The sequence below is a fragment of the Lampris incognitus genome, chromosome 1 (assembly GCF_029633865.1).
Source record: "Lampris incognitus isolate fLamInc1 chromosome 1, fLamInc1.hap2, whole genome shotgun sequence".
NCBI classification, from domain to species: Eukaryota; Metazoa; Chordata; class Actinopteri; order Lampriformes; family Lampridae; genus Lampris; species Lampris incognitus.
Window position 1 is genome coordinate 6,574,997 of NC_079211.1, and position 61,094 is coordinate 6,636,090.

Below are 61,094 nucleotides of genomic sequence, written 5' to 3' on the forward strand. Positions count from 1 at the left end.
GATAAAACTTGCTGAAACTGCCACTGTGTCCAAGGTTAGAGCCCCAAATGTTTTATGAATAGCCCCGGATCTCCAAAACATTTTTAAAAAAAAGAATAATAGAAAATAGAATGATATCGTTGATCAAAAATGCAAGTACGTTTTGGTTCCCTGTGTGTCATTAAAGCAGCAGATCTATTTCACACTACTTGGCACACAAGCATTTTGTGAGAAAGAAAGAGAGAGAGAGAGAGCTGTACCAGTTATGGGCAGAGCCGCCAACACCGGGTGAACACCAGGTCAGTTGTCTCAGCCCTTGTAGCGCACGAGAACGAACACCGTTAGTAGACCGCCGTAGCAGGAGGGACCCACTTGACCCTGGTCAGGATCGAGGTTCAGACTAGCAAAGACGTTTAAATGCACACCGCCTATGTTGGGGCTGTTTGAGGTCTCAACATGTTTTTTTTTCCCCCATGTAAACATGATGTATGTTATGTTCAGATCATTAAATAACGAGTTTGTTATCAATTTTCCACGGGCAACTTCAAGCATTAAAGTTGAGATTTGGGAATGATAGCACGTCCTATGACAGCATGGAGACTCCACATCATCCGCAAGCTCAGAGCACTTTCTGCTGCCCCCCACTTCCTGTTGCTACTTTACAAACGCATAATCCATGTCCGCGGTGGCGTAGCGGTCTAAGCATCGGCTTGGTGTCGATGCAGTTGCCCACTGGGGACTGGGGTTCGCGCCCCGGTCTCGTCAGATCCGACTATGGCCGGACTCGATGAAGCAGCAATCATTGGCAACGCTGTCTTCGGGAGGGGGGCGGAGTCGGCTTGTGTTCGTCATGTGAATGCGTCTCTGTGTGTGTCGGAAAAACAGTGGTTCGGCTTGGATTCGCCTTGTCACGAAAGTGGGGAGGCGCTTTCCTTCGAGACTGCCGGCCGGAGAGATGCAGTTGGCGAACGCATGCAATACGAGGGTGGGTGTTTGAATTAAAATAGGGATCAATTGGCCACTAAATTGGGAGAAAAAAGGGAAAAATCAGAAATAAAAAATTTTAAAAAAAAAACAAACGCATAATCCAACCCATCCTGCTGTACTGCTCCCCCATGCTGACCATTTCCAACAAAACCAAACTCACCACGATCACACATGCTGCCTCCAAGATCATCCGCTCCCCTACATCCAACCTCTCAAACATGAACGACAGAGCCATCACACGCCTTGCACTCGCAATAGTGAATGATGCTCAGGGGCAGAGCCAGAGGTTGTAAACATTCGAGGCTGAATTCGGGGTTCGGGCTGAGCAAAAGTTCCCATTTACAGCTGCTATATGCACTATTTTTCATGCCATTTGAAATAATAGAATGCCTAAAAATCTGTACATCATTTGGGAAAAACATGGTAGTTGCCCAGGAAAGAAAAGCATCCTGTAGCTCCTACATCCTGTTTTGTATCTAATTGTTCTCCAACTGTCTTCATCCTTCTGAAACCAAAGCACAACAAACATGGAGGATGACTAATTTTCACTGCTGCCACCAAAAAAGAGGCAAAAATGGTCTGATATTACTCTTTTTAAGTTACACAACATGGGTAGGGTAGAAATTTGGCTTAAACAGCATTACTAATCTTGACTTGTCTTTATGCATGCTCAATAATGCAGGAAAGAAAATCACAGAAAGGTGAGTCAGTTCATCTGGACACAATGTTTGCTGAGAGAAACATTTCATCACTCATCCAAGTGTCTCAACTGACTGCAGGTATCCCCAGGCTTATAAACAATACAGCTGCATAGCGACTGAAACCAATGATCACTTCCATATGCAAATAGGCATAAACATTAACTAGAGTTTCAATGGCATGGCCATGTATACTATTCACAGAGGATTTGGGCATGTTTGCAATCACAGCATTCTAAGATGGTGACAGATGTAATGACAGCTGCCAGAGAAAGACATCATTGCTAAGTGGCTGAATTGTGCTGTCTCGCCGAGGCAAATCCCACCAGTGGAACTGATCACAGCCATGGAATCAGCGATCCGTAAAAACAACATCACGGACCCGGAAGCGGAGCAACTGCAGACAAAGGTTTCAGCCTGCCTCAGCAATGCGACGGCGCCGCCATCCAACATCAGTAGAAATGAGAGGAAAGCTCTCAAGACTCTCAGTAAGGACAATAGCATCATCATCCTTCTGGCAGACAAAGGCAGACGCACTGTTGTATTAAACCAGACAATCATGAGAAAGTTATGACGTTACTTAGCGACATGTGTGAGCCCCTGAAATGAGATCCAGGTAGTGGTTACAAGAAAAAGGTGATAGATTGTCTGATGCTGTTAGAACAGGACAATGCGTCTGGGTATAGCGTAGCGGTCTATTCTGTTGCCTACCAACACGAGGATCGGCGGTTTGAATCCCTATATTACCTCCGGCTTAGTCGGGCATCCCTACAGACACAGTTGGCCGTGTCTGCAGGTGGGAAGCCGGATGTGGGTATGTGTCCGGATCGCTGCACTAGCACCTCCTCTAGTCGGCCGGGGCGCTGTTAAAGGGGGAGGAGGAACTGGAGGGAATAGTGTGATCCTCCCACGCACTACATCCCCCTGGCGAACCTCCTAACAAGGTTGTTCCTTGTCTCCAATTCTGTTTGTGATATTCATGGACAGGATCTCAAGGTGCAGTTAAACACTCCTTATAAATGCCTGGAGATGGTGAGACGGCACAAATGTCATCCAATTGGGCAATACAGCGTGTCAGCACAGATTGCCTATTCTTTTTAAGTTTATTCTCGTGTGCGGTGTAGGAGATAATTTCACCTCTGACATAGGCTTTCAAAGTTTCTCAGAGAGTAGACACAGATATATTTGAGGTTCTATTTGTAGCAGTAAAAATGTCAATTTGGTCCGAGGCAAATTTGATAAAGTTTTCATCGCTAAGTAACTGAGTGTTTAATCGCCAAGTTGGTCGCATGTTATCAACAGTTTGAAAGACGACTACCATAATAACAGGGGCATGGTCAGATACAACGATTGGGTTATATGAACATGGGGATATGGAGTGGAGAAGTCTATCATCTACAAGGAAATAATCTATTCGCATAAAAGTATGGGGAATCACCGAGAAAAAAAGAATATGCTTTTCCAGATGGGTTAAAAATTCTCCAAGGATCTGAGACTGCAAATTCAGACAAAGAATTGAACCACCTTAGCTGAGGTTGACAATGTGGTAGGCTAGTGGAGGATCGATCTAACTGTGGGTCTAGCCAACAGTTAAAGTTGCCACCTAAGATCAGCATATGGAAGGACATATCAGAGTGTAGAGAAAACTGATTTTTTTTTAAAAATCACCATAGTCCCAGTTGGGAGCATAAATGTTGATGAAAAGTACATTTGTATTGAACAGCTTACCGCTGACAATTACGTACCTAACACTGGGATTGGCAGTCACGTTGGAACAGGTAAAAGGTACTGATTTGTCAAATAAAATAGCCACCCCTCTTGCCCTACTCTGAAATGAGGAATGAAACACCTGGCCCACCCATCTACACCTAAGACTCGAGTGGTGCGATACCTTGAGGTGAGTTTATTGAAGAAAAATGATGTGAGCTCTCAATTGATGAAGATGGTGGAGTACCTTACTGCGTTTAACTGGGTTGTGGATGCCTCTGCAGTTCCAGGTATTGAAATTAAAGCCATTTCCTCCAGTTGGATGAGCTACACCAGGCTGAACCATGTCTTAAAAAGAGAGGACATGTAAAGTCCAAGGCGCAATATAAAATAAAGAACTTTGTCAACCATGGTAGTACAAATGTAAGATACAAAAACACGCAACAAAACACAAGAGACATATAAAAAAAGCTACATACAAACGAGGAGGAAAATGCCCCTTCCCTCCGAACCTCCCTTGCTGAAGCATCTCCCCAACTGAGATGCAAGCAAAATCCTGAATACAAAAAAGTTTAGAGTAAAGCATAATAACTCTTACTCTTTGCTACCTGAGACTTGTGACCACTGACCCAAAATAAACATTAGTAAAAAAATAATAATAATAATAGTTAAAGTCAATAGAATGGCTTAAGTGGCAAAACTGCAACTGTAATATATGAGCAGCCAAATATTGGCATTCAAGATGGCTTATATCAAAATAAAACAGTGATGATATTAGTAGAAAGCAATAATGTGAGTGAAGTACGTGCATTTCTGCATACCAGCGGCGTCGCCAGGTCATTTTGCCGGGGCTTAAGTGTAGCCCCGAATATAATTTTAGATTTAAGCCTATGTGAAGCCCGACAAAAAATGTAATGTGTGTGAATGTCCAATAGTCTTCGTAATGTAACAGCCTCTCAAAATAAATGCAGGTCTCTAAACTAACTCGGTGTGTGCGTGTGTGTGTGTGTGCGTGTGTGTGTGTGTGAGTGAAAGAAATTTTAATATTCCAATAAACTAATGTTAACATAAATACATTTAACTGTTTTTCTCTAGTCTGGTACTGTAGCATGTCAATCAATGTTTAATGACAGCAGTTGTGAAGTATTCTGCTTCTACTCAATACTAATACTAACTACTTAAAAACTCCTTATATTTTCAACATCACAATTCACAATTAATCTGGACAGTAAACAACAGTTTTTGAGGTACACATTTCAATTCTTCAATGATTAAGACACATACTTTGAATGTAAATAAGGTGCCAGAATGAATGAAAAAAAAAAAGCATCAAAATAGCGCTTGTTTCTCAAAAAAAAAAAATTCTGAGGGCAGATCCCCCTCCGGACCCCCTACAGAAGTCCGGGCTAAGCCCCAAATGTCCTCAATTCCTGGAAACACCCCTGGGATCTGGACTTGGAGAGAAGTGGTGCTGAATATGAGTTTGCCCCTGAAGCTGAGCTCTTCCCTGAAACTGACCCTGAGCCTGCAGCTTCGGCAAAGGCACAGAAAAACCATGATGAGATACCAAACATTGCCCTTGCCTAGTGTAAGGTGTGGCATAGGCCTGAGGCCAACTGCAGAGGTGGCGACTGCAACTCTGATTGGTGCAGGAATCACCACAGAAGACCACACAAAGTAGGGTGGTTGATAAAAGCAAGGTCAAGAGAGCACAGGAGAAGTTGATGAGCGAGCTTGAGGAAGAGTTTGAGGAGAAGTGCGGGGGGGAGGGGGGTGTAGAACCTGATAATGTAATACATTCCCAATAATGTAATAACCCCGATAATGTAATAAAAATCTGCTCTTGAGTCCATTGAAAATGCAATAAAACCTGATAATGTAATAACTACCTGGTAATGTAATAAAGTGCATGTCCCAATAATGTAATAAACTTTTTACCAATAATGTAATAATGTGTTACATTAACGGGACGTTATTAGGGTTAGGGCTAGGGTTTAGGGTTAGCTATGATATATAGTTTATTGCATTATCGGGAAATGCACTTTATTACATTATCAGGAAGTTATTACATTATCAGGTTCTACAGGGGGGGGGTCTCCTGCATCCTCTTTGATGGGCGGACTGACCGGATGTGATGATGGAAACCGAGGAAAGCGACCAATCTTTTCCTACCCCACTCTTACCCACATCCGGCTTCCCACCCGCAGACACGGCCAATTGTGTTACCCCCCCACCCCCGCCGAGCCGGAGGTAACGCGGGCATTGAAAGCGGCCCCGTGTTGCTAGGCAACGGAACAGACCGCCACGCCACCCGGACGCTGCGCTGGTGGCTCTTAGTTTTGTGCTATGTAGGGCGCGTTACGTCACATGGTTCGCTAATGTTTTCAGTGGCGTTATTAAGCTTCTCGTAGTTGTCAGTTAGCATGTGCTATATTTTCCAATGTTAAATCGCTGTTTCCCCAAAACTAAAATTAGCTACAGTGTAACCGGTTATTTTCTTGCCCGGTGCGGGATTCGATACGAGGTGTACTGCGCCACAAGGCGACGTCACTAACCGCTCGGCTAGAGGGTCAGACCCGTTAGCTAGGGGGCTAGCTAGGGGGCTAACGGGTCTTATTAGTAGTTTACACTTTAGTTTTCTAATCCCACCGGTTTTAGCATACACGCTAAACGGCCAATCACGCCGGTGTAACCGTACGGGCGAAAGGGTTTACGCAAGCTAACCGTTAGCTGTAGCTGTTTACGCTAGCTGCTTTTGAGTTAACTAGTCAGCAGCTTCTCCTAGCCAGTCTTCCTTGTAACAACCGCCCAAATACAATAGCTTTGCTCACTGCTCACCTTCAATCCTTCGTGGTAGTCTCGCAACGTTTAACTTTGGTTCGTAGCCTACTTTCTTTTGCGCTTCACCCGGCATGTGGCGGTGCGCCGCTCTAAGGGGTCCGACTACGACGTTGAGCCACATTTGTTCCGCCTTTCGAGGCAGGGTCCATCCATCCATTATCCGAACGGTAGGGGTTAGTTCCCGTCGATGCAGAGACCGGAAACGGGAGTAGACAACGGTCAACTGAGCATGCGCGAAATGCCTCCGCCACGCCTCCACACGCCCCGCGTAGCGTTCAGGCGCTAGGATTCTAGGAAGCCCCGCCCCTACTCTGCGTCTGATTCGCTAACTTTAACCCTAACCCCGCCCCTAACCCCAACCTTAACCTACCCAAACAAGGCGACGAGTACACGCGCATGCTCAGTTGACCGTTCTCTGCCTCGACGGGAACTAGCCTCTACCTTATCCGAACCGCTTATCCTGCTCTCAAGGTCGCGGGGATGCTGGAGCCTGTTGGGCGGCAGGCGGCTCGGAGACACCCTGGACAGGCCGCCAGTCCATCACAGGGCCCCCCCCCCCGCCCCACACACACACACACACACACACACACAAGCCCCCCCCCGAACAGGCGACCCGACCGACCAGAGGAGGCGCTAGTGGCAGTGACCAGACGCGGCCAATTGTGTCGGTAGGGACGCCCGACCAAGCCGGGGTTCGATCCGGCGATCCCGGTGTTGGTAGGCAACGGAATAGACCAACATGCCACCTGTAAAGTTTTAAAATAACAACTCAAATACCGCAAAGCTGCGTTTTGGACTCTTTAGTGAAACGTGTATAACGACAACGGTACACCTGCTGGTATATTCGCTAGCCACGGCATGCTAACACTCCTCCCTTACTCTCCCACTTCCGGGTTTAACACTTAACTTAGAGCGCCCCCCGAGAGCGCCCTCTTGTGACCAGAATAAACATCAAAACTAACACCAGAAACACTACTAAACATGTTACAAAGCATGGACATTACACCACCCGGACGCCCAGAAGCCATTTTTTGATAACTTGTGGGATGAAGTGTTGAACATTTCTGAGCAAAACGACAAAAAAGGCTAAGCTCTAAACTCGGTGGACACTGTGTACTGACTGCTGTTGGTCAGAGATAGTCAGAACCAGGTGAAGACGGGTTTCACCCAGATAACATCCGGATGTGGGCCACTTCAGGCAATGACGCGGCACTGATGGCCCTGACAAAATGGATGTGAGCCTGAAGTGGCCCACGTGTATAATAGTGTAACGTGTATGGATAAGCAGACACGTTGGTGCCTGACCAACGGGTCGGACCCTTTAGTCGCCTGGTTAACGTTGTCGCTTGCGGAGTGGGAGACACGGGTTCGCGTCCCGGCTGTGGCGGTTCCTGGGCTGCTCCCTTCCCTTGCTACAATAGCAAATATAGCCCAAATCAACGTGGACCTCTTTTTGGCAAAGACGCGGTGCTCTGGGCAACATGTAATCTGGATGTGACCCTGAAGTGGCCCGTGTGGTAAATGGTGAATATGGCCCAAATATCACAAAGCAAATATGGGCCACCTTTGGCAAATATGTGGCACATGCGGCACTGCTATGGCTTGGTTCTGGCCCAGACCTGACAAACAGGGGCGGACCGCCAAAGTGCCATCATTCCACGTGGTATGTGGGCCGGATTAAAGAAAGATGAAAGTCGGGTGTGGGATGGGTCTGGGCCACAGCAATTTTGCTATCTGGGCATACAGCCTTTTTCTACCCCGTTGTCGATCAGATGCTCAAAGAGCTTAACAGGTGGTATTTAAAGACAAACTATGACATAATGAATAGCATCCAAGCTCTAAACCCCAAAAGTGGTGCATTTCTGAAAGAGACAGCTCTGTTTTCATTTGCTCGATTGTATGATTCAAATATTGATGATTTGGGGGGGGCATGAACTACTTCAGTTCAGACGAATTTTAGAAAGGAAAATGCAGACTGGGATGCAGAGGCCTCGGCCTGTCCAGGGTGTCTCCCCGCCTGCCGCCCAATGACTGCTGGGATAGGCTCCAGCATCCCCGCAACCCTGACAGCAGGATAAGTGGTTTGTGTAATGGATGGATGGATGAATGGTGATTTATTTCAAACGTAAACAAGCAGGATATAACATACAGATAATCCATTGCCAATTCTTTATAGTAGAGCTAGTACTGTTCATTGAGCCATATAAAGAAGTGTTTATTGAGCTCTTCAGACTCTGCAAAATAGCAATCACGATCCCAGGGAGTTCTGCTTCTTGTGAGCTGAGTTTTTCTACGCTGAAGCTGGTGAAAACTTACCTCAGGTCAACCATAACCGATGAGACACTGAGCAATCTGGGTGTACTAAGTATTGAGTCTAAGAGGGCAAATGTTTTGAATCCTGACTCATTTGTTGATCAGTTTGCCAAAAATCACAAACACCGCAGAATACACTTGCCGTAATGTGAGATTCTAGGAAGGAAAATACAGACTGGGATGCAGAGACCCTCTAGTACAGTAGAGCCTTTTAAAGAAGTGTTGCCGCAAAGAATGTGCTGTAACGTGAGCTGAAGCTAGCAGGAATGTTTTATTTTGGTTTTCAGTATCTACTCATATATTGTCGTAATGTGTGTGTGTGAGGTGTTAGTGTGTGTGTGTGTGTGTGGTGTTAGTGTAGATAGCGGGACCAAAAACTAAAGCACTTATGATCCTAATTCTTTTTGGAGGTGGTAAGTATTGTCTCAGAGAGTAAAGGAAAAACCCCAGAAAATTAAAATTATGCATAATTATGCATAAATATGCAAAATATGCATTTTTCTAAAAATGGCTAAAAAACACTTTTCTCGGCATTTCAGATGCCACATGATTTTGCATGTCGCAAAACAATTGGTGGTAACGCACACGAAAATGGGTGTGTTTGTTAAGGTTGTTACCATTTATGATAGGCCGTTTGATCCCTGAAGATGAGCCAGCCTGGAAAGTGATTCCAGGCTTAAAAGACATTGCAGAGCTGGCGGTGGCGCCTGTCCGCTGCGACGAGTCTGTGGCATATTTAGAGTATGAAATCTCAGAGCACAGACAGCAATACCAGGAAGTATTTCCAGATCAGAGACTCCTGCCAAAACATCACTTTCTGGAGCATTACCCAGAAATCATAAAGCTGTTTGGCCCCATTGTAATGTTTTGGACGATGCGTTTCGAAGCCAAACACAGTTTTTTCAAAACAGGTTGTCAGACACACAAAGTCTTTCAAGAACATCCCACTGTCCTTGGCGAATAAGCACCAGCTGATGATTGGCTATCACATGTATACGGGGAGTTGTGAGAGATCAGCCTTTGACGTGACACATGTCTCATCAATTCCTGTTGATGCCATGAAAGAGGATGTAGCGCTTCATCTGTGTCAAATATACCCTGATCTCACAACGGTTACACTAGCACAGAGTGTCTCTAGCAATGGCACACAATATAGAAATGGAGGGGTTACTGTGCATGGATCAGTAGGTGGACTGCCGGAATTTGTGGAGCTACTTCAAATGTGTATATTGGAAAACACATTGATCTTCATATGCAGACAATTGGCATCGTGGTACAGAGAGCACTGCAGAGCATTTGAGATACAGGCATCCTCAGCAGCAGAGATTGTGTTGGCTGAATTAAGGGAACTGATTGACGAAAATGATACACAAGATAACTCTTCAAGGACAACCGCTGTTACACAGAAACACGAGTGCCACTTAATGTGACAAAAGCAGAACAAGGCTTTTTGTGGCTTCAGGAGGAGGTTATGACGTCAATTGAGCCAGAATCAACACTACAAGTTTGACAATGAAACAAAGCAGTAGTTGTTGAGTTAAAGGAGTAGTTCACTTTAAATGAAAATTCAATCACTGTCCATGCACCCTCTTGCTCGTGAGAAGGTTTGTGTAGTCGTTTTAATCCACAAGACTCTGCTTGGAGTTTCAAAGGAAAACAGCTTGCAGCATTTTTCCCAGACAGCTGAAGTCTATCGTCACCATGCCTCCAAACTGCTCGTGTGTTTTGATCCACGTCTCCTGAAGCGGCTACATGCAGGGTCGACTCGAAAATCACGTAGGAAGCAGTACTACTTCTGACATTTCCAATTAGTCTGCCATTTAAACCGGATTACCATGACACTAAAATCATGCTGACTTAAAGATCACTGTGACTTTGTAAATTTATACAGCCTCAAGATTCATAATAAACAATTTGAAAGCAAGTGTCTGACTTTTGTGCAACATTCTGAGGGATACTTTCTTTACACTAACCCTATGTTTTTAATCCCTATGATAGTCATGCTGATGATGAATGTGCCGTCTGCTCAGTAGACTTCTATTGCATAATTATGGTTTACAATAATTTTTTTCCTGCTTTTCTTCAGAATAACCTGTCAACCAATATGGCTACATCGGCAGTGCTTCGTATCATCCTTGGAGGAAATGACTCTTCCAAAGCCAGCCTGCCTTTAGGAATTCCAGATGCTGTTGAGGAACTAAAAAGTGAGATAAAGAGACAATGGAAGGTGTCAGGAGACCTCAGACTACAATACAACGACACCGATTTTGATGAGTTCATAAACCTGAAGTCCACCTCAGACATTCGAAATAAAGACACTATCAAAGTGGTTTACCTCCCAAGTGCTTCGTATACAAGTAGCCCTTGCCTCTCTTCGGCGGCGCCCAGCCTGGACGAGACCGCTTCCGTTCCATCTGTGGACACTGACATTCTCTCATCTTCTGGCTCATCGTCGTCGTCCCTCAGATGTCAGCTATGGCCAGACGTCTTTCCTGTGCCTGAGTTTGTCTATGATGCCGAGCTCCAACTCCAGCATGCAAATAGTAAAATGATGGCACCCCCTTCACTCCTAGTCCAAGAATGAAGTCGGGCCTTCTTAAAAGGTTGGCATCACAGGTAATCCAATATAAAGCTTATCCGTCCAATGCTGAATTTGATGCAGTAGCTGAAGCGCTCGTGAAGAAACACCCATGTTTAAGGGAGCAAGGTTCTGTTTCTGGTTTTTACGGGTGGACGATAAGCTTGAAATACGAAATGGCAAACTACCGCGCAAAGCCGCGCAACACGGGACGCTACGAGCTGACCGTGAATTCCCTCAAGCGTAAACAAGGCGAGCCACGCACATCTCCAAATCAAGTGAAGAAAGCGCGAAGAGCAGAGGTGAACTACTGTCCAGATTATCCAACAGGACAATCCCCAGAGAGCCTCGAGGAAGAGAGGCTGGCACTATCGTCTGAAGTGGCAAAGAGCAACAGCCGTCAGGCGATTAAGGGGAAAATGGAAAAGACATTCGCTCACAGGCGGCGAGGGGTGATTGAAGACGAGCCTTTCATTGCTGAGTTCAAAAGAAGGTGGCCAGCTCTCTTCTGTGAGCATGAGGTCAGTCATAACTAAGTGTATTTCCTTTTTAAGGGGGCGAAGGGATGGGCATAAAAAGGAATCTTCCTTCTCTAGGGCTGCCACGAAAGATTATTTTCAGATTTGATCATAAAAAGGATGTCCTCAAATGTCACAGTTTAGACTCGGTTTTTGGCCCAGCAGATGTCGTCGTAAACTTATGAACTGCTCAAAGTTGACTGGAATTGCTGAGACTCTCCCCAGACGTCCGACCAAATGAAAATATGTAAAATATCCATCCATCCATCCATCCATCCATCCATCCATTATCCAAGCTGCTTATCCCAATCGGGGTCGCGGGATGTTGAAGCCTATCCCCCTGTAAGATATTGTAAAATGTTAATGTAAAACATTGTAAAATATTAATGTGAAATTAATTAACTTAATGTAATTTCTTAATTGATGTAAAATATTACAAGGTTAAATACATAAATTTGGTCATGGACTCCTCCTCGGCTCCCAACACCGCCCCTTGAGTATGTTTTACTACTACTACTTCCAATTCAGTTCAATTCAGTTCAATTTATTGGCATTAAAAACAATGTGCAGGCACATGTTCAAAATGAAATAAGGGCTGCGGCTTCGCCAGACGGTGCAAGACAGACACACACAAACACAGTATAAGATGTACACACATGAAGACCAAAAGGTAAAAACTATACTTAGCACAAGAAGTAAGGAAATGTGTGTTTGGTGGGGTATTTCTTTGTTGTAACGATGCTTCTTGGCAGTAAATCTTATACCGTTGGAAAGCCTGTTTATTTCCCTTTTAAATGGCGCCACGTTTGTAAGGAACCTGCATTTGTGGGATGAGCAGCATAGCTGAGTATGTGGGTTGCGCCCATGAAAAATGTGCCAACTCTTCTCTGCCGATGCCAAGCAGCTTATTTTGCTGTTGACTCTTGTTTTGAGCTTCTGCTACCCCAGGTGCTGACAATCAGGTGCCTGATGTTAAGATTTACTGCCAAGAAGCATCGTTACAACAGAGACATAATCTACCAAACACACATTTCCTTACTTTATGTGCTATGTTTAGTTAAAAAAGAGCACGAGTACAAAAATATTTGAAAATATCTACAGACATTCAGTGGGTAGCCAGGTTCAGGTGGGCAACAGCTTGGAGCAAGAAGCTGTTTTGAGCCTGGTAGTGGGCGCTGAGGCTCCTGTAGCGCCTCCCAGAGCGCAGGGGGGAGAACAGCGTGTGGTTGGGGCGGGTGGGGTCTTTGAAAGCAGCGTTTGTGATAAATGTCTTTTATGGCTGGGAGCTGGGTACCGGTGAAATGCTGGGCCGCCTTGACGACCCGCTGCAGAGCTTTCTGGTCTACCGAGGTGACCTTTGTGTACTTTCGGCTGCTCCCGTTAGGGGGCGCCACAGCGGCTCATCCGTTTCCATGTCTTCCTGTCCTCTCCATCTCTTCCTCCACCACACCAGCCACCTGCATGTCCTCCCTCACCGCATCCATAAACCTCCTCTTTGGCCTTCCTCTTCTCCTCTTCCCTGGCAGCTCCATATTCAGCATCCTTCTCCCAGTATACCCAGCACCTCTCCTCCACACATGTCCAAACCATCTCAACCCCCGTAAGTATGTTTTCTAATCCAGAAATTAGTGATGACTGTCAAGGGGGGGGGGTTGAATACTTTTACTTTTGGCCACTGTAGGTGGCCTCTTTGACTCCCCGTTCAAACCCAGCGTTCCTCCCTACCAAGGATGTGCACATCCCCATCCTTACATCCCGTTCTTAGACCCTCGCATTGGATAAGGAACAAGTCCCTAAATTAATCAAATAAACAAACAAACAAACAAACAAAGCTATGCAGCGCCTCCGGGGCAAACTAGGGGTAGCAGTGAAGGCGCTCACCTCTAACTAGGTTCGGTTCGGCTCGCTGAGGGGTTTGCCTTGACTGACTCACCAGAGGAGCTGATGTGCAGTTGAACAGCTGGCAATTTTCTTGCCTCACAACAGCAAAATGCACACAACGCTGACTTTCACAGAAAAGAATTGAAATAAAACAAAAATAGAGCTCTTTAAAGTAAATAAACCAAAGGCAACCTCCTTCAAATCACAACCCTCAATGGGTGTTAACAGTCTGAGATGAAAGTTCAGCTCCTCGTCCTGGGGCGTATGCGTTGGCCCAAGAGTTCGGTTCCGGATCCTGAGTGTACTGAATATACTTCAACGATGACTACCGCTACCCTGGTAGAGGAGATAGGCTGGTGTGTGTGGGTTCTTATCTGGGGTCTGCATGAAGGATTCAGGCTTGTCAGACGGTTCCTGGGGCAGATCCTAGGGTAGGCCACCGCTTCCGGGATGGTCCACAGCCTCACTGGGCTGGGCTCGCCATCACACTTGTGGTGACCCACATCTACATAACGAGAGACATTCACCTAAGAGGACGGTGTACCTTTAAGGGAAGAGGCGAGGGGTCAGATAATGCACTTCCGCTTCCGGTTCAGGGTTCAGTGTCGTTGTCGAATGTATGACATGCAAAGTTGGAGCTAGTGAACTACCTCGACTACGTCTACTCTCACGTCTCCTGTCTCGTTGTTTTCTAACTCCACACCATCTTTCAAACTCTGTCTGGTCGTTAAAAAAAAACACAAACAATCGGAGGTCCAAATACTTAAAACTCGACAGCTGAGATTCTGATTAAACGTAACACTTTTCACAATCAAAATGTCAATACTGTAAAACTCTGCAACTTTCTGAGGCAATGTATAATGAAATTCAGTAGAGCACATTTTCAAAAGCGAGTTTCATAGTGCGCCCCTTAAGGAGCGGCGTGTCACTACACCTCTAAATCAATGCCTGTTAGCAGCCCTATATTGCTACGTCTCATATGGGTTACGCCAGGGGTCCCCAATAGGCGGCCCGCGGGCCACGTCCGGCCCGTGACGGGTTGATTTATGGTCCGCGAGAATTTTTGGAGAAATGCCAGAAGGAAGATTTTTTTTTTATTTCCCTACCAAAAAAAAAAAATTTTAATTTCTTAGTAAAAGTAAGACTAGTAATATATCGAAAAATAGATGAAAAATCTCTGTTTAAATTATAATACCTGCAACGTATCGACACCAAAACAAACTAACGAACAACATGCTGCTGGAGGTTGAGTGGCCCTAAAAGTGGCCCGCTATGACAAGTAATTGGGGACCCCTGGGTTACGCCTATATCAGGGAGAAAAGCTAGGAGGAAACGTCAGGGAGAGCAGCAAGAGGAGTGAGGGCAGAGCCAAGGATAACAAACAAAGTCCAAGAGATTTCATTTAAATTGCTACACAAGTTCTACCCTGCAAAACAATATGTATCAAAGTTTAAAAATGATACAGATGTTGAATGTTCTTTTTGCCAAATGCATCCTGAAACACGTGTCCACTTACTCTGGTCATGTCAGTTCACTTATCAATTCTGGAGAGACTTCCGCAAGTTTATCGCTGATTTTGTCTTTTCTGATTTTCACCTTTTACTATAAGAATGGTATTTTTGGTTTTCATAATTTTAATCACAAAGATGGTGATGCATTCTTTTTTTATAAATATGCTTTTATTTTTAGCCAAGTTTCATGTACATAAATGTAAATTCTCCAACAGAAAGCCTCAACTCTTTGCACTTAAAAAAGAAGTTGAACAATATATAAGGACCATCTCTGCTTCAAAAAACACAAAGGCTTTAAAAACTATCAACACTTGCAAATCTCTGAATCTGTTTACATAAAATATGATCTCGCCTTTATTTATTTTGTTATTTTTATTTATTTTTTATAATTTGCTTTTCTCTTTTGTGTCTTTATTGTTGTTTTTTTTATCTTCAATCTATTGTTTTTGTGGTGTCTCGTGTGTCTCTATTTTGCTCTGTTTGAATGTATTTTAAGTACTAGAAGAACCCCGCTACAATGTAGCGGTTTGGTTATCCACCCGTCTAAATCTCCCTCCTCTTCATCCTGCCAGCTAACCGCCTTCCCCCTGCCCCGAACCCCCCCCTCCAACTCCCTCCCCCCCAAATGCTCAGAATCATCTGAAATGCCGAGAAAAGTGGTTTTTAGCCGTTTTTAGAAAATGCATATTTTGCATAATTATGCATAATTATTTTAATTTTCTGCCATTTTTCTGGTCCTCTCTGGAACAATACCTATCACCTCCAAAAAAAAATGAGGATCATAAGTGCATTTTTGCAAAAATGCATATTTTGCATAATGCCAAAACATTTTTAAGTCCCTGAAAATATTTTTTGTATATAGGTGAAAAAATCAAAGATGCTCAGAATCATCTGAAATGCCGAGAAAAGTGTTTTTTAGCCATTTTTAGAAAAATGCATATTCATGCATAATTAATTATGCATAATTTTAATTTTCTGCTATTTTTTATAGGTGCCCCCGATCATCCCCAATAACCTCCAAAAAGAATCGAGGCCCCAAGTGCTTTAGTTTGGCCGTTTATAGACTCTCACACAGACACACACCACACACACATTGTGACAATACAGGAGCAGATCAATAAAGTAAGAAAGAAGGCAGAGCCGAGGATGCAATGGTGGAAGTTGGAGAAGGAAGGCTGGCCGCTGGCCTGCGGGTGGGTGTGCGGGTGGGTGTGGGCTGCAGACTCCCGGCCTGACACGTAGGAAACAGTTTTTCAACACTGACGTTAAACCACCCAAAGGCTTCATAGGAACAGGTCCACTGAGCAACTTGAGCACAACGATTTTGGAACAGGTGATATAGGATCATATTTACTTTCATGTAGGCCATATGAGCTTAAAGCGAGTTAACCATTACCGGCCTCGTTAACGTTTTTTTTTTGCAGGTTTTATGAAATATTCATCATCAGCGAGATTGTCCGCAACGCGACCAAGTTTGAACCGGTGACAGCTTGACGCTCTTGTCCGCTCTCGGCCGCCGTCGGAAGGTGACGTAACCACGTAGCTGGCGTTTGATTGGTCTATTTCAATAGTCGCGGGCTACTTGAACGGGGTAACAGGGGCGCCTCTTCGTGTTTTGTCTCTGCGGCTGAGGAGGAGAAAGAAGCCCCAGAGGAGCGCCGCACACTCGGCAACGCTGCACACTCGGCAACGCAGGTCGCTGCTTTGGGGGAGACTCTCGTCGACTATGGCGAGCTGAAAAGGAGAAATCTGACTTCTTTTTTGTGTTTTTTAAGCCATCGTGTTATTTCCTCTACGCGTTTTTTGTTCGCGTCGTGCCTCCCCCCCCCCTCTCTCTCTCCGCTGGTCGCCATCTCAACAGCTGGCCGTGCCGAGCCGTGCCGAGCCGTAGTCAGTTACAGTGTCGCCGCCGCGACCGCTCAGCGGGTCGGTCTGTAAGCGGAGGTCGGAGCTCTGTTCGGCGGGGCGAACATGTCTGCGGTGAACCAGGGACGGGGGAACGTGGCGGACGAGAACGCGCCGCTCCGGTCGAAGGCGGCGGCGGTGGCGGCGGCGAAACCCCGCGGCCAGGGCGCCGACAACCGGGAGAACGTCCCGCTGAGGGGCACCAACAGGACCGTCCTGAAGGCCCTGAACCACAACCAGTGCGCCAGGCCGGCGACGCAGGCCGCCGCAAGAAAGGTGGGTCCGGCTCTCGACGCTAACCGAACCGCCCCGGCGGGCGGGACGCGGCCGGCACCGCTTATGGGCGGCTGGTCGTCGCCGTGGCGCGCAATGGCGACTCTCGGCCGAGTTCACCTCGCAAGGGCCACACGTGGCGTCGATCCGCCGCCTGGACGCGGAAAAATCGTGCGCGTTTGTGCCGCTGAGCGGTAACCCCGGGCATGTTTCTCGCACCCCTGGTTTGTCCGCCATTTTACTCGTCCGGCTAATTGGGGGGTGGGGGGGGGCGGTTTCCGTGTCACCGCTGTTGCCGCGCGTCACTGACGGTTAGCGCACTTTCAGCGAAGGCGCGACTCATCGTTCCGCTGTGTTGCGCTGTGTCTGTCCACAGGAGTCCGCGTCACAGGCCCTGTCCTGCAGGAACGAAGACGATGGCAAAACCTGCGGCGAGAAGGCGCCGTCCAAGCAGCCCTCTTTCCAGATCCATGTGGACGAGCCCGACGGCGCCTGCCTCAAAAAGCAGGTGCACCTCAAAGCAAAGCCCAGGCCGGACGAGTCCCCTCTGCCGCTGGACCAGTCAGTCACCCGGCTCAGGCGGCCCCTCGCCGCCCTTGATATACCGTCAGCCATGGATGTCAGCTTAGGTAGGTGGTGCTGTGCAGGCCTGCCCTCAGTCAGCTTCATAACTTCATGTTTTCATTGTCCGCTCTGCACATTTGGAAAGAAACAACCCCTTTGTTCGTCCAGGCTGCTGCTGATATAGTCCTGACACTGACCAGCAGATCTCAGTGTGTGTGTATCAGGGGTCCCCAATAGACGGCCCGCGGGCCACGTCCGGCCCGTGACGGGTTGATTTATGGTCCGCGAGAATTTTTGGAGAAATGCCAGAATTTTTTTTTTATTTCCCTACCAAAAAAAAAATTTCTTAGTAAAAGTAAGACTAGTAATATATCGAAAAATAGATGAAAAATCTCTGTTTAAGTTATAATACCTGCAACGTATCGACACCAAAACAAACTAACGAACATGCTGCTGGAGGTTGAGTGGCCCGTGGCCCTAAAAGTGGCCCGCTATGAAAAGTAATTGGGGACCCCTGGTGTATATAGTGATAAATGAGCAGTTGAAACGTCAAATGCCCTCCAACTTGCTCATCAGGATCACAAAGGAACTAAACTGGGCAGTTGCCAGGCTTATTAGTGAAATGTCACCTTGTGTGTGTGTGTGTGTGTGTGTTGTTTTTTTTAAACCCCTCTGTGCATATTATGAGATGATGCTTCTAAACTTGTTGCACTGACTTTCCCCCCCCATTTTGCACTCATTTAGTCGATTCTCCCATGGACATGTCAGTGATTGAGGGTGAGGAGAAGCAGGCCAGTGTGAATGAGGTCCCGGAGTACGCTGCAGAGATTCACACCTATCTACGGGAAATGGAGGTGAGAATGTGCCGGTCCATGTTCTTCTGGATGACCGTTTTTGGATTAAAGGGGTGCTGGCTTCCTACAGAACTCCCGCATGCCTTCATTGTCATAAAAGGTCCCTAAACCCTTCAACATGGAAATGGAAGTGTTGTCCTGCAATAATACATGCTTGCCATTTCCGCTTGTCTGCTGGAAATGACTGTTGCATTTTTTTTTTCTGAAAGTCAAAACACGTTTTATTGTTTGCATCTTTAACCTCTCTAACTTTCTAAATCTCTTAACCCTTCAGCTGAAAACCAGGCCTAAAGCAGGCTACATGAAGAAACAGCCAGACATCACTAACAGCATGAGGGCCATCTTGGTGGACTGGCTCGTAGAGGTTGGGGAGGAGTACAAGCTCCAGAATGAGACTCTCTTTCTGGCTGTTAATTACATTGACCGCTTCCTCTCCTCCATGTCTGTCCTACGTGGGAAGCTGCAGCTCGTTGGTACCGCTGCCATGTTGCTAGCGTCGTAAGTTTTCAGAGGCTATCCATAACTTGTAAATATGGTTTGATCCCTGGTTCACTACTTCCATGAATTGTGGTCATAACTTGTTAGCATGCATAAACAAAATGGTCATTTTGTTCATTGAATTGATCACCTTTGTGTCGGATGCAGGAAATTTGAAGAGATCTACCCCCCAGAGGTGTCCGAGTTTGTCTACATCACAGATGACACCTATACAAAAAAGCAAGTGTTGCGGATGGAGCATCTGGTGCTTAAAGTGCTCTCCTTTGATCTAGCAGCTCCCACCATCAACCAGTTCCTCACACAGTACTTCCTTCAACACTCTGTAGGCAAACAGGTGGAAAGCCTGGCTATGGTGAGATTTAGACTTTAAACTCCTGCACATGCCATTCGTGCTTCAATCCAAGACGACTTGTATCATGGGTTTATATGTGTAGTGTTTTGACTGGAAATTAAATGCCTCAATACTGACAGTTTTTGTCATGCTGGACAGATTTCAACTAGAGAACCAGTGATCCGCCTTCATACCTAAAACGTTACTTGCTTTTTATTCCAGCTGGACTCAGAATCATCTCCACTTAACTGTCAGTTTCCTTTTTATTTTCTTAGTTCTTAGGGGAGCTTAGTCTGGTCGACTCTGATCCCTTCCTGAAGTACCTTCCATCACAGACAGCGGCTGCAGCCTTCATTCTGGCCAATATTACCCTCACCAGTGGCTCATGGGTATGTTTGACACTATATATTGTGTGCTGAACTGTGGCAGGTCGGACAAATCTAGTGTATGCTATCGATATGCAAGTGCATGAACGTCAACAGCTGAATCTCAAAAAATGGTATTTCTTACCTGTGCACTTCCCCCTGGGGCAGCTGTAAGGGTACACAAGTGCAGAAAAGCCAGCAACAGTTTTCTGGGAAGGTAAACTCAACCTTGCCCTTGAGGAAATGTGTTCAGCCCAGTGACTGAATGTTGTCCTTGATGTGTTTGTGCAGACTTTTTTTTTTTTAAGTTGCAAATTTTCTTTAATTTTCTTTCTTTATTTATTTTCTTCTCCTGAATTTTGTGGGGCCCTTCAGCCCAAGTCCCTTTTGGTGACTACTGGCTACTCCCTGGAGGACCTGTCTCCGTGCATTGAAGCCCTCCACCAGATGCACCTCAGCGTTGCTCAGCATGCCCAGCAGGCTGTACGGGAGAAGTACAAGAGCTCAAAGTAAGTGGTGTCTATCTGTTTTTGTACTCTTGTGACTAGAGTTTGACTCTTAACACATCTCATATTCACTTGAATACTACTTTGTACATCTATTGTTTGTTTAACACTTAATGTTATTTATTTTGACTGTCGTTACAGGTGCCATAAAGTCTCCCTTATTGACCCTCTCACCAAACTGCTGTTATAGAGTGTATTTTTTTCTCTTTTTTTTCCCCACCATGCAATTCTTTTTTTTTTTACACTTGGCCTTTCTCAAATAACGTATAGCCTCCCTCTTTCTCAGGGAAGCTGAACAAACTGAAGTTTTTAATACTATTTTTATACATGTGATCCTGGAGGATTGTTCTTAAATGTTTGATACCGGAAGCTAATTAACAGAGTTAATCAAGCTGATCCCTCTTTTTTTATTATTATCACAAGCTAAGTGTTCTTCAGAGCCCTGTTCTGTAAAGAAATACATTTTACCTCTGCAAAGCAAAACTGTTAAGTCCTGTGAATATATTCAGACCCAGACAAACTGCATATGCAATAGTCTCATCACATTATATATATATATATATATATATATATATATATATATATATACACTCCTTTGAACGCATTTCAAAGGTTTACTCTCAGAACTACATGATTTTGTTTCTTTACCTGTACAAGTCAAAGTCCTTATTGTAAACCAACTGTCAATCAAGGCATCGTCCGCTGGTAACACGACTCGTGTGAATATATTCACACCCAGACAACCTGCATAATGGAATATTCTGACCATCATAAGAGCTGACTTGTTTCCATCATCAGTGAATACTCCTCCTTTGTATGCATTTCAAAAGGTTTACCCTCAATCAGAGAACTACATCACTCTTTTGTTCCCTGTATAAAAAGTGCTTAATGTAAACCAACTGTCAATCAAGTATTCGTCTACTGGCAATATGACTCCTGTAAATAAAATTCACATGGAAGTTAAGTCGTTGCAGTTTGATTTGTACTTTTTCTTATATTGGACTCTTGGGGGGCAGCAAAGCAGTTCTGCCCCCCCCCCCATTCTAGATTGATAATAATAATCATTACATTTATACATCACTTTTCTAGACACCCAAAGCGCTTCACATTAAACCCAGTTTCCCCCTTTTCCCTATTTTTTTTTTTTTTTGAGCGGTCCCGGTTGCTGGACCGTCACACCTTGCTTTGGTTTTCTTACCTGGATCAGTGAGCATGCATAGACACATCTGTCTCCCCCAAATGGGTTTATTAAAACGTCTACAGAACGCCAGCAATGAACACTCCGTGTCAAATCCATACAAATTGTAAAGCCCCAGAAATATTTTCTTCAAGTGCCCAAGTTCAGTTTCCACTAATATGCAATTTATACGTATTCAGTTGTATCCGGGTGATTCTTCAATTAGGGGAGTTTTTCTGTCTCCAGGGAAGATTTTCAAGAAAAAAAGCAATTGTGTTTGTTAGTTAGCTTGTGCTAGCTATGGAAAAAAGATGTGTCTCAGTGATGACATTTTAATACTTTTTCAGTGTGTTGAAAATTCAAATGTGCCAGACTTTCACTGTTTTGCGTTTGTCCCCAACCCAGACTTTTTATCTTCCCCTCTATAATAAAACAATAAAAATGGTTAAATTCATTAAAGCTTTACTCATAATCATTTAAAAAGACATATTTAATATATGATTTATATAGTATGTGCACTTTGCACATTTTTTATAGTTAAATATGGCTGTCCCTCATACATGTGTCATTACCATCACACCCAACATTTTAGAGCAAACAACGTGGTTGCCATGTGCCCCCTTACAATATTAAATATATTGTAAGGGGGCACAATATCCAAAGTCAAATCAAGAACTTCCAGATGACTCATAATTAAATTTAATCCAAAACATTGGCCAATACAAGCACTTGTACAACAATACGTCTTATTCATTAACTAATATCCTACAAAAATGTCATAATCAGCATTCTCTATTGCTTTACTAAGCAATTACCAACCACTGATACCCGAATAGAAAGAGGTACCAAATATGCTAATTGCCACAATTGTTTTTGGCTGCAACTATGTTAAGATTATAAAAAAAAAAGTTTTCAAAATAAATTGGTGGTCTAGCACACTTTTATTAAAGTAAAACATCCGAAGCTGTAACATGCCAAAATGGCATTTATGCTGCACAATAACCTCTGAGTACAAACACATTTGATCTATTTACAGTACAATAAAAATATAGAATAAATAAATAATGGCCTCTGATCTGTTTCATTGTTGGGGTTGGTTGAAAATATTCAACAGAGAATCCAGATTATAGTTATCCAGTATCTCCAACAGTGAGGAAACCTTGGCTTTTACGTTCTGCCCTTTGAACTTGAACTTGTCGATGAAGAGGTCCGTGATCATTCCTTCAGGGAAGAACAACACAGAGAAACAGAAACTGTATAATTAGTGCCCGCCTTACCCGAGAAATACTTAACTTCAAGCCCAGTAAACAAAAAACTGCAGGGCTGCGAAGTGTTTTGAGTGTAATTGTTCTCTTGAGATTTGGCTCACACAATTAAAAACTGCAGAATTCGGCAATATAGGAACATTCGATACAACTCTTTACTTTGTTTTCAGCTTTATTCTTCACATTAGACTGAATGTTCATAGTTTAGTAAATATGGCTTATGGTAAGGCCTAATGGGTAATATGTAATGTAAAGGAGTGTCAGTCAATAGATAACTGGTAAATGACAGACCATAAAGCCTTTCAAGGTGTGCTGGCTGCTTCTTGTATTCCTCCAGAAGATGGGCAGACTCATCCAGAATATTACGATACTCTGGGATGAGAAAGTCAGCATTCCCCTCATGAACCTGAAGTTCCTATCAATTAAAGAAGGGGGGGGCAAATATCATAAACACTAGCGGAACACTCTTCCATATGTTGTGTTATTAACATAAAATGTTTTACTGTCAATAAATCAATATTTTTGTTAATATTTAAACTTCATTTCCAGTTGCTCTAACATTCATCCCACTATAGCAGTGTTACTCTTTATGCGGCTCGTGAGACTTTGTTTTGCGCCTCATATAGATCCACTGATAACAGTAAGAACACAACTTACTTCTATAGGTTCCGTTTGTGTCCTGTTTTAGCACATTGAAATGAATTATCCAGCAGATGGCAGCATACTGAAGATACGTCAAAGAATGTAGGCTACGTAACAGCGTGGCATCATGGGTAGACGTATAGCCTATGTGTGTAGCTTTGTATTTGCGAAATGTTTTGCAAGCTCTGTGGCTCTTTGAGGAATGGTCTTATTCATAAGTGGCTCTCCTAAGAAAATTAGTGAGTACCACTGCATAGCAAATAGAATTAAGATCTCTCGTTTTCTCTCTCTACATACACACAATAAATTCAAAGGTTGAATCAGTTCATCTGGATACAATGTGTATTGACAGATACATTTCATCATCATCTAAGTGACATCTTTAGTGTCAACTGACTGCAGGTATCCCCACCCTTATAAACAATACAGTTGTGTAACGACCGAAACCAACGACCAGTTTCGTATGTTTCATGTGTACTATTCACAGAAGATTGGGGAATGTTTGCAATCACAGCATTGTAAGATGGTGACAGATGTACTCTTAGCCACCCCCCCTCCCCTCCCTCAGTTCAGGGATGGTTGTTCCCTCTTCACATAGATGGCCTCTTTTACTCCCCGTTCAAACTAGCGTTCCTCCCTATCAAGGATGTGCACATCCTCATCCTTGAAAGAGTGGCCACTGGCCTGTAGATGATGGGTGTAGACTGTGGAGTCCTGGTCTGACATATTAACTCTTGTGTTGTGTCATCCGCTTAGCCAGCGTCTTATGCCCCTTTTCCACTACATGGTACCGGCTCAACTCAACTCAACTTTTTTGTTTTCCATTACTGGAAAGTACCGGCGTTTTGGTAACTGTTACCACTTTTCTGGTACCACCTTTGTCGAGGTTCCAAAAAAACTGGAGCGGGTACCAAAATCAATGCAGACCAGCTACACTGAGGGGGTACTGTTACAGTAATGGAAAACAACACTCTGCGAGTCGAGTTGAGCCGGTACCATGTAGTGGAAAAGGGGCATTAGTTTTCCCAATGTATATGTCACAGCAATCCTCCTGGCACTTAACAGCATACACCATATTGCTCTTTCACGCCCATATTTGCACATGAAATTGGTTATTGGTTTCAGTCATTATGCATCTGGCTACTCCGTCCTGGGTACGATGTCAAACTGCAACTGTCGGGTCGCCGGTGACTAAACCAGCAACTGCACTTCAACCCTTGGGTTGTTATGAGGAGGGTGTGTGAACACCCAGCAGGACTAAAAACAAAACCTGTCAAAGAGCGGATGAGTTCCTCTGTGAACCAACAGCCATCCATACCTGCAGAGGAGATAGGGACCACCAGGTACTCCCCCTACTGACACACAATGATGACTCAACCTGTTGAGACATCAGCTGTGCTCCTACGACCTCCATAGGTTACAGAACTGATGATGATGATGATTATGCATCTGTCGCCATCTTAAAATGCTGTGATTGCTTCATCAACAGGAATGCACATGAAGAGATTTAACATGATGAGAGAAAACTGTTTCATCCCAAATCCTCTGTGAATAGTGCACATGGCCATTGAAACTCTAGTTAATGGTCGCACCCATATTTGTATCTGAAACTTTCATTCGTTATGAAACTGTATTGTCTATAAGGGTGGGATACCTGCAGTCAGTTTAGACTGAAGAGGTCACTTAGATGATGATGAAATATATCTGTCAATAAACATTGTATCCAGATGAACTGATTCAACCTTCTTTGACTTTCTTACTTGGATTATCGAGCATGCATCAAGACACAGTAAAATCATATCTGTGTGTGTGTGTGTGTGTGTGTGTGTGTGTGTGTGTGTGTGTGTGTGTGTGTGTCTTGACAGACAGAGAGAAAAAATGTCGATTCAGTGGTGTATCTGTCTGCTTTGTTTTCTGTATACTTTGATTCAGAGGAGTGATCCATGGTGAGGAAATCAGGATTTAAGATGGCTTTAAGATGGTGCATCAAACTAAAACTTACTTTCAATGCATCGATAAGCTGAACCTTTTTAGCGAGCAGCAGCTGGTACTCCAGTTTCGGGTGGATCATCTTCAGAGTATGACTCACTGAATCCTCACTGATGTCTTTGAAAGAAAAAACAAAAATAAGACATGCTGTATTAAACAGTGGTCATGGTTCAAGGTTATCTCAAACCTTGTCCAGATAAATCACTTCCCGGACAAAATAAACAAATAGTATAAAATAGAACTAGCAGTAAACCAGGTTCATTTTATTTGCTGAATAAGTGGGCATTCATTTGTCTTTACCACACTGGTGAACATCACTCAACACATACAGTATATGAAAAACCAGTTATCGACCTACCGTAAGAAATATTCAAAGTGACTTTTCTTTTGGTGGCTTCTTTAGAGAGGACGTCGCTCAAAATGGAGATAGTAGAGATGTTGTCCGACTTGAAGTGGCCTTCACCTTTGCTAAGATGTAAAAATGTGAACACGTGTTTGAGGTATTTTGTTGGCACTAATGTTAAAACTACTGTCCCCCCCCCCAAAAAAAAAACTCAGTGGATGACAGTTTGACTGAGACGATAACAGTGAGTGGTCAGTGAAAGACAAGACAGACGTATGCGGTTTTTCTTTCATATCAAACATCAAATTAGCACCACACTGCTGATTCTGTTGGCTTCCCACTCACGGAAAAGGTGACGCAATGTTTGTTCACCCTGTGTGGAATACTGGGCAGCTAGTTTACTTGACAGCAGTCTGTTTTATAGACTACCATTCATGTGGTTCACAACGTTTCCAGCCTCTTGGAGACTTGGTTCTCATCTGCTAGCATCGATTCTCAGTGTTTATCTCCCAAATCAGAGCATTCCCCTGGTTCCACCTGTCTGGAAACATCCACCACTGTTATGCTACTTGGCACCTCCTTATCCCCCACTTACATTTAATATCAAGAGCTAAATACAACAGGAATTGAAGCAAAAACAAACACGTCTTTCTGTCTTCACTACAAACAAAGTTTAGCTCACTCTTAGACCTGCAGTGCGTTGGTTTGTCTCACCCTTCTGGCAGTGAGAGTAATTACTTTTCTTTCAGCGCTCTCCAACGATGAAAAGTGTTTTTCTTGCCGTTGATCTCTTTCTATGTTTGACTGTAATCCTTCCTCTGAACGCCGAGTTGCTTTTTTCTCTGGAGCATCAGAAACTTTTCCATTGTTTTCAAGCCCGGAAGCTTTCTGGTAGGAAGCCCTGAGGGCAAGCCAATCAGGCATGTGAACGCTGTCGTCACACGGAGGTTCAGATCCTTTTTTTTTTTAACGTCCCCCCCCCCTTTTCTTCCCAGTTGTACTTGGCCAATTACCCCACTCTTCTGAGCCGTCACGGTCGCTGCTGCTCCCCCTCTGCCGATCCGGGGAGGACCGCAGTCCACCACATGCCTCCTCCAATACATGTGGCGTCACCAGCCGCTTCTTTTCACCTGACAGTGAGGGGGACGTAGCGCGTGGGAACATCACGCTATCCCCCTCCCCAGTTCCCCCTCCCCCCGAACAGGTGCCCCAACCGACCAGAGGAGGCGCTAGTGCAGCGACCAAGATGCATACACACATCCGGCTTCCCACCCACAGACACGGCCAATTGTGTCTGTAGGGATGCCCGACCAAGCTGGAGGTAACACGGGGATTCGAATTGGCGATCCCCGTGTTGGTAGGCAACAGAATAGACAGCCACGCTACCCGGACACCCACGGGGGTTCAGCTCTGGCAAAGCAATCATTGCTGGTTGATGTAAAACGCATCACTACGCATCACTTCCGGTGTGCCACTGCAGGAATGACGCCAGACACCAGATTTAAAACTCCGGTATACTGCGAAATACAGACAGATTTACCTGGCGGTGACAGGCTTCATCATCATTGTGTGAACTTGTTTGGCAACGGCTGGAATGTCATGGACATTCATTTATATGTAGAAGTCCTGCATGCTAGCTTTAATGAGAAAAACAGGCCACATCTCCAGCCATTTGTTCTCAGTGATTTTAAACTCCTAGTCAAAAAACTATTTTTGAGTAAAAGCACTTGATCTGAATGGGCGTCATGGCTGCAGCGTGTGGTTAGGGCAGAATACTTACCAGTAGGTGGCTTCCAGCTGTGTGCCCAGGAAGGTGTTGTGGAAGTGAAAAGTGACGTTCTCTCCCGCCGGGGTTTTCTCTGGAACCTCTGGAAGACAGAACACCACCCAGGAATGGATCTCTGCAAAACTGAACTGACCGACTAGACTCAGCCTGTTCATAGGCCTGTATGAATAGAGCGAGAGAAAGAGACAGCACGAAGAAAAAAATAAAGATGAAAAAAGAGAGCGAGACAGACAGAAGTGAGAGAGTTCTAGGCCGGTTAATCTAAAGATGTAATTAGCAATGCCTCTGGGAAATCCTGCAAATTATTGTTCGTTTGCAGTAAGGCCATCATCATGGTCCCTATAAGACACTGATTTGTGGCAGTTTGCCTGAAAGCAGGGTGGTCTAGAGGTTAGAACTACTACCTATATCCCCTCTAACCTCATCTGAGCATGATACCCGAGTAATTAATGAGATACAGGATGACCTTTAATGAGCTTTTAATTTACTAGAAGTTTCTTAAAAGTAAAATTTCTCGCAAAATAGTCAATGGAGCAGTAGAATTTTGTAATCAAACAGTAACTTTAATGTTTGGGCAGAAAACAACAATTCTCTATCTGTTTCGGTGGTGTCTGGGTAAAATACTTCCATGTACATTCTTACCTGTCTTGGTCGATGCTGTGCGTGCGCTGATGGAGGGAAAGAGGTTTTATCTGGTACTGACGGACCTGGCAGGTTTTGGGCTGCAGTCTGGGGGTGATGTATGCCTGAAGGGTGCCATACTGGCCCTCTATGGACCTCACCTACACAGGTCATTTAGTAGAGAGGGAAGCAGTTATTCTTACACGTCAGGAAAATTAGTGTAAACAGATGACAAGTTGGTAGTATTTTCCAATCCAACTTTTACAGAGGAGCCCATGACCCAGTCAGAGACAGCCCTCAGGTTTTATGGCATTCACAGCAGTTACTAAAATACTATGTACAGACAGAGGTTTGATTCAAAGAAGGGCATTAAGAAAATGGGAGAAAGCAAGATTGCTAAAAAGCTCCCCAATTATCCTAGAAGTCAGCATGTACCCAGTAAGAAATGGCTAATCGTCCTGTATTGGACCTCCTGGTCCTGCTGGAGCACATCTTTAACCACGGAGACTGTTTTGCTAATACTACTAGTCATGGGATATATGGTTAAATGATGCCCATCAGACTTCTGTTGTGATAACAAAATGATTATAGTGTATAGTGTTGGTGCGCTCCCTTACCTTCAGCTCCAGCCTAGTTGTGTTAGCCTGACATCTGTATGTGGCCAGCAGGAAGTTCCCATTAGGCTGCTACAGACAACATAAATCACCGATTCATATATATATATGACTTTGTTAAAAGAAACACTCAACAGTAGGGAAAGTGCTCAACAAATGAGGAGCAAAATAATCCAGTGAGTCAAATAAATTCTTTATGAGACAGTACAATCTTGTTTCATGCCATAAGCAATCATCAGCTGTCAATAAACCTACTCGAGGAAGGACATACCATCTATTGCCTCATGCACATCAAGTGCACATTGTCCAATGGGGAAGGGAGAGGTGCAACATACAAAAATGTCAAAAACACATGATCGCTAATGGAGGTGTGATTCAAAATTCAAAAACACGTGATTGCTAACAGTCCAATTTGGGGGGGGGTGAATTTGTCTATTGTCATGATTTATTTATAATTACAAAATATGTGCTTATATCTATGTCTGCAACTGCTGGCCAATTAAATATATTGTATCTATGTATATTATATCTATGTCATGTATATTATATCTATTATGTGTATATTATATTTGTGTCTATATATATGTATAAACATATATATACAAAGTGTATATATATATATGTGTGTATAGTATATTATGTGTATATTATATGTATATTATATCTATGTAAATTATATCTATGTCTACAACTGCTGGCCATATATATATGCTGAATATGGAGCTGCCAGGGAAGAGGAAAGCCAAAGAGGTTTATGGATGTGGTGAGGGAAGACATGCAGGTGGCTGGTGTGACAGAGGAAGATACAGAAGACAGAAAGAAATGGAAATGGATGATCCGCTGTGGCGACCCCTAACAGGAGTAGTCAAAAGTAGTAGTGTGTGTGTGTGTGTGTGTATATAATTTTTTTTTTTGTTGCCATTTTCTTATAAGTGATAGTTGAGCAAGAGACAGAAAAGGCAGGGCAGAGAGAGGGGAGGACATGCAGCAAAGGGCCCAGGCCGGATTCGAACCCAGGCCGCTGCGGTAAGGACTCAGCCTTATGTGTGGTACCACTCTACAAGGTGAGCCAGCGGGGCACCCCCGTCATCAATTCATTTCTGTGGGTAAGCTGACAGACTGAGACCTCACTGGTTCAATTGTAGGCTTGTTATTTGGTTTAGAGAGCTCACCTCTGGATTGCATTCGCTGAAACTGACAACGGCAGAGTTTTTATCCACGTCCAGCAGGTCTATAGGAACATCGCTCTGCATAGGAATCCAGCCGTACAGATTGTGGCAGTGGTTAACAGTTGTTTTGTGTAAGGGAAAGACATGAGAGTCAACACACCATTTATTCATGGTTAAAGTGAGATAAAGACACACATTTTATTCAATGAAGCCCAAAATGGCCTTGAGTCTCTCAGTTTTACTAAAACTCAATGATTTTGGGGTATCATGAGGTGACTCATTAAATGGAAAAAAATACATCTTTTATAAAAACAAATTGTAGTCATGATTAAACCAGGAAAAAAACAGTGTGGGACTGAGAAACAATGAATATTTAACCCTCGCCTATTCTTACAATAAGTAAATTTGCCTGTAAAGAAAAAATTAAAAGGGACGTTTGATGTTAAAATTCCACCATTTCACAAATGTATACCCACAAAGAAGGACCATGGGAGGGTAGTGTTTCCATTTCTGCACTATACAGTGCTTAGCAACGTAATGTAAAAAAGGCAGACTTTATATGAATGATTATCCTCACCGCCGTTTTCTCAAGCTAAAAGCCACGGATAAGTGATCTCAAAGGTAATGGGGAGGTGTAACTGCATGTCACCTGAAGCAGCAGGTTGTCGATGGCAGTCTGAACCTCCAGCATGAGGCTGTAGCTGGCGTCATCCTGACAGAGGGTGAACTTGTCATTGACGCTGAACACAGGGATGGTGGAGACGGCTGTGCTGGACTGGGAGATCTGCTGGTACTTCTCCCGTCCCTGGAGGACTTTGACCTGTAGCTGCTCCAGCTCCGCCCTGGGAGTGAAATGTGTCAAGTGCGTAAATAACAATAAACCTGTTAATACTGTGTAGCACAGAGGAGCTGGAGGCAGATACTATGTCCTATTTGTGAAGTTGTCAAACACAGATCACTTCCAAATTCCTTTACTTCCTTGACAACTTACTGTCAGGGATACAGATCATTCCCTATGACAATACAATGGATACAATACGAGACAACTGTCAGTTTACACTGAAATTGACTTTTTTACAACTGAAAATTTTACTCTTACGTTTTTATCATTTGTTTTTATACCTTAGACCACTGCGTTTATGTCATTTGTGTTCTTTATGTTGAGAATCCCACCAAATTGAAATGCTTGCATGTGCAAATTAACTTGGCAAACGATAAAAATGACACCTTGGTTATACTGATCCTGGAGATTATGGGTACTTTTTTTTCTTTCTAAGAACAGGATTTCTCAAAGAATCGTATCATTATTCCTTAAGTTTCTCTTGACATTTTCACACACAAACACACCATCTTTTGTAGCTCCAGCTGGTGGACAGAAACAGTCTCTCCACTGCTGAGGGAAACTTCTGAAGTTAACCTGTACATATTAGTGAACATTTGATTTTGCAGATACCTGAGTGCTGCTACTTTAGCCTGGGTCTCTTTGCTCATCTTGACTTCGTCCCCAGGGCCTGCCTCAGCCCTCTGGGCCTCAGTGGTCAGACCGGTCACCCACCCTGGGAAAGAGTGGAGGCCAGAGATCAAGTGTTTGCTTTGCATTTTCATGCCGGAGTTATATGAGAAGGTTTTTCATTTTTAACAACCATGTTTTGAGCTTTAAGCGATCTGTACTAGATGACAAATAGACTAATCAATCATTTATCCATTGCCATTTAGCACCTAATTTGCTATGCATGTATGTAGGTAGGTAGGTATGGAGAGAAAAACAGACAGACCCTAACCTGTGTAAGTGGCAGTTACAACCTCATCATAAAGTTCCTTCCCAACACAGCCCCCCTGGATGGATGTCACACTCTCAGAGAGCACCTGGCGAGAGAAAGTCAGGGATCAGTGAGATTAAATGAAGGAAAACACTGTTTCTATGATCAGAATAAACAATTCAGCAGGATAATATCTGTGGACCATCTTTTAAGGCTGCAGGATGTAGACAGAAATATCACCCAGCCATTATTTGACTGAATGTGAACTGAGGTACATAAGACATTTTCAACTGTTTACTGGAAACAGAAAAATACACATAACATTTAAAATAAAAAAAACAAGATGCAAAAGTTGGGAAGTGAGTTTTTTTTAATAAATGTATTAATTTTGAACAAAATTAAAATACTTTTCAATGTGCTATTTGGTTTGTAGGTCAGGGTAACTGAATCTGTTGCAGTGCAAACACTAGGGATTTTAACAACCAGTCCTTTTTTGAATCTTGTAGGTCAGGGTAAAAACAGATCTGATTTGGATTTCATTTTGACATGAACTCACGTGTTCAAAGCGTAATGTGGGTTCACTGGAGCTGTCGAAACCATAGACCTCCACTGTGCCATCATCCCTGCCCACCAGGATGTCGCTCACGCCATCACCAATTATGTCGTAAGTGTCAATGCAAAGAACACCTGGTGGGTGAAGGGTTAAATGGTAAGGTCACACGGCAGTCAAATGAATAGGCCTGAACTCAGCAAAAAATTTGAATAGCTTGTCTTTTGTGTTCCGATAATAAACAAATAAGGACAGATATTCAAACTAATACAAATTTTATATATATTTTTAACAATAAGAATGTATTACCAAATGTATTTTTCAATGAAGTAATGCAGACAGCTGCAGAAACAGAATACCTCCTTTCTTTTTGTCATTGTCAATTTCCCATTTGGACACAGCAGAGGATTCCCCAATGGAGACCAAACCCATTTTGCCATCTGTAGTTCCGTAGAGAACTTCCTCTCCTGTGGGGGGGATTTGGCCGCCCTGTGTTAGTGTATTCAGTTCTATGACTTTATTATGACAGTTTTTGAAGAGGGCTTGCAATGTGCTCTACTGGTTCATTTGGTGTCTTTGGTGGAAGACAATGAAGGATGGACCAATCTAATCACTCATTGATTTAATGTCAACGGAGATCAAGCTCTAGGGCAGCAGCGTATGGCTGGGTACCATGGTTCTAGAAGTTACTCATTTGTATACGTGGAAGCAAAAAGTCTAAGACTCGTAATGCTGGCATGCATTCTGACAAAACGTGTTCACCTGCATTTGAAATACAACAGCATGAACAGAGGGTTTACTAACCTCCATCTTTATTGTACAGTTCCAAGACTGATGGGGGGCCAGGGACTTCTATATCATAAGAAAGCTCTGATCCCTGTGAGACAGAAAAAGTCCTGTGAGGAATGAACCTCAGTGTTTTCCTATGGGTGTACAACAAAGTTAAGTTGTGAAGTTGGAAGTTGTGATGAAAATCTAAGCCCGACCTACCTGCAACACTCTGAGAATACGGTCTTGGCATGCCAATACTGGTATGAAACGAGACAGGTTCTCGGTGGACAAGCATGTTATGTCATTGATTTTGTCTCCAGAGAGGTAGTAGTCTTGGTCTTTGCAATCACAGTAGTGGTTGTAGATGTAGCTTGCACAAACAAACAGGTCTGCGCCTGAGACATGCCTGTATAAAACATGACCAAAACCTCTCAGAAGAGTGAATTTTGGAGTTGATTACATTAGTGTACATTATTGTTTTATAAGAATCAGTGCAGGAGAGAGGTGAAGAAGAGAGTGCAGACAGGGTGGAGAAGAGTGTCAGGAGTGACTTGTGCCAAAAGGGTACCAGCAAGAGTTAAAGGGAAGGTTTATAAGATGCTCATGAGACCAGCTATGTTATATGGTTTGGAGACGGTGGCACTGACGAAAAGACAGGAGGTGGAGCTGCGGTTGGCAGAGTTGAAGATGCTAAGATTTTCATTGGGTGTGATGAAAAAGGACAGGATTAGGAACGAGTATATTAGAGGGACCGCTCAGATTGGACGGTTTGGAGACAAAGCAAGAGAGGCAAGATTGAGATGGCTTGGACATGTGTGGAGGAGAGATGCAGGGTATATTGGGAGAAGGATGCTGAATATGGAGCTGCCAGGGAAGAGGAAATAAGGAAGGCCAAAGAGGAGGTTTATGGATGTGGTGAGGGAGGACATGCAGGGGGCTGGTGTGACAGAGGAAGATGCAGAGGACAGGAAGAGATGGAAACGGATGGTCCGCTGTGGTGACCCCTAATGGGAGCAGCCGAAGTAGCAGTAGTAGTAGTATTGTTTTACAAGAACGGGAGCAGCCGAAAGTAGTAGTAGTAGTATTGTTTTACAAGAATCACTGAGTGCTGTTCATGCACCATTCACTGTTTAATTCTGATTGTTGTTTCAAAGATTTTAAAGACATGGTTTTTTTGTTCAATCACAGTGAAGTGGTTAGGAATGGTGAGAAGCAGTACATACATTGCATTGATGCTCTCAGTGAGGTTGGCTTCGAAGGTGAGGAACTGTTTGCCCTTTTTGGTGAATCCTCGGACCTCAGAACCAGAACAAACAAAGATTTTCTCCTGAGGCGTTCCCACCGCACCTCCAAGGTCTATTCTGGCTATCTTCTGACCCGGGAGTGTTTTGAACACAGGCTGTAATGAATAGATGAGTTTTTATCAGTAGATAGGTTTGATTCAAAATGGTCACATTCTGTTCTTATTGGTGCTTAACAATAAGGGAAATATGGAGTTAGCTCAGACTAGAAACTTACCACTACTTCTCCCTTCTTCACTCCAAAACATGTAAGCACACCATCATGATCAGCAACAGCAATCTGAAACAAGCACACAACAAAGTAAGATCTATGCTAGAATAGTGAAGACAACTATGAAAGCCCTTTGCTTACAATAAATGAAAATAAAGCCCCAAGCTACAAACTTAAAACTGCTCAAATTCAAACAGGTTATTACAGCCAAGCCGAAGATTAACCTTTTGTGTTGCCTTTTTCCCCCCAGATGGCAGCAGGCGCATCGTTTTCTGGGATGTCACCCCAACCTGTGACGATAGTGAAGGTGCAAGGGTAAATCAGGTGTAGCAAAACCTGACAGAGGAGCAACAGATACGGGTATAACATAACTTAAGTTCAATTTTAAATGGCGTCCCGCAAATCCCCCCCGAAAGACTAAATACTTGGTATTATATCAATCAGCAGGGGGGATTCATGGTCAAACCGAGATACAGTAAAAATGTAGTAAATACTAGCATGGTGGAAGAAAGGTTAGCTCTGTTCACCTGCATATAATCAACTCTGTTCAGGTGGATCTCCATCTTGCTTCTTGACTGAGCGGGGCACTTTCGATCTCAATCTTAAGAAGAAGGGAAAAAAGTAGGGTGAGGTACGTAAAATAACTCTAAATTATGAAGATGCAACAAAAAAAAAATCAGTAGCTTTGGTCCACCGAACCCAGCAGCTGTTTGGACGTTTTGTAAAACTCAGACGAGATGAGAATGACAAAACGCCCGTTGACCGCAACGAGAGGGCAGGATTAGCCAAGGAGATTAGCTGGTGTTAGCTTGGCAGGCTAACGCCAGCCAGCAACATAAATTAGCAACTCACAGTGTGGTGAACTCTCTACTCTGACAAAGACGGTTACAACTCATCTGTTAAGTATATCGTTTGATTTATCAAATGTCGCGGAGAGCACGGACAGCTCTCGGTGGGCCATCTTTCCACTGGACGCAAAAGACGAACTCTGTGCTTGATCTAATGAACGCAACGCACGTTGCCAATGACAACGTAGCGGCTGTAACAAGCTATAACCTCATTGGTCGAGAACGGACGTCAATTTATTCTTGGTTTTGATGGGATCGCCTGTTCGGAGGGACGCCGCCTTAGTCTCGCGTTATATTGGGTGTTCTAGGTTCCGTTGCGGATCCCCGTTTGTGGAGCCTTTTCTTCCGGAAGTCTTTAATTAACAGACGCCTCAAACTCTTGAAAATATCAAATAGCTGCATGCTCACGTCACAGATTCTACCATATATACACGTTAGATATTTATCACATTATACCACTGGGGGGAAAGAATAGAACTTTCCATTCCCACAACACCTTATTTTTCTGCAGCCCTTTGTTTTGATAAGAGTTCAACTAAACCAGGGGTCCCCAATAGGCGGCCCGCGGGCCGTGTCCGGCCCGTGACGGGTTGATTTATGGTCCGCGAGAATTTTTGGAGAAATGCCAGAAGAATTTTTTTTATTTCCCTACCAAAAAAAAAAAACAATTAATTTCTTAGTAAAAGTAAGACTAGTAATATATCGAAAAACAGATGAAAAATCTGTTTAAATTATAACACCTGCAACGTGTCGACACCGAAACAAACTAACGAACAACATGCTGCTGGAGAAATGCCGAGAAAAGTGGTTTTTAGCCATTTTTAGAAAATGCATATTTTGCATAATTATGCATAATTATTTTAATTTTCTGCTATTTTTCTGGTCCTCTCTGGAACAATACTTACCTCCAAAAAAAAAGAGGATCATAAGTGCATTTTTGCAAAAATGCATATATTTTGCATAATGCCAAAAGATTTCTAAGTCCCGGAATTTTTTTTTTATACAGGTGAAAAAATCAAAGATGCTCAGAATCATCTGAAATGCCGAGAAAAGTGGTTTTTAGCCCTTTTTAGAAAAATGCATATTTTGCACATGCATAATTATGCATAATTTTAATTTTCTGGGATTTTTCCCTTACTCTCTGAGACAATACCTACCACCTCCAAAAAGAATTAGGATCATAAGTGCTTTAGTTTTCTGTCCCGCTATCTACACTAACTAACACACACACACACACACACACATTCCGAAAATATATGAGTAGATGCACATAACCACGTAAAACGTACATGGATAATGTAAGGGATTGAAAATAGCCTCAATGAAAAATTTATCTTAAAAACTATACCCCCCCCTATTTTTTAGATTTAGATCTAACTTAGATACGTGATTGCAACGCAGTAAGGGTGTTTCTCCACCAAGCCAGTAGAGGGCGCTGTAGCGCTTCTGTGGCTCCCCGGAGTCGAGCTACTCCCAGCTCCCTAAGCAGCTCAGAATAAACCGGTTCGAGCTGGAGTGAACATGGATTCATGCGTTTCTCTTCTATGAGCCACACAGTTTATCTACCCAGCTCACCTCACCGGTCCACAGTACCCACTGTCTGTGGATCCTTGCTACCGCCCAGATTCCCCTAGGTCTAGGTCTAGGCCGGTAACACTTGCAGAAAAAACAGTCCGGACCACCAAAGCGATGTTGGACAAGGCACAGGCTGAAAAGACGGATCCCCACTTCAGTCTGCTGGAGTACCGCAACACTCCAGTAGATGGCTTCAAGTCACCAGCACAGCTGCTTATGTGCCGAAGGCCGAGATCCATTCTCCCCACCACACCGACACACCTGCAACCCCGGGTCGTCTGCCAAAAGTCAGCGAGAGAGAGGCGAGAACAGCGGCAACTGTTAATTGATATTACATATAACCCGAGTGTATTTGTATTACTCTGTATGCAACCAGAACAGAGGGTGAAGAAAGACACATTCATGTAGATGAAATATATTGCATGCCTCGCACGGAATGTGGGGGGTTGCCCTCCTCTGAGGCCTTGGGAGAGATACCGCGTCTGGTGCAAGGAGGGCCCCCGATAAGAGTTGCAGGTCCAGACAGGATGAGCGCTCCCTAAAGCTCAACCATGAAAGGGAGCATTGACCAAACATAGCGGACAGGAAAATCAAGGCCATGTGTGATGAATGAACAAGGGGAGGTTTAGCATATAAAGAAGCTCACACACAAAGAAAGTCAGAGTGTGTCTCCAGATCCGTACTCAATAAAACCATTTTAATCTCCTAAAACGTGGTGGCTGTTTTCTTCACATCAACGGGACTCGGGGACGAGGACCACGAGGGTGATTCTCGACACAACTCAACCCAAATACCAGGCCGCCGTCAGTACTGCAGGCTGGAGACACTGTACGCCACCAACTGGAAATGGACAGTGGGAACCTGCAGCCATCCTTCAGCCTGCAGATTCGGACAGGTCTTGCCACATCCGCACTGCTGTGGGCCAAACTTGCCGTCGCAACCGCCGTTGCCTCCTGCAGACCAAAGAATGCGAACCACAACACACAGCTGAAGTGTGTGACGGGCTGGGCATTCAAACGAGCCAGCGCTTACCTGCAGACACCACTGGCACTGAGGACTCTGCCATTGACGGGCGAACACCTTGTGTCATCACCAGGTCTGGGCGCAGAGTCAAGCCAAGAAAAGTGCTGGATCTGTAATTGTAAAGGGTGTAGGCGGATCGCTGCCCTATTAAAAAAAAAAATCCTGTTACAATGTTGATTGAATTGCAAATGTGAAAAAGTGAATGCAGTTGAAATGTTTGTTCAGCATACCTACGACTTACCTGTTCTGCAAGGAGAAAAGGGGCAACGCACTGTTTAGCATATTGTTTAAGTGACACTTGGAAAGGTGAAAGTATTATTATGATTAGATCTGCATTAGTCGTTGCCATGTACTTTAAGTGATAAAATGTCACAGAATTACTGAACAGTTATTTTCTAATGTTATGTTCTTTCATTACAAAAGAAGGGGGGTGTAATATCCTGTAGCTAGACATAGCCTAGGACAGTGTTTCTCAACCCAGTCCTCAAGGACCCCCTAACCTGCATATTTTCTTTGCAACCCTGAATAGGTGTACCTGTTTGTAGTTATTCAACCAATCAGCAATGAATTATGTCAGATGTTGCACACCTTGCATAATTAAGTGCTGCAAGATGATTGGTCGAGTAAGTACAAGCAGGGCCACCTATGCAGGGTTACAATGAAAATCTGCAGGATAGGGGGTCCTTGAGGACTGGGTTGAGAAACACTGGCCTAGGATATAATTGGATGACGAGACGCCGCATTTGCATACTTCAGGGTTATATAAGGATGCCTGCTGCATGACTGAAACACACAAGATGGACGCTGCAATAAAGAGCAGTCAGACACGATATCGTCTCCTGTCAATTTCCTGTAAGAGCGACTACAGCGAAACCACTAAGTATTACAGGATAAGACATGACCTTAACAAATATGACTTCAATTAGCATCACTACAACTCTACACTTATGGCACTTTGCAAAATTTGCTATTTATTCACAACACAGTAACATCACTTACCCGACAGTGTCTGCACTCCGAAGCCGTTTTCCACAATAATCCAGCAGCAGCCGTCTACCAGAGCTCAGTGGTGTGAACTTATCACTCAGAAGAGTAGATTTTTTCACTGCAGAATTTTACACTGTGCTCTAGCGCCACCAGCAGGGCGCCTTCACTCTCCAAATTGTTGAAAGTACTCTCTTTGGGTTTAAGTAAGTTAACTCTGGAATATTACCCAGTTTTGTACTGTGCAGCTGCTGCTAAACCCGAAGGCCCCAGAGCCAGTAAAGAGTCATCAAACGACCATATCCATCGGTCCCAGAGACCAGCTGGGTCACCAGGAACGGGTAGGAAAGGTGGCGGTGGCGGTAGACTACTCGGTCTGCATACTTCCATCCATCCATCCATCCACTGTCTTAACCGCTTATCCTGCTGTCAGGGTCGCAGGGATGCTGGAGCCTATTCTAGCAGTCATTGGGCGGCAGGCGGGGAGACACCCTGGACAGGCCGCCAGGCCGTCACAGGGCCAACACACACACACCCATTCATTCCTAGGGACAATTTAGTACCGCCAGTCCACCTGACCTACATGTCTTTGGACTATGTGAGGAAACCGGAGCCCCGGAGGAAACCCACGCAGACACGGGAAGAACATGCAAACTCCACACAGAGGACGACCCGGGACGACCCACCAAGGTTGGACTACCCCGGGGCTTGAACCCAGGACCTTCTCGCTGTGAGGCGTCCGCGCTAACCACTGTGCCGCCCCCCTGTATACGTCCACCTATGCAATATTAATCGCCTTCGCCCGTCACTTACACCTAACAGCACCGCCATACTCACTCACACCCTGGTTACATCCCGTATTGACTACTGCAGTTCTATCCTCTGGTCTTCCTCTCAAGTGTCTTCATAAACTTCAGTCGGTCCAGAATTCAGCTGCCCGTATCAGTACCAGAACTCCTTCCATAGGTCACATCGCTCCTGTTCTTCAGCAGCTCCACTGGCTCCCTGTTAAATACCGTACTGACTTCAAGATCCTGCTCCTCACCTTTAAGGCCCTTAATAACCTAGCTCCTTCATATCCACACGCCCTCCTGCCCTCTGAGCCTCTTCTGCTCTCCAACTCACTACACCATCGGCCCGCTGGACTACCATGGGGTCTAGATCCTTCGGTCGTTCTGCCCCCCGCCTATGGACCTCTCTCCCACAAGACATTCACAACACTGACTCTCTTTCAACCTTCACATCCCATCTCAAAACGCACCTTTTCACACTGGCATATTCAGTCTGATCCACGCTGCACTGAGTTTTGTGCAGATGATACAGTGATACAGTGCTGCTTGTTTTTACTGTTCTGTAAGGTGTCCTTGAGTGTTCTGAAAGGCGCCCACAAATAAAATGTAGTATTATTATTATTAACAGAGACAACCTACCAGTAACTGCGGAACAGTCATCACAAGCCTTCGTTTTATCGAAGCTGCTTTGACTGCAAATGCAATAGAGCTAACTGCTAAACCAGGCTAAGCTCTAAGCTAGTAAACAGACTAGGGACGACAAGGCTGTCCACTAACACCAGCGTCGTTTGAGAAAGAAAACTAAGGAATCTAGCGATAAGTGAACTAAGCACAGAAAATAGTGAAATCAGTAGGACAAATGGAAGAAAACAGTCTCTGAGAAAAAAAGGTTCACAAAATATAATCTTTACTTTGAATAATCATAAAAAAAGCGTCATAATACCAATGAAAACCCAACATTTTCCTGTAGAAACAAATTTTATTTTGAAGAAGGGTCATTTTTAATTCCGTCATGGACTTTAGTAAGGTTCCTCGCACTGGGACCCGAATATTCTTCTGCTGGAATTTTAGAAGGATACCTGAAGACATGAGTTCAAGATTCACCATAACGTCTTGCTTTGTTTTCCTTTGACCACAGAAGTGAATATTGTTTAATGTGGGGGTCTTTCCCCAGCTGGCTTTCTTTCAAGTAATTTCTCTGGATTTGGTTATTTTGAAGTCGTTTCATCGTCATCATGATTTAGGTTGATTACAACGTAAACTACGTCGCTCTTAGGGGCAAGCGCTGCTTCGTGGTGAAACACTTCAAATGGAACAGTTTTGGCACGCTTTGTTCAAAAGTTACTTGCAGTTATTTAATGCTTTTGCATAGTTAAAACCAGATTAAAAGGGTTAACAGCAAACCCAAGATGGGAAATCTCAAAAATGTCTCAGCATACATGGCCATAAATTGTTTTCTTCAGTATTTTATTGGTTTAATTAAGGGATCATTTCATTTTTGTTCAACAAATGATTTTCTAGGCAAATAATACATTTAACATGGCAGAAATCAAGACATGCAGGAGACTGTAAAACTACCAAGACACAATTTAGCTGAATTGGATGCAAATTAAAGATGTTTTCCAAATATGAAAACGACAAGAACAGGATGCAGCAATGCAATTGAAAGCAGCACCATTTCCTACTTACTGCAATTGCATTACGCAATTCACTTCAACTATAAACCCTACAGTGAAACACCTTGTGCATGAACATCATCTTTAAAATACAGCAGAGAATCTTGTTTCTCAATTCTTCAGCCACTGTGACAAAAACATTAAAAAAAAAAACCTACCAATTTCTGTTTTTTTTAAGAAACGAGTTAATGGCATATAACAGGGGTGGCTAGCCATGTGCCCTGGAGAGCCATGTGTGTGCAGGTTGTCGTTCCCACCTGACTCCACACCAGATCATTTCACCGACACAGCCGTCCTCTTTGGCTGAAGTGTTGCTCATCGGTGAAATCACCTGGTGTGGAGTCCAGCTGGACTGTATCGATATGGTGCTCCGGAGGGGGAGCCCGGGGCCACCAGCAAAAGCGTCGGCTAAATGATTGTAATGTGACGTAATTATTGTAAGTCGCTTTTGGATAAAAGCGTCGGCTAAATGACTGTAGTGAAAGCCTGCACACACACGGCTCTCCACGGCACATGGCTAGCCGCTCCTGACATACAACATGTTTGGATTTAAAAACAAAGGTTAAGACAAATCATAATGTCCAACGCTTCACACATAAAAAAAAGGAATGGGTGTTATGTAGAAACGACACACAAAACCCATCTTCCATCTATGTTGCTTTGAAAAAGCACATATAAAAAAAAGAATATCCGTAACTATGTATAGAACATTTTATTTATATTACTAATCTCAGAAAGTTATTTTTGTGATAAGGTAAGCGATTTTCTTGTCAATGAATAAATAAGGTCACACAAAGAAAAGACCAGACACCATGGTAGCATGGGGTCAATCCTCGCCACCGAGTCCTCCTCTCAATGAACTGAAGAGTGCTTGTGTGTGTGTGTGTGTTGGGTGATGAGGGGGTATGTCTGACTGTTAAAGTAGAACAAAACAGCATCGTAGTAGTCTTAGTGCATCTCAGACTGGTCCTCTACCGTCAAAGAGAAAAGCAGGAGCACAAGCTGTGATTTTCACATTCAAAAAACAGCTCCTCCTGTTGAAGTCCCCCCACCCCTAAAAAAACAAAAACAAAAACCCTCACAGTGAGAAATGCAAAGAGGAGGAAACCAAACCAAATGGGAGTTTTGGGAGGAGGCGTGGAGTCAGACGCCCGTGGGCGCCAGGCGGCTGATGAAGGCGATGCTGCTGAGGCACATCCTCCTGAAGAAGGCGGGGCAGGTGGGCTTCATGATGAAGTGCTCTAAAAGAATCCGCAGCTCTGTGAACAAGGTGCTGGGGTCGGGCAGGGGGCAGGAAAGAAAGGAGGAACGATGGACGTGTAGAGAAAATGGCAGGGTTTACATGTAAAGCTTTTTTTTTTTTTTGTGGTCTTATTTCTGTTTGACACTTACTGTTTTCACCCTGAGGGCAGAGTTTAAAGCCTCCTATAATTTTGATGTGTTAATAATAACTTTATTTATGTAGCACTTTTCTAAAACACATGTTACAAATTTGCAAAGACATAAAATCAGACAAGGCAAAAATAAGAAGACCAAATAAGTAAAAAGCAAAAAATAAAAAGAGTATAAATAAAAACAAATATCAAACATTTGCAAAAGCTTTCAGAAAGACAACAGTTTTAAGATACGCTTTAAAAGAAGCTAGAGACTTGGTTTGTCTTAGTTCAACAGGAAGACAGTTCCATAGTTGTTTCACTGCCCGAAGCTCCGTCATAAATTGAAATTTTTATCTAGTTTTTAGCCGCAATTTTACGCTACTTTTAACAACTTTTAATTGATTTATGGCCTGCTTGTACTATTTTCTGGATTTTATCCGATCATCGACTGTTGCACAGAACTGATCGTACTGGAGTCTCCGTCTCTGTAGTGCTTGCACTGTATATGGTGAGAACTGTATGGACTCAGCACTCTGCCGTGGCCGTAATCAGCGGTTTTATTTATATTTATTTATACTTCCTTGCTGAGCTTTTTTTCTGATTTTTTGGAAATACAGCCGTGTTCCCATGGCTGATCAGACCGGGGTGGGCTGTTGCTTGCGACACACTTTTTACGCCTGTCCAAACTGGGCTGCACCCAGCAACAGCCAACTTAAGAGACATATTTTCTCTCCCTGTAGAATGTGTCGTCCCAGCATAGAAGAGTCTGAGCTGTCCAGTCTGAGATCCGAGCTCCACTCCATTGAGAGCCTTTTGGATGATGTCCTCTCGCGGCAGTCTCTGCTCCTGTCCCAGGTGGATCTGCTGCAGCCGGACGCTCCCCACAGCTCTGACAGCCCAGCAGAAGGCCCCACTTCCGGCCCGTCCACTGATCATCCTCGCTCCTGGGTGTCCGTTGTGAGGAAGGGGAGAAGGATTTCTCTTCCTCTGTTCTCTCCAGATGTGGATAAAGACTCTCTCCTGCTCTCAAACTTCTTATTGCCACTTGAACAGAGCTAACGGCTACTCATACACAGTCTGCTCCGGAGCTACCTGCCCCAGTCCACTCCAAGAGGAGGAAGCGTTGAAACGCCCCAATGACCCTGGCTTCTCATGGGAAACGCCGCAGATGGCTGTCTCAAATTTCGAGTGCCCTCTGGCTGGCCCTCGGCCTCTGACCCACCCACTCAACGGAGCACTGGATGCAGCTGTGGCCAGCGGCGACGTCATCTGCAGCGGCGTCTTGCCAGGTTTCGATTAGTTTTGCTGCTCCTGACGCTGTCCCAACTAATATGGCTGATGACATTCAACTGTCTCTTTCTCCCAGGCTGGTCTTCAATGGGGGTTGTAAGGACAGATTACCTGAAATCTTTATTATTGGTGATTCCATCATAAGATTTGTTTAACTCCTAGGTGCCATCACCTACTGTCTACCTGGTGGCAAAGTTGCAGACATGATTGAACTGTCTCCAGTGCTTACATACCTCCACCCCTCAGTTCACACTCTTAATTATCCATGTAGGCACGAATGACATTATGAATAAACATGAATCAAACTCTGCAAACTATAAGAGGTTCTTGCAACCACAATCCACAGCCTGGGCAAAACCTGCATTTCTTCTGGTCCCATTCCCTCTCGTTCAAAAAGCCTGAGCATTTCAGCCGTCTCTACAGTCTGCATGAATGGCTGAAAACCTTCTGCATTGCAACTGGGCATGGTTTTATTGGCAACTTTTGACTGTTTCTAGACCAGCATGACCTCTACAAATCTGATAGCCTGCACCCAAACAAGGGCATTAAACAACTTGCTCAAAACCTCTTTCAGCATATTGCTTTTAATTCCAATTGACATCTACCCCAGCACGACCCTGTACCAGTGGCCTCAGCCACCTATTCTGATGAGCATCTCTCCTTGGGTCCTGCTCAGCACTCCTCCATCAAAAATATTCATTAGGATTAACTTGGACCATACCACCTACAGACCCAGAGGTACTACTAAGTCTACATTAAGAGCAAATTTGGTTTCCATTCCATCCACTCCAACAACAAAATCAGGTATATCTTCTACTCAACAGCAGTTACACCCTTTGACTACATCTACTGTTGAAACTATTGCTGCTGTTTTGTTTGCTTGAACGTGAGGTCCCTTGCTAACAAGTCCTTTTTATGCTACGATTTTATCACAACCAATAACACTGATTTTTTTAATTCATTACTGAGTCCTGATTAAGCCCTGGATATTCTATCCCGCTAACTGAGGCATGCCCCCCCTCCAATTACTCCTGTTTTATCAACCAAGGCTGTCTGGCCGTGGAGGTGAGGTAGCTGTCATTTTTAATAATAATTACAAATGCTCCTGTCTCGCTTAATACTTTTTCTTCTTTCGAATCTCTGGGTTTTCTTTTAAATGGCCACCATCCGATACTCTGTGTTTTAGTCTATAGACCACCTAAGACTAAAACTAGTTTTATTCAATAATTTTCTGAACTTTTTTTCCTTTATCGTGGGCAAATACAAGAGTTATCCTTGGTGATTTTAATATACTTGTTTGCCGCCTTTCCACGTCTTGTTTTATCACTGATTTTATTAACTCTTTTGAGTTTTTTAATCTTGAAAATTCTGGTAAGGGGCCAACTCATAATAAGGGGCATGCTCTTGATCTGATGTTGTCTTATAATGTTTGTCTTAATAATATTGAACGACTACTACTACTACTACTTTCGGCTGCTCCTGTTAGGGGTCGCCACAGCGGATCATCCGTTTCCATCTCTTCCTGTCCTCTGCGTCTTCCTCTGTCACACCAGCCAACTGCATGTCCTCCCTCACCACATCCATAAACCTCCTCTTTGGCCTTCTTCTTTTCCTCTTCCCTGGCAGCTCCATATTCAGCATCCTTCTCCCAATATACCCAGCGTCTCTCCTCCACACATGTCCAAATCATCTCAATCTTGCCTCTCTTGCTTTGTCTCCAAGCCGTCCAACTTGAGCGGTCCCTCTAATATAATCATTCCTAATCCTGTCCTTCTTCGTCACTCCCAGGGAAAATCTTAGCATCTTCAACTCTGCCACCTCCAGCTCCACCTACTGTCTTTTCGTCAGTGCCACTGTCTCCAAACCATACAACACAGCTGGTCTCACAACCATCCTGTAAACCTTCCCTTTAACTCTTGCTGATACCCTTCTGTCAAAAATCACTCCTGACACTCTTCTCCACCCACTCCACCCTGCCTGCACTCTCTTCTTCACCTCTCTACTGCACTCCCCGTTACTTTGGACAGTTGACCCCAAGTATTTAAACTCATATGCCTTCATCGCCTCCACTCCTTGCATCCTCACCATTCCACTGTCCTCCCTCTCATTCATACATAGGTATTCCGTCTTGCTCCTACTGACTTTCATTCCTCTTCTCTCCAGTGCATACCTCCACCTCTCCAGGCTCTCGTCAACCTGCACCCTACTCTCGCTACAGATCACAATGTCGTCTTAATAATATTGAACTGCTAGATTTTAATGTCTCTGATCACAAAGCTGTGATTTTTCACACCCTGCTTCTGCTCCCTGCTCACAAGCCATCTACCTGTATCCACTCTCACTCTTTTAATTCCAAGTCAGCTAGTAGTTTTAGAAAAAAGTTTTTATTGACTCCAGCTAGTAACACCCTTAACCAGAAGGGTATTAGTAAATTAGTAAATGATTTACTGGATCATTTTAATAATACCTGTCGGATAATAATAATCCCTGCGTAATGTCTTACCGGCAATATGGGTTTCTTCTAGAAGCATAGCGGAGAGTGAGGAATCGATAGTAAATAAATGGCTGAAGAAGACTTCCCTGGCCACTGTAAACAAAATAAAACATGAAGAAGTGATTACTGTCTCAATACACAAAACCTCGATGACTTGGCTCATTAGAGGCACATTTGAGTTCAGCTCATATTAATCTGTAATTTAAGCCTACCTGAACAGCATGAAAAGGGTGGCTGGCATCAGGAAGATCTCATTACAAGCAATGAACTTCAGGATGTTCTGCTGATTGGACGTGAGTTTTTCCAGGAAGTTTCTGATGAAAGGCAGGCTGTTGGGACCCACAGACTGCAAGGGGAAATTAAAACAACTCAGGATCTGACACTGAAGCAGCAACACAGCAAGTATAGAGTGATTAAAAACAGCACCCCTTGATCAACCGGGGCATGAAATGCTCAGGCTATATATCTAAGAAATTCATTTATTCATTTATTTCAAATACTTGTTTAATTCAATTCAGGCTGCAGGGGAATGAAGCCTACATGCACTGGGCGGAAGGCATGGAAACACTGAACAGGTCACCCATCCATCGCAGGACACAAACACATGCACACACCCACTCCATCAATACCTATAGGAAGTTTAGAGTCTCCAATTCACCTAACAGTTTAAATATGTATATGATCTGTTAGAGGAAACTCATACAAACACGGGGAGAACATGCAAACTACACACAGAAGGACCGGGTTTGAACCGGGTTTGGGGTGGAATTGGCCGATATCCGTGGGATTTCCTCTCTTTCGGAATAAGGACTCCTCCTGATCTGCACCATGCTTTGGATATGATTCCCTTCCCACAAGCCACTCTCATTTGCCTCCACAGGAAGCGAAGAACATCAGGAGCACACTTGTAAAGTTGATAAGGAACTCCATTTGGCCCTGGGGCTGATGATGCTCTTGCCCACTTTACTGCCTGCTCCACCTCACTCCACTTTGGAGGATTAATTTCTATCTGGTGCTCTGATTGTTTGATTGGTGGGATGTCTGATAGAATAGCTGTCTGCACATTCCTCTGCTCATCTGCATACATTCTTTCCAGATGCTTGTCCAGCTCCTGCCTTGATGTTTTCAGGTTATCTGCATTTTCTTTGGTGAAAAGTGACTTCACGAACTTGAAGGGGTCCTTGAAGAAAAGTGATCTTGCTCATTCTTTTTCTGTGATTTCCACTGCTTCTCTGCTCATCTGAGTGTTGTTAAACGGCTTTTGATGTTTCCCTGGAGAATGCCGATGCCCTCTTTCTCACTATGAGAAACCTTCCTCCACTGCTTCTTGAGCTGCTTTCTCTCCCGGATCAAGCGTTCCATCTCTTGTTGTCATTTGGACTTGCTTTCCAACGCCGGTGCCTTTTCCTTTTTGTTCCTTATTCCATACCGTTCTGCTACATAGCCATAGATGATGCCCCCCATCTTGTCAAGCTTACTTTCGACTGTACCCCTCAAAAGGACACTGGTCAGGTTTGCGTTTATGGTCTCCCATTCTTTCTTCGCCAAGGCTCCAGGGCATTTCACCAAGGGGTTTTCTTTTCCTGATCTTCTCCATTCCCCATTTTCTTGGCTGGATGGGCTCTCTACATTCCTCTGCCTCTGTGCTTGAGTTTCCCCACTCAGGAGGACTGGTGTCCTGCGAACTTTGAGACTCCAGTCGCTGGACTTTATTTGACTGATTTGATTGACTTCTCAGGGAGTATTAATTAATGTGAAGTCCCTGTTTTCCCTCCCTTGAGCACCTTTTCTTTCCTTGATGTGTTTTCAGGCTGTTTGAAGATGTTAGTTTCCCCCAGCCAGAGAAACAGACCTGAAGCCTTTTCTCAGATGCTGATGATGTGCATGGTTCTTGTTGAGTGCTTGTCTTTCTCATGGTCATATCCGTTCCTGGGTCGACAGCCATATTATCCATCCATGAGTCTTCTTTCACCCCCACTCTTGCAGATTCTGAGGGTATCCTTTTTTTTAGTTCTATTTGTAGCCATTAGTGGGCGTCTCCAAAATACTGAGTAGAATTGGATCCTAGTGACATGGAAAGCTAGCCCATGTCTGCCCCAGTTAGGGTCTATTTCCTCCTGTCAGCTGTCTTTCCAGCAGTCAAATTGCCTTTCCCTTGTTGTCAGCCATTCTATTTACAGCAGTCACTGGATGATTCCAAGATGAATGTTTTTGAATACACAGGCCCTGATGTTAAAGTCCCAAGTGCCACCTCTTAAACTCCCGTATTCCTGGTACCGATGGAAGACTTTGGCACTCACCTACGCTACTCCGATGATGAGAAGAGCTGGGCATGCACATCGTTGGGGTTGTCTAGTGGGCTCCTACTTTCATCAACGTTTCACTGACTGGACCCATGATGTCTCCAGTAGGTTCAGCAGTGCGTTCTGACATGTCAGAATCACCCCCCTCTGCATCTGCCTAGTCGGTATTTCCTCTTCAGCCAGAGCAACTGGCTACTCCACTCTGCCACCTCTGATGTTTCCTTGATTGCCTGGCCTAGGGCTTGTCCACTGATCCCCAGGTCCCTCATCAGCCTCACAGTTAATGTTGCCATGAAGCCTCCACATCCAACTTGTACAGGGTAGATCTTTGCTCTCCAGCCCTGCTGTTCTGCCTCCGCTACAAGCTCTGTATATTGCAGTTTCTTTCTTTCGAAAGCTTCCTGCACAGCAGTTTCCCAAGGGCGTGTGAGCTCCACAAAATACACCATGAGCTGAGAGTTGGACCACAGGACCAGATCAGGCCTCAAGCTGGTGATGGCTATCTCTGATGGAACCGTAAGCTGTTGGCCCACGTCCATCAGCATCTGCCAATCCTGGGCTGGCTCCAGGTGTCTAAACCTGGCCCTTGGTGGAATCTTCGTTTGTCTTTGTTTCCCCCCCTGAACAAAGGCAATTGGCATAACCGGGCTGGTTGTTCTGGGCGGCAAGACATTGTTGGGTCTCCTGCTTTCCAGAGTTGCTGCCAGGCACTTGATTGTATCTCCAGGTTTATCACCCTTGGCAGAGGCTCACTTTACACCCTGTGAGAATGTGTCTAAGTGTAGCTGGTGTTGAACACAGGGGGCATGATGGATTTTCACCCAGCCATTGATTGAGATTTTTAGGGGTAGGAAGGACATTGTAGGTTGCTCGAATGAGGAAACTTATCCTGCCTGACTCCATCTCCCACATGTCCTTCCAGCTGATATATTTTTCCACACTCTTCCATCTCATCGACTGGCCCTGTTTAGCTTGCGACCACAGCCTTGACACACCTACTCGACTCGATGCAAGTAGGAGCCCACTTTACAACCCCAATGACACGTATGCCCAGCCTTTCTCAACATCAGAGTAGCGTAGGTCTTCCATAGCTTAAGTAGCTTAAGTCTTTCATTGGCACAGAGAGCACGGGAGTTTAAAAGGTGGCACTCTGGATTTCAATATCAGGTCCTGTGTATTCAAAAATAGGGTCCTGCTTACTTTTACTATTCTACCAGCCAACCATATTCTACAATACAAAATAACCTCGGTGTAATGACTGGCTGAGTGAAGAAACTGACAGGCATAGCTAAAAATCACCACCTTTAGTTAGCTGGTAATATATTAGTGTGTTGTCATCCAGCTTTTGGCAAAATATGTGTAATAATTACCACTAGGGATTTCAAAAGCTGACTGCCGCTGAGATACTTACATCAAGGACCTTCTTTGTGTAGGTGGTTGCATGAAGCAAAGAGAAGAGGAAGACAGGAAAGATGCTCACTAGAGACAATGGTTAAGGTTCAAAAGAGAAAGTAACCATGACATAACGGACACTGGATAAACAACATAAAAACTACAGCAACCCATGTCCATCAGTTACACCCAAGCAAGGCTGTGCAGAGGATTTGTTTCATATACAACCTTATAGGCAGACTCCATATATTAATATGGAGCACCGCTTGAGATGCCTGTGAGCGGCTTGACAACTGAATCCAGACATACAAAGGGAGAAACAAATACTCCTGTTTTTCATCTCTCTTTTTGAAGATGAGGATACTTGTGATGGGGTAGGAGTTGACCAGGATGAGGGAATAAAGCAGATAATGACAGCTGTCCTCCTGCAGAGCCTGGGTTAGGAAAGCTCTACTCAGCTGGAAGTGGGGAAGCCTCTGGTGCAGCCGTAGGGCACTAGTGAGAGCATTGGCCAACAGGGCGCGCTGGTAAAAGTTGGCTGCTGCGTGGGGTCTGAAACACACAAGCAGCAATGATGTAATACACATTTCTGTAACGTCTCAGCTTATTGGGAACGACAATGTTCTGGGATAAGACCACAGTTCTCCCGTCTAGGCAGGTTTACACATAGTGAGTCTTTCCAGGAATGACAAACATTTCTTATAAGGGTCAATGTGATGTCCATTTTGACTGTTGACAGGGAGAAAGGTAGCCTCACAAGCTAAACTGATCACAAACATTAAGCAGTCGGTTCTGTTAAGAACGATATAATTTAGAATGAAAAACAATGCACACAAAGTGAACAATATGATGACTTTGCATTATTTGCAATTCTAGTGCATCAACTACTAAGTCTTTTGGACCAGTCTCCAAAGCTGCCCAGTTTTAAACAAACCCGCCTTTTTGAAATCATTTTCAACAAGCATGTTTACATCCAGACCAGTAACCCAATCCTAAATAAATAAAGACATTACTCCAAAACACTGATCTAAATGACAATCCGATTATCATGTTGGAGTGACGTGAAAACCAGGGTAAGCATAACCCAATAACTCCACCTAGATTTAGCGCAATTAACACAGATAAACTGGTGAGTTGGCTTTTTGAAACTGCCAATGTGGAAGGTCACAACAGGCAGTGACCAAATTTTGGTTAGACAAAACAAATGCTGTGTTTTAGGAGGACTTGAAATACCAAACAGCTATTAACCAGTTGGGTCTGAGTACCATCGCAAATTTAACGCACAGCATCGTAAATCAACTACATTTACCGCAATAGTGCCAGCGAGCTGAACAGTACACAAGAGAATAACTTAAACTTTCACCACAAGACATGACAGGAAAGAGGAGGGCTTCCCTAAACCATTCTAATACAGGGGTGGCTAACCACATGCCACGGAGAGCCATGTGTATGCAGGTTTTCATTCCAGCCGGACTTCACCCCGGGTGATTTCACTGATTAGCAACCCTTCAGCTAAAGAGGAAGAATGTGTCAGTGAAATCCCCTGGTGTGGAGTCGGGTCGGAATGAAAACCTGCATACACATGGCTCCCCCACGGCACACGGTTAGCCACCCCCGTTCTAATAGTATTCATGATAGGATCACAAGTCATGAGTTTGAAAAAATGTTTTAAGAAAAGTTGGTGAAATTCCCCATTAACCTGACATGATATAAAAAATAAAAATCTCTTCTATCACAACGCCTTCTTAAAACATTTGCCTCTTAACAGGCCTTTTTCCGTTTGCACCATTTCTATTCTTGATCCATTCCCGTCCATCCATTATCCAAACCACTTACCCTGTTCTCAGGGTCGCGGGGATGCTATGTGCTCCCCAGATCCACCCGCAGTTGTACAGACGCTCCCCCACTTGCAGGAGTCTCTGACTGCGATTGCAGGCTATATTACCCCTACCAGCTTCCAACCCACACACAACGTTAGTGATGTTCCCTGTGCCGCGCTGCCGAGCCAGAGGTCAAACTGTGAAACTCAGTGTTGGGACTCTGGCAGATTAGTCCACTGTGCCACCCGAGCACCCTATCACCAGTAGTTTTCTCACTCATCCACCAAAAAACATGTAACAAATAAAGAGTGAGGCTGTTGTGTAACACAGAGCCTTTGAATGCACTTACCCCAAGAACGGTAGGATGAACATGACGGAGCAATAGACTGTGACGAGTCGCGACAGCCACATTGCAGTCTCAAGCTTGTTACTCAACAAAAATTGCTGTGGAAGACACAAAAAAATAAGATAAAAATTAGATATTTTCCAACGAATATTTTAGATGTGCCCAGGTTAAAAGCCCCATCAGTCAATGGATCTAAGATGAATTAATAAATTGACACAGAGGCAGAGATGAACTATTTGAGTGTAGCTGTCAGTTTTCCTTTAGACAATATATAACTAACTCACCACAGGCCCCGAGCGGGGAGGGGGGGTTCCAGCGTCAGACATCTTTGGGAGAAGAGCTCACCCTACAAAATAAAACAGTCACATTGTAATTCCTTTCATACCGACCACCTGATCCATCCATCATCTAAACCACTTATACTACTCAGGTGTCGCAGGGATGCTGGAGCCTTTCCCAGCAGTCATTGGGCAGCAGGCGGAGAGACACCCTGGACAGGCCGCCAGGCCATCACAGGGCCCACACGCACACACACACACACATGCACACATACACACCTATGGACAATTTTAGTATGGCTGATCCACCTGACCTACATGTCTCTGGACTGTGGGAGGAAACTAGAGCACCTGGAGGAAACCCACACAGACACAGGGAGAACATGCAAACTCCACACAGAGGACGACCCCCAAGGTTGGGACTACCCCGGGGCTCGACCCCAGGACCTTCTTGCTGTGAGGCGACCACGCTAATCACTGTGCCAACCACTGTGCCGCCAACTCCGAGCAAGGATACTGACTGTTAATTCCCTTTTCTACTATTTTCTTTTGTTGCCTGCCATATGCTACAAAGACGTCCCTGTCATTCACCATTAGCGAAACCCTGAGAACCTCCATTCACTCAGGAAAGCCTTCTCTACTCACTCCTCCTTTACTTTTGGTTTAGGGAATTGCCAATCGGCTGGAAATAAAACAGAATTTATCGAGGCACTGGCTTATCTGTCAGACATTCAGGTACTAGCCCTAATCTACACATAAAGTGGCCTGACAGTCATAATCTGACCAGTTAAAATATTTATTCAATTTACTTTCACGGGGAGATTGTGGACTTTATGAGCCATTGCAGTAGCACAACCAATTCATAATTTTCCATTAATGAATCTTTTGTTTAGATTCAGGGCTTTCACTAAATTTTCACCGCATAACTTTTCTGATGACTCCTCCCTCACAAATACACCATGCGTGGTGGTCATTCCAAAGGCCAAAACAAGACTACATAAATTCCCAACCTCAAGCAAATATCAGGAAATATTCAAAATTAGTTTTGCATGCCACTTACACAGGAATAAAAATGAATATTAGTTGGGGAAAAAAAACATTCAATATTTTTTTGGAACAACTTCAAATGAAATTCATATTTCTAAAAACATTGCAACTTCAAATTTGCAAAGATAAAATAAAAATAACTGCCAGTAAACAGCTGACTGTTAGTAGTCATCAGGGGAAATCACCAAAAACAGAACTGCTTAAATCCATCCATCCATCCATCCATCCATGATCCAAACCGCTTCTCCTGCTCTCAGGGTGGCGGGGATGCTGCAGCCTATCCCAGCAGTCACTGGGCGGCAGGCGGGGAGACACCCTGGACAGATCACCAGACCATCACAGGGCCCGGGGGAAAACCAACTGGAGTCCAATTGGATTTCTATCCAGACACCAGGACATGTTTTTTTTTTTTTTTTTTTTGCTTAAATCTTAAAATTGTATATTTTTCACATCTAAATGTTGCTCATTGACAACAGCCAAATGGATCAACCAAGACTTGTTATCGGTCACTTGGGGAAAAGCTCGACATGAATGGAAAGAAAAACGCAGGCCAGGGTGACTGATTAGCTTTGTAACATCTCACCCAAATGTCTCCCAGAGGTTGTCACGTCTTGCAAGACGACTGGACAATTTGGAAAACACTGGGAACCTCCAAAATCTCCTAAAACAGTGGTTCTCAACCTTTTTGGGGTCCTGGACCCCCTGCGTATTTTTGATCTACCCTGAGGACCCCTCCACCTGATCTTGGGGGAGGGGGGTTGCAATTTGATAGAAACAGTAGAAACTGCATTTTAAATTGCATTATAGCATTTATTCACTCTTTGGGGCAAAAATAAGAGCTTTCAGTTGTAACTTAGATATAGTTAACAAAACAGAATTCTTATGCAGTAACTTTCAGATATATGTAACAAAACAGAATATGTATTCAGTAACTTTCAGATATATGTAACAAAACAGAATATGTATTCAGTAACTTTCAGATAGATGTAACAACAGAATTCTTATGCAGTAACTTTTAACAATGCAAACGGGAGCGAGATCTCTTATTAAAATACAATAAATGACACTTGTGAAACAGATGTAATTAGAGAAAAAGTCCTGTTACCCTTTATAGCTTAGGTAGATAAAGGTCTCAGTCACATCTGAGTAAAATAATCCTATTTCTATAAATGTCATAGGATCTTTTTATTTTTAAAGGTATTTTATTTTCACGGACCCCTTGCAATTACACCACGGACCACTAGGGGTCCGCGGACCCCCGGTTGAGAAACACTGTATCTAGGGGAGAACACCTAGCCTGATGTTGTGGCGACATGTTAACGACAGAGTAAAAACCGGGTGAGAGGGGTAACGGAAGACGAGGTTCCAGCGGTGTGGAAACCTGGTCTGGGGGTGGTGGTGTGGCGAACCGGCTCCGGATCAGGGCCGGTGCTCTGGACCATTCATGCCGCCTGGGCGAAGCGCTCTACCGTAGCGAGGAGGGCTAGCGGAGGTTGAGGTTGCTAACCTGGCGCAGCACATCTGGATAGATAGCACACACACACACGCACACACACGCGCGCGCGCGCGCGCGCACACACACACACACACACACACACACACACACACACACACACACACACACACACACACCACCCGGCCTGCTCTAATGCTAACGCGATGCTAAGCCGGTGAGCAGCAGCAGCAGCGACCCGGCTCTAGAACGTTCTCACGCAGGCTAACGCTACTAGCCGCTAACGCTAGCTCACGCGGAGAGCGTGTGTTCCAAGGGGGAGCGACTGTAACCGGCTCGAAATAAGAAAGCTGCCCTCGCTGGGACGCGGGGGACGAAGACCGACCACAGACATGAAATGGACGAGTATTTATAGACACGCAGAGAAGGAACAGAAACGGAGGTCTTGCCTGAATGTCACCGACGATACCGCGAGGCGAACACACACACAAATCACACACACACACACACACCAGCGGTTGACGAGCGGAAGTGATCACGTGACCTCAACTCACTAGGGAACGTGTTATCGCGATATTACGTCTCCCTCGTGGTGGTGAGACCGGCTTCTTTTTTTTTTTATCTATATTTTTATTGAACATTGTTCATATTCGTGTACATAATCTTGAAGAAAGTTCATTATAAAACAAATATGGCAAATATACATTCCATCCAACAATACATAGGCGTATCCAGCGCGCCAAAGGGAACAGGATGTAAACATTTCTGTACAGTATATCAGGAAGTACATAGAGGTTGAATGTCACATGACAAATATAGGGTAAGGTGTTATGAAAATAAGGGTACAAACAATAATTGACACTAATTGAAAATAATAACACATAGTCCATCATGCAAGGGGGCATTAATAAGGATGTCAGTCTTCTGATTCAGTGGGGAAATGTCTTAACACCTCATAAACCTTTAGTGCTTTTGTATCGGTCATTAGTTGTAAAGATTTCAAGTATAATCTAAATTCATTTAAAAAAAAACAACAACAAATTTGGGGGACGACTTAAAGTATCTATTTTTATGAATAAAGAATGTGGCTAAGCAGAGGATTACATTACAGCAGAGTTCATCGTTTTTGTTTTCGGTGGTGAGACCGGCTGTTCCCTCTTCATATAGATGGCCTCTGACTCCCCATTCAAACCATCCTCTTGTCAAAGGCAGGAAGATGCCCAAACAGGGCACCTGCCAGTCGAAGACAGGAGAAGGACAACAGCTGCCCAAGCGTAAACCAGTGGTGATTCTGTATGTGGGGAGTGTCAGAACAGATTTTCCAAAGGCCGCGTCTCAGTTGCTTTCAAACCCCCAAAACACACTGTACCAGAAATTGGTCCACCCCAAAGATCGGGTCCCCCGGCACAAACAGAGCAATACAGAGTACACGGTTAAGTGCCGGGAGGATCGCAGTGACTTGTACAACACAGAAGAGCTAACATGTCAGACCAGGACTCCACAGTCTACACCATCTACAGCCCAGTGGCCACTCTTTCAAGGATGAGGATGTGCACATCCTTGATAGGGAGGAACGCTGGTTTGAACGGGGAGTCAAGAGGCCATCTATGTGAAGAGGGAACGACCATCCCTGAACTGGGGGGGGGTGTGATTGCAACTATTCCCCAATCCCCTGAATCCCCTGTGAATAGTACACATGGCCATTTAACTCTAGTTAGTATTGATGGCAATTTGCATATGAAACCAATCGTTGGTTTCGGTCGTTATGCCATTGTATAGTTTATAAGGGTGGGGTACCTGCAGTCAGTCGAGACTGAAGAGGTCGCTTAGATGATGATGAAACATTTCTCTCTCAATAAAGGCGGTGTCCAGATGAACTGATTCAACTTTCTGTCAAGACTGAGATGGTTTGGACATGTGTGGAGGAGAGATGCTGGGTATACTGGGAGAAGGATGCTGAATATGGAGCTGCCAGGGAAGAGGAGAAGAGGAAGGCCAAAGAGGAGGTTTATGGATGTGGTGAGGGAGGACATGCAGGTGGTTGGCGTGACAGAGGAAGATGCAGAGGACAGGAAGAGATGGAAACGGATAACGACCCCTAACGGCAGCAGCCGAAAGTAGTGGTGGTAGTAGTAGTTTTTTTTTTTAATGGTGGGTGGCAACTAGCGTTTAAGTGCTTTACCACTATCTACTATGCTGGAGTGTGGGCCAGAGTTCCCTGTTTCCATTAGGACTGGAAAAAAAAAACCTAAATTCTCTTCAGTAACCCCTTTTCTTTTAAAAACTAAAACAAGACTTTATATTTTCCTTCCTCAATGCTAAACACATCATTTATTTATTGTTTATTTATTTAATAGAGTCTCTGCATTAGCCATAGACAAGAAAGACCAAATTTTAGCTATGTTATGTAAGTGACAGAAGGGCAGTCTTGGTGATTTCTTTAATGTGCTTATCAAAGGAAAGGCTGGGATCAAATGTAACACCAAGACTTTTGGCTGCCACACTTTGTGAAATCAGAGTTGTCGATTGTTGTTGTTACTTGATCAAATTGGTGTCTGTGTCTCGCAGGGCCAATTACCAGCATCTCAATTTTATCTGAATTTAAAAGCAGGAAATTTAGCGACATCCAATTTTTCACAGCAGCCAAGCAGGCCTCTAAATTAATAATTTGAGTATCATCACCCTTACAGGCACATACAGCCAAGCATCATCAGCATAACAATGGAAATTTATTCCATGGCTGCGTATAATTTGGCCAAGAGGTGAAATATAAAGAGAGAAAATTAGATGGCCAAGAAGTGAGCCCTGCGGTATGCCATATAAAATGTCATAGAATTTTGATGTAATATTATTATAGCAGGCACAATGTGTTCTTCAAGATAAATAGGACTTAAGCCAAGAGAGAGCTAAGCCAGTGACACCAAACTTACCATTTATTCTGTCTAATACTATACAGTGATCAATGGTGTCAAAGGCTGCACTGAGGTCCAGTAGTAGAAGCACAGAGGTGGAATCAGAGTCCATAGCTAGTAGAAGATCGTTCACTACCCTGGTGAACTATCAGGTCAGATCAGTTTCAGTGCCCTGAAAGCCAACTGAAAAGATTCATATAGATAGTTTTCTTCTATATGGGTCGGAAGTTGTTTATACAAACTCTCTCTAGTATTTCTAGAAAAGAATGGAAGACTAGAGATTGAGGTGCAGTTCTTTAAGTAGAAGTTTAACCACAGCTGTCTTAAAACTGCTGGGAACAGTGCCAGTAGTAAGTAATAAATTAACAATGTCTAGCATTGTAGGTCCCAAGAAAGGCCAGAGGTCTTTAAAAAGTTTTGCTGGTAAAGGGTCAAGTAGGCATGTAGTTAATTTAGAAGCTGACAAGAGCTTAGTCAAAGTGTCAAGAGAGATAGTCTCAAAAGCTGTAATAACAGTGTCTATCAGTGACTCATTGTATAGATATGAATTTGGTAAGACAGGATCTGCAGGAGTAGCTGGAGTTGAAGAATTGGGTTTATGATCTCATCAACCTTAGTGCAGAAAAAGTCTAGAAATTCGGGGGCGCCGTGAATGGTGAGCATCTAATAGACGGTTGCTTTTTAGTAAATTTAGATACAGTGTCAAAGAGAAATCTGGGGTTATGTTTATTAATATTGATTAAGCGAGAGAGATATGCTGCTTTTGCAGCATATAAAGCACACTTGTGTTTCAATGAACACTCATGCCAAGATAGGAAAAAAATTTCAAATTTTGATTTTTCGCTATATATGTTCCAGTCTCCTGTAGGCCCACATAAAAGTACGTGTCTCGTCATTAAACCGGGGTGTGTGTAGGCCTCTTTAGTTGCCTAGCTCTGGTAGTGAGAGGTGCAACTGAATCGAGGAGACTAGAGAGGGCCACATTTAAGTCACTAGTGAAATTTTCGACAGAGTATTTCTCTACAGTGAAAGGAGACAAAACTTCAGGCAGCTCTCAGCTGAATGCTGCTACAGTGGATGGACCAATGTGGTGAGTGGCAATTACATCTGTGCCGACATTAACAGAACAGACCAATAATGCTTCAAGTTCGACGAGAAAATGGTCTGACACAGCAGATGTGGTTCGCAATACATTCAAAGCCAATTCAAGGGTGTTACCACTGCACCGAGTCGACTCTTGAACAAACTGAGCGAATCCAAAAGTATCAACAAGTGCCAGAAAAGCTTTACTTAGAGGATCTGCAGCCTTATTCAGATTAACATTGAAATCACCAAGAATTAGAATCTCATCAGAATGAGTAACAAGACCTGAGACAAAGTCTTCAAGAAATAGTGAGTAAGAGCCAGGAGGCCGATAGTGTATCTGAGCAGAGTCTATTCGTGGCTGAGGAGGATGGACCCAGAACAAGAGCCTCAAAAGATTGGAATATAGATTCAAGGCTAGAAGCCAAACTGAATGTAGACTTGTATATTAAGGCAACACCCCCGCCTCGTTTACCTGCCCAAGCTACATGGGCGTAAGTATAGTCCGGTGGGGAAGCTTCATTTAAGGGGAGGAAAACGTTTGGTTTCAGCGATGTTTCACATAACCCAATCATATCGAAAGTATGTTCAAGATTCAGACCATTTATTAGTAAGGCTTTGGTAGACAGTGATCTGATATTTATGAAACTAAATTTAAGCATCTTGTTGAAGTGATTAGTAGTAGGCAGAACTTTAGAGCCACCAATAGATGAAATATTAATTGGAATTAGGCACTTTGTATTATTAGTTGACAATTTTGACGACATACGCTTTAGACAATATGTGGTCAAACTTAGATGTTTGATTCTGTAGACATTAGGTACTCATCTCATCTCATCTCATCTCATCATCAGCTGCTTCTCCGGGCTATTTAGGGCACTCCAGACGTCCCTCTCTCCAGCAACGTCCTCCAGCTCCTCCTGGGGATCCCAAGACGTTCCCAGGCCAGATTGGACATGTAGTCCCTCCAGCGAGTTCTGAGTCAACCTCGGGATCTCCCCCCAGTTGGATGTACCCGGAAAACCTCCAAAGGAAGGCGCCCAGGAGGCATTCTAATCAGATGCCTGAACCACCTCAACTGGCTCCTTTCGACGTTGGCCCTTGGCTAACGGGTCGGACCTTTTAGTCGAGCGGTTAGCGAGGTACGGGTTCGCGTCCCGGCTGCGGCAGTTCCTGTGGTTGCCCCCTGAATTCGCTACAATAGTTTTGGTCATGTTTATCTCACCAACTTGCTTATTTTTAATATCATAGTCAAATTCACCGGGCTCATCAACACGGCGATCTCGGTGTTACCTCCGGCTTGGTCAGGCGTCCCTACAGACTCAGTTGGCCGTGTCTGCGGGTGGGAAGCCGGATGCGGGTACGTGTCCTGGTCGCTGCACTTATTATGGGAGCATACCTACAAAAAACAAAAACAAAAACAAAAAACTCACTGGACGATCGCCAGGGGGTCGGCCCCCTTTAGTCAAGCGGTTAGCGACGTCGTCCCGTGGCGCAGTACAAGCTGGATCGAATCCCGCAGCGGGCGAAAAAATAAGCTCGGCTACATTGGTGACAGCGGCGGGATCCGGAAGTGTGCAGATCCTCAGACCTCTCTTCGGAGCGCGGGAAGAACAAAACGCGAGGTCGTGCTTCCGGGAGACGGTGACTACTGTAACCTACAGAAGAAGAAAAAAGACTCACTGGCCGATCCTCAGGGGGTCGGCCCCCTTTAGCCGAGCAGTTCGCGATGTCGCCTGGCGGTGTGGTACAAACCGGATCGAATCCCGCAGCGGGCGAAAAAATAAGCTCGGCTACAACAGTATGAATACTGGAAAACTCGAGCAAGGGTAAGTTACAGATCATCCACCCAAACCACCAGCTCAGAAGATCTGACAACACATGGACAGCGGCGA

General features: G+C 44.2%; 3 protein-coding genes across 3 annotated transcripts; 1 reads left to right on the forward strand and 2 right to left on the reverse strand.

Annotated features, from left to right (window-relative positions):
* The first annotated feature begins 16,984 nt into the window (after positions 1–16,984).
* Positions 16,985–20,711, forward strand: ccna2 (cyclin A2). The gene is made up of 8 exons (XM_056280411.1): positions 16,985–17,194; positions 17,568–17,832; positions 18,500–18,609; positions 18,884–19,107; positions 19,255–19,459; positions 19,714–19,827; positions 20,179–20,312; positions 20,451–20,711. The coding sequence occupies exons 1-8, from the start codon at positions 16,985–16,987 to the stop codon at positions 20,497–20,499; spliced, it is 1,311 nt and encodes a 436-aa protein (XP_056136386.1). The 3' UTR covers positions 20,500–20,711.
* A 1,251-nt stretch (positions 20,712–21,962) lies between these two features.
* Positions 21,963–35,460, reverse strand: bbs7 (Bardet-Biedl syndrome 7). Its single transcript, XM_056290957.1, has 20 exons — positions 35,361–35,460; positions 35,036–35,109; positions 34,733–34,798; positions 34,515–34,577; positions 34,220–34,395; positions 33,216–33,402; positions 33,030–33,102; positions 32,585–32,692; positions 32,232–32,362; positions 31,697–31,781; positions 31,369–31,471; positions 30,565–30,757; positions 29,919–29,993; positions 28,750–28,818; positions 28,154–28,293; positions 27,506–27,670; positions 25,741–25,850; positions 25,396–25,499; positions 23,043–23,166; positions 21,963–22,707 (listed from the first exon to the last, which is right to left on the reverse strand). Exons 2-20 carry the CDS (start codon positions 35,069–35,071, stop codon positions 22,568–22,570), a joined length of 2,148 nt encoding a protein of 715 aa, XP_056146932.1. The 5' UTR covers positions 35,072–35,109; positions 35,361–35,460; the 3' UTR covers positions 21,963–22,567.
* Positions 35,461–40,629: 5,169 nt separating this feature from the next.
* Positions 40,630–55,711, reverse strand: tmem33 (transmembrane protein 33). Its single transcript, XM_056287067.1, has 8 exons — positions 55,654–55,711; positions 52,711–52,772; positions 52,430–52,524; positions 50,625–50,812; positions 50,280–50,347; positions 46,778–46,911; positions 46,575–46,658; positions 40,630–42,678 (listed from the first exon to the last, which is right to left on the reverse strand). The coding sequence occupies exons 2-8, from the start codon at positions 52,750–52,752 to the stop codon at positions 42,549–42,551; spliced, it is 741 nt and encodes a 246-aa protein (XP_056143042.1). The 5' UTR covers positions 52,753–52,772; positions 55,654–55,711; the 3' UTR covers positions 40,630–42,548.
* Between the last annotated feature and the right edge of the window lie 5,383 nt (positions 55,712–61,094).

Excerpts from the sequence above, each read along its gene's own strand:
- ccna2 (XM_056280411.1), top strand. The coding sequence starts at position 16,985 with ATGTCTGCGGTGAACCAGGGACGGGGGAACGTGGCGGACGAGAACGCG. Across the intron at positions 17,195-17,567 it reads CGCAGGCCGCCGCAAGAAAG|GAGTCCGCGTCACAGGCCCT; the intron begins GTGGGTCCGGCT and ends GTCTGTCCACAG. Across the intron at positions 17,833-18,499 it reads CAGCTTAGGTAGGTGGTGCT|TCGATTCTCCCATGGACATG; the intron begins GTGCAGGCCTGC and ends GCACTCATTTAG.
- bbs7 (XM_056290957.1), bottom strand. The coding sequence starts at position 35,071 with ATGGAGATCCACCTGAACAGAGTTGATTATATGCAG. Across the intron at positions 33,403-34,219 it reads ACTGAGAGCATCAATGCAAT|GCATGTCTCAGGCGCAGACC; the intron begins GTATGTACTGCT and ends TGTTTTATACAG. Across the intron at positions 28,819-29,918 it reads TCAGCGAATGCAATCCAGAG|CAGCCTAATGGGAACTTCCT; the intron begins GTGAGCTCTCTA and ends TGTTGTCTGTAG.
- tmem33 (XM_056287067.1), bottom strand. The coding sequence starts at position 52,752 with ATGTCTGACGCTGGAACCCCCCCTCCCCGCTCGGGGCCTGTG. Across the intron at positions 50,348-50,624 it reads CAACTCCTACCCCATCACAA|TGAGCATCTTTCCTGTCTTC; the intron begins GTATCCTCATCT and ends CATTGTCTCTAG. Across the intron at positions 42,679-46,574 it reads AGAAGAAACCCATATTGCCG|CACCTTGTTCACAGAGCTGC; the intron begins GTAAGACATTAC and ends GCCCGACCCCAG.